We start from the raw sequence: 72089 nt of genomic DNA, 5'->3' as shown, positions 1-72089 counted from the left end.
CAAGAATAATCGGCACTTCAAAGTCCACCTCACAATCCAATATGACAAAGTCGGCCGGCAGTATAAACTTATCCACCCGGACAAGTACATCATCGATTATACCTAAAGGTCGCTTCATCGATCGATCCGTCATTTCAAGTCTTATTGAAGTGGGTCGAGGTTGTCCAATTCCCAAAGTCTTGAAGACCGAGTATGGCATCAAATTTATGCTAGCCCCCAAGTCACATAGGGCATTGGCAAAATCCGCACTTTCGATAGTACAAGGGATAGTAAAAGCTCCGGGATCCTCAAGCTTGGGTGCCATTGAATGCACTATGGCACTCACTTGATGAGTAATTTTAATTATTTCACACTCCATCGACCTCTTCTTTGTTACCAAATCTTTCATGAACTTAGCATACCCCGGCATTTGCTAAAGTGCCTCCACCAAAGGCACATTGATTGTGAGGCTCTTCATCATGTCAATGAACTTTTTGAATTGATTGTCACTGTTACACCCCAAGTTTTCATACGTGAGAGTACATCGTAAGTCATTGATGTAAGCTCGGAAATGAGATTCTATTTGGAAGCAAATAAAGTAGGTTAATCATGTTACCTTGGAGGTTACAAATATTTAAGATCATGAATAACGAGTACCAAGAGGCTTGGAAATCTTAGAAGCTAAACCAATTGAAGAAAATAAGTTTCGTCGAAAGTCGACAAGTTTCGAATGTTATAACATGTACTTTGGGGTGAGACTAGGGTTATTAACATGATAAGGAGGTTATTCTATGAGTTATTTTAGTCGTATGATATTCATTTTCTACATTTTGAAGGCAAGCAAGTTGTGGAACAAGAGTTGGCAAAGGTCATCACAAGTTACATTCATAAATTGCTGAAATTTAGGTCAAATGTATCTGAGAATTTCTCTAAATATACTTGGAATCATGGGGTGTTCTACCTACCAAATTGAAGGTCTACGAGTCTAGTTTCTAAAACATTAAACCTTTTGTCAATACAACATAGGAGTAGAGAGATACTAGCGTTTTCGCAAGACTGCGCAAGCAGCTCCCAATGGGACCCACTTAGGCGGTGGTTGACCTACTTCAATTTATAAACGATTTGGACGCCTATTTTTGCTCATTTTTCAACTAATATTCGTCTCCAAACTTCTCCTAACCCTCCTAAACATATACCACAAGGGTTTGAAGTGATTCCAAAGTGATTACACCATATTTCAACATCAAAACTTAGTTCTAGTGAAGAACAACGCCTCTTTGAGGTTGTGTTGTCATTGAGGATTGTTGTGGGCTGTATTTGGATGAGATTCCAAGTTTTTGCTGCTGTCTAAGGTTATTATAAAAGACTACTAATTGTGCTTAAGCTTGCTTGTATGTTGGTTAAGTTGTTAGGATGATAAACTACAAGATAATACTTGGATTAGCTTAAGTCACTTCTATGGTGTTGTATTGCTATTAAGGGTTGTTGTAAACTGAATATAACTTGGATTTTGACTTGAAGTTACTGTATAAGGTATGTATATTGTGATCTTGCTTGTGCCTAAGGTTATCTTGATGTTGATTAAGTTAAATGGATGGGCTAGACATGAACTAGTGAATAAAGTTGCTAATTGAGGATAGTTGAAGTTGTGGATTATTTTTGTTGTTATAAATATATGGTTTAAGGCTGGAATCATTGATTAATGACTTCATTATCATGTTAATGATACTTTTATGTTGAAGTAATAAGTCTATAAGTATTGATAAGGGGTATACGGATTCCAATCGGAGCTTGCCGCTCGTCGTAATGTAGTTGTGACTTGTTGTTGTTATATGGTGTCTTGATATTGATAATTATGTATTGATGAATTGCTCTGGTAATTGTTGTTGGTATATGGTATTGGAGGAGGCCCTTGTTACAAGGGAGATGCTACCCAAATTTACGTAAACGAGCTACTAGCTTATGTTATAGACTTAGCCTTTGCTCAGCACTGATTTTGAATCTCCTTATACTATGATAGATTGAGTTGACTTGTTTGAAGAGTTGCTTGGAAGTGATTAAGGACTCAACGGGTTTAAGGTATGTTAAGGCACTTACTTCTTTCTTTTGGCATGATCTAAAGTGACATGAACATAAACGGTACGCTAATTCATAACGGATCTACTCCTAGAAACTAAGGTTGTCCATGTTGTTCTTTCCTTATAAAGTTATTCTAAACAAGTGTGTATGATCCTTAAATCCCACTAAGGTTTATATTGATGGTAGGGATGTCCATAATGTTAATCGAAGGTGCAATGACCTTACATCACTCCGAAAGGGTTAGAATGCTATTCCATGAGTCGAGCATGCATTATATATATGTATCTATTTTACTCTACTAAGTCGCGTTATAGTCGACCGGGTATGACACCTATTGTACAACCACTGATCAGTTGGGTTTACCGAGCTCCACGTGGCCGGGTACGATTCTACCGAACCTTATGATGGTCGGGTACGCTTTTACCGAGTCCTCTTTGAGGTCGGGTACAATATGATGATGATGATGATTCCCACAGAGGCGAATATTTTAAAAAGTGTATGTATATATATGTATTATGCATTTCATATCAGTAACCCCCAGAGGCACTCAGATGATACAGGTTGTATCTTCTCTATCTCTCTCTTTACATTACTATTCTTATTTAAGCTTTCCTGCCTAACATACTCGGTACTTTATTCGTACTGAATTCCCTTTTGCCTGGGGACGCTGCATTTCATGCCCGCAGGTCTCGATTGATAGGTTGACAGTCCTTCTAGTAGGATATCAGCTCAGTGAAGGTGTTGGTGCACTCCACTTGCTCCGGAGTTGCCTATTTGGTCAGTATGCTTTGGATATGTATTGATTGGTATGGCGGGGCCCTGTCCCGACCTTTATGATTTTATGTACTCTTAGAGGCTTGTAGACAGATGTCAGGTGTATGGATACTTGTATGGCCTTGTCGGCCTATGTTTCGAGTTTACTAATGGTCATGTCGGCCTTATAGGCCCGTATGTCACATATATAAGTTTGTATATCATATTGGGTCTTCATATGTTGAGTATTCCCTTATGTTTTATTCTTGTTATCTCATGACGGGTTTTCTGGCTCATTTACTCATGATAATATGATAAGAAAGATATGTTACGTTGGTACTCGGTTGAGTAAAGCACCGGGTGCCCGTCGCGGCCCTTCGGTTTGGGTCGTGACAGAAGTGGTATCAGAGCAGTTGCCGTGTCTAGTAGAGTCTTGTTTATGGGTGTGTTGTGCACCACACTTATAAGCAGGAGGCTACAGGGCATTTAGGTCTGTCACTCTTTCTTCTTACTCTATATCGTGCAGTAGAGCTCAGTTGTAAGAATTCAAACTCCTAAATTCGACTTTAGTCGTAATACAACGATACCTACTTCCACAAAGATAGTTGGTAAGAGATTGCATGTGGATGTGAAAGAGTTGAGTCAGAGGAACTCGATTTCACATCATGCTTATGATGAGTAAATATGAGGTCTTCAACAGATCGTGGGTGTACTAAGATGTGTATGCTTCTTAATAAGGAGCCTTAAGGCACGGATATCTATTCACGAATATGGTGAAAATCTATGAGGAATTCAAAAGCTAGATACAAGTTTCAACAAGTAAAAGAAGTAAGGTGAAGAGGGGTACAAGGCACCCAGATAATGAAGATTATCAATATTTTCAAATCAGGCAGAGAAATATAAGCATTTTGGTACCTTCATCAATGACAGAGGTAAGTACAATTGGCCACACCCATCTCAGTTATGTTCTATGGGAGTTAACAGATATTATTTAAGAGAAAGATGGGATATCAGGATCCAGTTGGAGTTAGAGTAACCCAAAAATTGTGGATAGGTTGTTATCATTAACTAACGTTTCCGAAAGATGGTGCAAATGTGGTAATAGATCTCCTTCTAAGACACCCAGATGGTGAACTCTAGAGTAGTACAATCAGATACGAATACTGGAATATTCAAAAATTTCAGAAGATAGGCAGTGGGATCCTAGAAGGGACAAATATTTACCTTAGTATGACTCTAGCCCCGAGTAAAAAAAAGAATGTTAGGCATTCCCAAGAGCCAGTGAGATGAAGCTAGGGGAGCTTATAGGGAAAGAACTTTTTGTTGAAGTTTTCAGAATAAAGTGATAGACAAAAGGAATATTATCCGGAGAATAAGAAGAAAATAAATGAAGCATCATGAGTAAGATGTGATATATGGGTGATAACAGTAAATCAAAATATGACACGATAACAGAGTTTATAGTCAAGTGAAGGAAAATACAAGAGGTGACAAGCCTTAAGGCAATAAAAGAGTATAAGTCATAAAGTCATATTCTTATTTCGAGAAATGAGATGGTGACTTCAACGTGATTACCAGGAGGAGAGGTTAGACCCCAGAGTAATAAAAATCAGTATGGGCTGGTGAACGAGATAAAACCCAACATGAATTAGGGACCGGAGGATTTGATAATGGTCGACATCGTGAGAATTTCAAAGATCGTGATCCAACAATAATAGAATAGACAACAGACGTATAACCTTTAAAGGTTATTTAGGAAGTCGCTTACCTAAAGCAAGCACTCTGAGCAGAGTTAATCTTAAGGGACTAAGTGTGCCAGTTACAGTAGGTGTCACCTTCGTGCGTAAGAAATTTAGTTATCCCTGGTACAGAAGGTTACCATAAGGTGATTAAGGTTCATTGATAATGTGAAAAGACGCCAAATATGAAAAGGTAAAACAACTATAGGTAGATCGTCGTAGTACTAAATCTTAGTACTCTCCTAAAGGGGAGAATATGGTGTGATATGATATTAAGTCAGAGTTAAGCGGTTCAGTTAACTATGGAATGGTAAAGAAAGAATGTGGTAAAAAGGAGAAAGGGATGATGTTGCATTTATTCAGTTCCTGCAGATATGTTGCGACTCTAGAACATTATACAAGCACGACACCGGGGAGAGGCAGTAAAAGTTTCCGGCCAGGATGTTATTGATAAATAAGTGTGAATGGACACTTGATACATCAAGAGCTAGTGGCGAGAGATAAGTTAAGACAAAGGATATATCCCAAGAGGGATTATGCAGAATATATATATATATATATATATATATATATATATATATATATATATATATATATATATATATATATATATATGAGAATGGACCAACGAGTAATTAGTAGTTGATTCAGGAAGAGCCCAGTTATGGCTAGACAAGAGGTCACATATAAATCAATAGATCATGCAAGATAAATGTAGTGAATCACAACATAGTGAATTCAGTCTCGCAGAGACGAGATCACAATCATTTGAAAAAAATTTCAAATAGGAGTTGAGGCAGTTAAAGGTACCATTTTTAAGGTTTATGAAAATAAGAGAGAGTGCCACTAAGGAGACAATAAAAATTTGAGCTTAGAAGTAACCCTACGAGCACAAAGGCATAAATTTATGTAACTAAGGATTATTATAGGTGAGTAAGAATAACGAAAATTACCCTCGGGTGTACGATATATCAAGCTCGCAACTTTACAAGAGCCAGAAAGTCTCCCTAAGTACTATAATGAAAGACTAGCTGAGGAAATAAGGAAGAAGGTTTCCACTTAAGCATAGTGAGCTAAAGAGTAAATGATCATGTAACAACAGTCTCACTACAATATTGTATACACTCCAAAAGAAAGTGGCACCTATCATGGCTAATGAATGGTAAAAAAAAAAAGCCATCAAAGGTGATGTTTGAGATCATATGAGGTACAGGAAATTATAGTATTCGTGGGCAAAAAGACAAGCTAAGTATTCATGCAACAAGTGATAGAACGACCAGCAAAAGTAATTGCTTACATTTAAGGACAACTGAGAAGGCACGAAAGGAAATTTATGGTGCTAGCAAGTTGAAGGAAGGTTGCGAGTAGTATAAATAGATCGGTGTAGGTCCTAAGGTAAAGTATTGTAGAGCAACAGGGTTTTAGGTAGATAGGAGTAAGGATATGAAAAGGTGAGTGAGAAGGTGACGAGAATATGTATGTCCTCGGGATTAAACCCATCAAAACACGGGAGTTGATGATTTCCATATGTAATAAAAAGCTCGATACAGCCTGAATGAACACATAGGAGTCTGAGACTAGGTGCATTTAGAAGAGATGGAATGCTGCCCTGGCAGTAGAATAAGGGTGTAATTGTGATAGATAAGATGATGATGCTTAGGCCTTTGATTGAGTAATGATTTAACGAGAAAGGGATTTCATTAATTGCACGGGATTAGAATACCCCCATAAGATGAATCGCGTTGGGATGCAATGAAATACGGTTATTGGAGTATAGTATTATCCTTGGGTGGATCAGGAAAATCACTTCATATGTTCCCCGATAAGATGTGAGCCCTAGTGACAGTGTATTACGTAAGAGGTTGCAAGTTATCAGTGATAGATTATAGATCAACATTAAGGTGAATAAACAATAGATGGGTACAAGTTCCAAAGTTCGAGATGAGATTTGTTTGTTATTCTTAGATGAATAATAATGAGGAAGCACTAAAGGACTTAGATTTATACATATAGGATAAGCAGCGAGAGAGTAACCTGGAGTTGGGTAGCAAACCTCGGTAATAATAAATCGAAGTAAGTTTTATGGTATAGTATAACCTACCTAGATGTAGTAAATCCATAAGGATAGATATACAAGTCTATGAAACAAGAGATAGAAATAGTCTTAAGTTCGATAAAGTACCAAGCGAAAGACATCAGTACACCTATAGATGCCTAGAGGGACAGCTTGTCATAATTCTGTATATGTTCATAAAGCGAGGCTTAGAGATTGGCTAAAAGATGGAGGAAAAAGAGAAGATGAGTCGCTAGGCGCTCATACAAGGACACAGTCGTACATACTGCATGACATAAGGTAGCAAATGTTACGATGTTGGAAGAATTTCGACCACATGTCATGGCGTGACAAAGAGGCCTAAAGTGGGGAATGCCCAAGCATTTGGATTTATTCACAAAACAGTTGCTTAGATGGAAAGATGAGCATTAAAGTATTCGTAAGAGCCATAGTTTATGAAACTGATAAGCGCATCAGTCAACATTCGAGGACTGCATGACATAAGGTAGCAAATGTTACGATGTTGGAAGAATTTCGACCACATGTCATGGCGTGACAAAGAGGCCTAAAGTGGGGAATGCCCAAGCATTTGGATTTATTCACAAAACAGTTGCTTAGATGGAAAGATGAGCATTAAAGTATTCGTAAGAGCCATAGTTTATGAAACTGATAAGCGCATCAGTCAACATTCGAGGACGAATGTTCCAAAGGGGGGAATGATGTTACACCCCAAGTTTTCATACGTGAGAGTACATCGTAAGTCATTGATGTAAGCTCGGAAATGAGATTCTATTTGGAAGCAAATAAAGTAAGTTAATCATGTTACCTTGGAGGTTACAAATATTTAAGATCATGAATAACGAGTACCAAGAGGCTTGGAAATCTTAGAAGCTAAACCAATTGAAGAAAATAAGTTTCGTCGAAAGTCGACAAGTTTCGAATGTTATAACATGTACTTTGGGGTGAGACTAGGGTTATTAACATGATAAGGAGGTTATTCTATGAGTTATTTTAGTCGTATGATATTCATTTTCTACATTTTGAAGGCAAGCAAGTTGTGGAACAAGAGTTAGCAAAGGTCATCACAAGTTACATTCATAAATTGCTGAAATTTAGGTCAAATGTATCTGAGAATTTCTCCAAATATACTTGGAATAATGGGGTGTTCTACCTACCAAATTTACGGTCTACGAGTCTAGTTTCTAACGCATTAAACCTTTTATCAATACGACATCGGAGTAGAGAGATATTCGCGTTTTCGCAAGACCGCGCAAGCAGCTCCCAATGGGACCCACTTAGGCGGTGGTTGACCTACTTCAATTTATAAACGATTTGGACGCCTATTTTTGCTCATTTTTCAACTAATATTCGTCTCCAAACTTCTCATAACCCTCCTAAACATATACCACAAGGTTTTGAAGTGATTCCAAAGTGATTACACCATATTTCAACATCAAAACTTAGTTCTAGTGAAGAACAACACCTCTTTGAGGTTGTGTTGTCATTGAGGATTGTTGTGGGCTGTATTTGGATGAAATTACAAGTTTTTGCTGCTTTCTAAGGTTAGTATAAAAGCCTACTAATTGTGCTTAAGCTTGCTTGTATGTTGGTTAAGTTGTTAGGATGATAAACTACAAGATAATACCCGGACTAGCTTAAGTCACTTCTATGGTGTTGTATTGCTATTAAGGGTTGTTGTAAAATGAATATAACTTGGATTTTGACTTGAAGTTACTGTATAAGGTATGTATATTGTGATATTGCTTGTGCCTAAGGTTATCTTGATGTTGATTAAGTTAAATGGATGGGCTAGACATGAACTAGTGAATAAAGTTGCTAATTGAGGATAGTTGAAGTTGTGGATTATTTTTGTTGTTATAAATATATGGTTTAAGGCTGGAATCATTGATTAATGACTTCATTATCATGTTAATGATACTTTTATGTTGAAGTAAGAAGTCTATAAGGATTGATAAGGGGTATACGGATTCCAATCGGAGCTTGTCGCTCGTCGTAATGTAGTTGTGACTTGTTGTTGTTATATGGTGTCTTGATATTGATAATTATGTATTGATGGATTGCTCTGGTCATTGTTGTTTGTATATGGTATTGGAGGAGGCCCTTGTTACAAGGGAGATTCTACCCAAATTTACGTAAACGAGCTACTAGCTTATGTTATAGACTTAGCCTTTGCTCAGCACTGATTTTGAATCTCCTTATACTATGATAGATTGAGTTGACTTGTTTGAAGAGTTGCTTGGAAGTGATTAAGGACTCAACGGGTTTAAGGTATGTTAAGGCACTTACTTCTTTCTTTTGGCATGATCTAAAGTGACATGAACATAAACGGTACGCTAATTTATAACGGATCTACTCCTAGAAACTAAGGTTGTCCATGTTGTTCTTTCCTTATAAAGTTATTATAAACAAGTGTGTATGATCCTTAAATCCCACTAAGGTTTATATTGATGGTAGGGATGTCCATAATGTTAATCGAAGGTGCAATGACCTTACATCACTCCGAAAGGGTTAGAACGTGATTCCATGAGTCGAACATGCATTATATATATGTATCTATTTTACTCTACCGAGTCGCGCTATAGTCGACCGGGTATGGCACCTATTGTGCAACCACTGATCAGTTGGGTTTACCGAGCTCCACGTGGCCGGGTACGATTCTACCGAACCTTATGATGGTCGGGTACGATTTTACCGAGTCCTCTTTGAGGTCGGGTACAATATGATGATGATGATGATGCCCACAGAGGCGAATGTTTTAAAAAGTTTATGTATATATATGTATTATGCATTTCATATCAGCAACCCCCAGAGGCACTCAGATGTTACAGGTTGTATCTCCTCTATCTCTCTTTTTACATTACTATTTTTGTTTAAGCTTTCGTGCCTAACATACTCGGTACTTTATTCGTACTGAATTCCCTTTTGCCTGGGAACGCTGCATTTCATGCCCGCAGGTCTCGATTGATAGGTTGACACTCCTCCTAGTAGGATATCAGCTCAGCGAAGGTGTTGGTGCACTCCACTTGCTCCGGAGTTGCCTATTTGGTCAGTATGTTTTGGATATGTATTGATTGGTATAGCGGGGCCCTGTCCCGACCTTTATGATTTTATGTTCTTAGAGGCTTGTAGACAGATGTCAGGTGTATGGATACTTGTATGGCCTTGTCGGCCTATGTTTCGAGTTTACTAATGGTCATGTCGGCTTTATAGGCCCGTATGTCACATATATAAGTTTGTATATCATATTGGGTCTTCATATGTTGAGTATTCCCTTATGTTTTATTCTTGTTATCTCATGACGGGTTTTTTGGCTCATTTACTCATGATAATATGATAAGAAAGATATGTTACGTTGGTACTCGGTTGAGTAAAACACCGGGTGCCCGTCGCGGCCCTTCGGTTTGGGTCGTGACAGTCACTCTTTTGCTTTGCTAACCGTTGAGGATAAGGTGGAGGTGGCCTAGGCAAAGGTGCCTTGGCCTTTTGTACAACCGATACGGGCATGTCAATCATGTGTTCCCTAGACGGGTTCACGACATCTTGAGTCTCTACCTCAGCTTTATCATCAATAACTATCCGCACATCATTGTTCACATTTTGATTAACCACATCATCAACAATCAAAGGTATATCATCATCCCGCAATTCAACATCTTCTTCCATAATTTGCTTTTGCTTTGAGCATTCATATCACCACATGATTATTATTCCCACCCTTCGGGTTCACTACCGTATCACTTAGTAGTGCACCCTCGGAACGAGTATTCAACGCTTGAGAGATTTGGCCTAATTGCACCTCCAAGTTCCGGATAGATGTATTATGAGAAGCTAATTGGGCATCGAAATCTTGGTTCTTTTTCATCATTTGCTCGAACATGCTTTCAATTTACCCCATATTACTCCCGGAAGAATTAGTAACTTGAGAAGGAAAGGGGGTGGATTGTTCGGTTGTTGGTACATGGGGGCCTTTGAAAGCCTTGCCCCTAGTTGCCTTGGTTCCCGCTGTTGTTCCACCCTCCTTGATTGTTGTTGTTGGCCCAATTATTGTTATTACCATTCCAATTCCCTTGGTTACTTTGATTACCCCAATTGTTGTTTTGGTTGTTATTATTCCAATTGTCGCCACCTTGTTGTTGATTGTTGTTATTCCAATTACCTCCGCCTTGTTGTTGATTGCCCCAATTTCCTTGAGGACGCCATTGTTGATTCGAAGAGTTGCCTCTATTCCCTTGGTAGTTATTGAAATATTGTACCTCTTCACTTTGGTCATCATAGCACTCATTTGAATAACCACCACCATCATTGTTGTTGTCATATTGTTCCCAATTACCTTGAGGATGTTGCCCTCTTTGCCTCCTTTTCAACATAGAAACACCTTCCATTACATTGACTTGGCGTGGGTTTTGGACTTCTTGCAATTGCGCCTTTGCCAATTGATTCATAGTTGCTGTAAGCTCGGCAATATCTTGGCCATGATCATGCAATTCCTTGTGCAAATGGATGACCGCAAGGTCACCTTAGTGCACATTTGCTCGGCTTTGCCATGCCTAAGAGGTGTCGGCCATTTCATCAAGTACATCATATGCCTCTTGGTAAGAAAGATTCATAAAGTTCCCTCCGGCCAGTTGGTTCACAATGCATTGATTCATGGTATTGATGCCCTGATAAAAGGTTTGTTGAATCATAACCTTGGTCATGTCGTTATTAGGGCACTCTTTCACCATTGTTCTATATCTTTCCCATATCTCGTGCAAAGGTTCCGTTGGCTCTTGCTTGAAGGCTAGAATTTCATCCCGAAGAGCCGCCATATGACTTGGAGAAAAGAACTTGGCAATAAATTTATCCGCCAATTCATTCCATGTTGTAATAGAATGATTGGGGAGCCTTTCTAACCAATCCAATGCTTTACCCCGAAGAGAGAATGGGAAAAGCCTCAATCTCAACGCATCCTCGGACAGGTTTGTCTACTTAATACCCCAGCATGTATCCACGAACCCCTTCAAGTGCTTGTAGGCATTTTGATTGGTGGCGCCCGTGAAATACCCTCTTTGCTCGAGCAAGGTCAACATAACATTTGTGATTTGAAAGTTCCCCGCCCGTATTCGGGGAGGAACAATAGAACTGACGTATCCTTGATTTGGTAAAACTCTGGGATCCACTCTCGGCGGTTGCGGAGGAGGTTCTAGAATATTGTTGTTCTCATTTGCATTTATATTGGCATTTCGGCCCCTCCGTGGAACTTGAGGTAAGACCTCATCTTGTTCTAGATCTTCTACCTCCTCCCCCGCTATCACATTGCCTAGAGGGTCATTTGCATTAAGAGCCATTTGTACCTGATTGATTAACACAAATAGAATTAGTAAACAAGAAGGAAAGAGAAGCCAAACACAAAACTAACTAAATAGATAGTCAACACCGTAAGCTCCCCGGCAACGGTGCCAAAAAGTGATCACTGCCAACTCAACGCTACACTAAGGTAGGAAGAGCGGGTCACAATAGCTTTTACCCGATATGAAGGTCGGGATCGAATTCCTCAGGGAGCTAGTAGTGGAGTTGGATTGTCTGTCTATCCTAGAGATGTGTTTGTACTCCTAATGTCACTTCAAACATTTTTAGGTTTTCAAATTATAACTATTTTTGTAAAACTATTGATTAACACTAAATTATGCTACGAGAATATTGCGAAGTTATATCTAATGGGAAGAAGGGCACTAGGGTCGTGACACTACCTAGGTGGCTAATTGACAGGTAGATGTTACTAAGGTTCGATTGACATAATTGGGGCTTATGCTATAACCGTTGCACAATTTTACCCACTTTCACACATCTCGGGAGAGAAAGTGACTTTTCCCAATTGACTCTCTCGAGACCAAATGGGTAGGCAAATTAGACCAAGCAACTAGGGTTCAAGTAGGGTAATTACTCTCTCGAGGTTTAACCCGTTAATTGAGACTATCATTTCTCATGAGTCCATCACAATTCCTTGTTGAGTCAATTTTGGGGTTATAGACTCTCTTTCTCAAAAACAGTTAAACTCAAAAAGCTTGAATCAATGTTTGCAACCACCAATTCTAGATTAAAACATAAAATCAACCCAAATACCAAACACCCATAGTCAATCTAACACTAGATGGCAACACCCATCAATTACCCACACTAGGGTTGAGCCACAACCCTAGCTAATGGGTTTAGCTACTCATGCTAGATAAAGAAATTAAAGAAATAGATGAAGAACTAAGCAAGTTAATTAATTGCTAAAATTTAATTGCAATAATTTATCGTAAATGTAAAGCAAAAGTGCCAAAAATGGCTACAAAATACGTTCTCACGAGCGCAACTCTCTACTGATGTATCTGATTGCCTAAAAAATGGTAAAATATTCTATTTATACTAGGCTGGAAAAACTGGACAAAATTACCCCTGCGGGGTCAGTGCGAGCCGCATTAAATAGACCGCGGCCGCATTGGGCTCACTCCTGCTTCTCTGAACTTGGACTCCGCGGACCGTGTAGAAAGGACCGCGGCCGTGGAGGGAGCTGGCGCGGTCCGCACAACCACGACCGCAGACCGCATGGCACTAGCTTTGCAAACTCAATCTCTCTGAACCTCATGACCGTGGACTGCACAAAAGAGTAGTGCGGCCGCGGAGCCTTCACCCAGACCGCGATATATGTATCGCGGTCGCGCTTCTTCTAGTCCTGATTCACCAACTCTCTGAACCACCTAGTGCGGTCGCATTCCACTTTGCGCGGTCCGCACTAGGCCTTCTTTTCTTAATATTTCTTGGTCTTTGATACTTGAGCAGGTTTCACTCATTTTTGAGCCGATCTTTGACAATTCGTCACTTTGTCGATCAAACCTGCGATCACGCACAACTTGTGGGCCTTTTAGGACTATTTTGTAACAATATATAATCAAAGCATAAGCAAGTAGGGGCATAAAAAATGTTAAAATCCTAACTTATCAGTCACAAAATTTCAAAGCGAGGGATTGAAGTTCACAAAGCCAAGATAGAGGTGATTTCAAGGTTTCCTCCCCCTACTTCTGTCAAAGGGGTGAGGAGTTTTCTTGGGCACGCGGGTTTTTACCAGAGGTTTATAAAAGATTTTTCAAAGGTGGTAAACCCCTTGTGCAAGTTACTAGAAAAGGATGTAAAGTTTGTGTTCGATGAGGGATGCATTCGAGCTTCTCAAGCTTAAGTTGACCACTACCCCGATCATTACCGCACCAAATTGGAGCTTACCTTTCGAGCTCATGTGTGACGCAAGTGACGTTGCAGTTGGGGCTGTTTTGGGTCAAAGGGTTAACAAGATATTTCATCTGGTGTACTGCGCAAGCAAGACCATGAATGAGGCTCAAAGGAACTACACGGTTACCGAAAAAGAGTTGTTGGCTATAGTATTTGCAATGGAAAAGTTTCAGCCATATCTTATGGGGGCCAAGGTTATAGTGAACATCGATCATGTTCTTAGGTACTTGATGACAAAGAAAGACTCCAAGGCAAGATTGATGCAATGGGTGTTACTACTTCAAGAGTTTGATCTAGAGATTGTGGACCGGAAAGTTTGTGATAACTAAGTGGCGGACCACTTGTCCTATTTGGAGGAGGAGGGGAGGCCTTGTGATGGCCTTGAGATCAATGATTCATTTCCCGATGAACAATCCTTGTGGTGTCAATGAATGATATGCCATGGTTTGCCGATGTTGCCAACTACCTTGTGACCGGAATAATCCCGTATGAGCTCTCTTCTAACCAAAGGAAGAAGCTCAAGCGGGATAGTTTGGACTTTTATTGGGATGAGCCGTATTTGTTCAAGATTTGCACGGATGGTGTGATTTGTTGATGTGTCCCAAAGGAAGAACAATTGAGTATCTTAGAGGCTGGTCATTCCTCACCCTATGGTGGCCATCACGGTAGGGTAAGGACCGCCTCGAAAGTTCTTAGTTGCGGGTTCTATTGGCCAACCCTGTTCAAAGATGCGGGTGATTTTGTGAAGAGGTGTGATGAATGCCAAAGAGCTGGTGGAATTTCAAAAAGGGACGAGATGCCTCTCAATACCATTCTTGAAGTGGATATCTTTGATGTTTGGGGCATCGATTTCATGGGTCCATTTGTTAGCTCTTGTGGGAATACTTACATTCTCGTGGCGGTTGACTATGTCTAAAAATGGGTTGAAGTCGTGGTTTTGCCTAACAATGAAGCCCGGAGTGTTGTTGCATTTCTTAAGAAGAGCATTTTCACAAGGTTTGGTACTCCCCGTGCGATTATTAGTGATGGGGGATCTCATTTTTGCAATAAAGCTTTCGACACGTTGCTTTCTAAGTACGGTGTCAATCACAAAGTTTCTACCCCCTATCACCCTCAAGAAAGTGGTCAAGTGGATGTCTCCAACCGGAAAATCAAAAGCATATTGTCAAAGACGATCAATGCAAATAGGACCGATTGGTCGAAGAAGTTGGATGATGCTCTATGGGCTTACTGGACGGCTTACAAAACTCTGATTGGGATGTCTCCATATCGGTTGGTATTTAAGAAAGCATTCCATCTTCCGGTTGAGTTAGAGCACAAGACCATGTGGGCTTTGAGGAAGTTGAATCTTGAATGGGATGTTGCAGCCAATCTTCGTGTAGAGCAGCTCAATGAACTCGATGAATTTAGATTCCATGCCTACTCCAGTTCATCCTTGTATAAGGACAAGATGAAGTACCTTCATGATAAATATGCTTGTAGAAAGGAGTTCAAAGTAGGTGATTTGGTTCTCTTGTTCAACTCCCGGTTACGTCTGTTTACCAGAAAGCTCAAGTCCAAATGGAGTGGACCATTTGAAGTTGTGTTTGTGACCCCTTTTGGTGCTCTTGATTTGAAAAATAAAAATGGTGAAGTCTTCAGAGTTAACGGGCACCGGGTCAAGAATTATCTTGGGAAAATTGATGACATCCACGTAGTGGCACTTCTTCACTTCAAATGATGTGATGGTAACATGCGTCGTGTCGCGACGTTAAATCAGGCGCTTATTGGGAGGCAACCCATGTGTTTTTCTTCTTGTTGTTTTATTTGATTTTCTTTGTAGTATAGGATTGATTTTTGGGCAAACTGGTTGTGAGATGTTGCAAGGATTGTGTTGATGCAGTGCAGACATAATGAAGAAATTGTTTAGTCTCTGAAGTTGCCAATGCGGCCGCACTACACTTTATGCGGTCCGCAATGGTGAAGGCCAAAGTGATACCACTCTGAAGTTGGCCACTGTGGCCGCGGTTTGCTTTGTGCGGACCGCAATGGGATAATTGTACAAGTTTGATCATAACAGCTCAGTGCGGACCGCGGTCCATTTTGTGCGGTCCGCACTGGTAGGTGAGAATGGGCCCCAGGGGGTTTTCTACAAATAGACCCTGAGGGCCTCCTTTTACTAATTTCACAAAATTGAACCTCAAAGACTCTAAATATTGTTCCTCTTCTTCTTTGATCGTAATTGCTTGATTGGCATTGTTTAACTTCACTTCATCTCATAATCTGGTAACATTACACTCATTTCTTCTTTGTGTAATTTTGTAATTTTGTTTAATTTCCATTTTTTTTAACTTTTGTTCTTCTTCCTCTCGTAATTAGTTCGACTTCTAGGTTAGATTAGTTTAAATGTTGATTCTTGTAGACTTAGTAGTTTAATGGACTAGGTAATCGATTAGGGCCTCTAATTAGGTGGAAATTTGACATTAAAAGCAAAATCTCAAGCCCTAACTTAGTGTCACTTTTGGGCACCCTGTGCGGACCGCGGTCATTTTTGTGCGGTCCGCGGTGCCCCAGTGCGGTCCGTAGTACCACTTTGTGTGGACCGCACTGCTGAACTTCTGAAAGATAACCCTTGGGCAGTGCGGACGCACTACATTTTGTGCGGTCTGCACTGGCTTAATGCGGCCGCAGTACCATTTTGTGCGGGCCGCACTGTTAAGATTCAGAGGGTGGGTATTCTGAACCCCACCCCTATGCGGACCGCACTGGTCCCTATGCGGCCACACTCCATTTTGTGCGGTCCGCACTGGTCCCTGTGCGACCGCACTCCATTTTTTGTGGTCCACACTGGGCAGCTTCTGAGGACTGTCTGCAACACTTTGATTCTGTTCTTCAATTTGTTCTGCTGTAATAACTTGAACTGCCTTGATTGATACTAGCAAATACATTGAATGATGTTTGCAGACAATGGTAAAACAAAGAGGCAATGGATCAAAACGACCCGACAGAGGTGAATCCTCCTGGGGTGGAAAACAGAAAATGGTCAAACTCACTCCCCAAGCTAGGCAAAACATCAAAAACATGAGGGCTGACAGAGCCATTGACATGTCGGGGAGTGAGTACGAGCCCTCTCGGGAGATCTCTTCGGACTCAATACCAGAATACATCCCGTATACGGAGAGGGCCAGACATAGAGACACTCCTCCCTCTTCCCCCGATGCCCAAGCATCAGTGAACATTTCTACTGGGTCATCTGAGGGCTCAGTTGAAGGTAGTGGGGAATACTCCACCTCTCCTACAACTTCATTATCCGGGAAGGGTGCAGGAGGAGGTGAGGAGGATATATAGGGAGATGAGGGAGTAGCTGAAGGTGATAAGCCTCAAGTGATAGGCATTGCTAGAACTAGGAAACCCGAATCTTGGGAAGATAGATTTGTAAGTGAGGTAGCATACCATAAGTTTTGGGAGTGGTGGCCGGTGAGAAAATTGATTCCGGAGAGGAGCTTCATAGATAGAGACCTACTACCCCACAACCCTTATATGCAGAGACAGTTCAGGACTAGAGTGGGCTGGGAGCACTTCCTAGATGCTTGTGTGGATGCCAACGAACACTTGGTCAAGGAGTTTTATTGCAATATAGCCCACATCAAAAAGGGCTCCAAAGTGACCAAGGTTCGGAACCTCAAGGTGTTATTTGATGGGAAGTCAATTAATGAATATCTGGGCTTCAATGAGGAGGATGAGACTCTGTATATGGCAAAAATGGAGATGGGTAAGGAGGTCCGTCCATGGCTAGCACAGTACCTGGAAATCCCAGGTATCGTCCCCGATTGGTTGACTACTGGGGTCAAAATATTGAGAAAGACCTTGAACTTTGAAGCGAGGGGATGGGAGACTTTTGTTTGCAACCGGTTGGACCCTACCACTTATGACAACACCCTTCCTCTCCACCGGGCTGTATTGGTTGCTTCGATTATGGCAGGGTACCGCATAGATGTGGGGAATGTGATGTCCCGGATTATCACTACTGTGGGCGTGGAGCATGACCGGAACTATCCTTTCCCCAGTTTCCTCACAATGTACTTTCGAGACCTGAATGTGGACAAAAGGCCCTAGGACATCAAGGTCTAGGCGACAGCCCCATTTTCCTGGTATAACATGAAGGAGGATGACAACCCCCAGAGCAAGAACTATAAAGTACCAGCTACTGCTCCAACTGGCCAATCTGAGGAGCCGGTTGAGGTAGTGGCTTCTGCTGGGCATACCTCCATATCTCCAGATATCCTTCCCGGTCCATCTACATGAGCAGGCCCGGAGATCCCATCTACTCGGGCCCATCCTATTACTGCCCATCGTTTGAGCTAGGCACTTTTGAGTATCAACAACAGCATGCAAACTGCCTCATCCAAGTTGTCCATTTTGACTACCACTGTAGAGGCTCAGTCGGTTCCCCTATCTCCACAGGTGCCACAGCCGATAGAAGATGCGCTCAAGGAGATACTTGACAACTAGAAAAAGATCCTTGATACTCAGGCTGCGGTCTCAAAGGTAGTCGATTCACATAGCAAGTCTCTCAAGGAGCTTGCTAAGGAGCATAAGAAGCTGCGGAAGACACGGGCCTCCAAGGAGTCCGTGAAGGGGTTGCGGGTAGATGTTGATAGACTAAAGGCAGACTAGCTGCCTTTAGAATTATTGTTTGATGACCTAGTGCCAGCAGCTCACCCACAACCAAAGCATACACAGAGGCCTCCGAAGAGGAGGAGGACGAGGATTCCTAGAGCTGATGATGCTATCATCCAGTTGGCGGACCCACTGGAGACTTCCTCCAGTCAGCCATAGGATGTACCAGTTCCATAGCCTATCGAGGTCCAGGCCCCGATCCCAGTAGCAGTAGAGCACACCACCGGGAACCACTCTGAGGTTTCCGAGCACACAGAGGACCCAGGGACCACCCATAATCCTATGCAGACAGACACGGCTTAGGGAGTCTTCTATATCCTTTTTCTCTATATTTTTGGTGCTTAGTTAGACTATTTGGCATTGGGGACAATGCCAGCTTTCATTTGAGAGGGTGAGCCCTACTTTTTTTTTTGGATGACTGTATATATTGATATTTTTTTATTCTTTCTTGATTTCCACATTTGGTCTGTATATAATTTGATATTTAGTTACTTTTATCGCACTTTTTATATTTCTTTGGGTCTGTATATAAAGTTATATCACATTGTATGTATTCATCCCATTCGTTGTATATTCAAATCCCCTCTTGTATATATTCATTCTATTTTCCGCAAAATTTTTCATTTTTAACTTCTTATTTATGTTCATAGCTTTTTGTTTTGTTCTGGACGTTTTCAATAAACCTTTGGTTTTCTTAATGCCATGGTTCTTTCTAAAGGTGGAGTGTTGTGTGAACCGGGTGGCTCTTCCCAATGATGGATGGCGTGACAACCTTCTTAAGGGTTTGAGTCCGTTTTCTTTTTTGTTTTTAGTAGTTTGTAGTTAAGGATACATCAATTAAAGCTTCACTTGGGCCTAGCACATTTGCCTTTGATCTCATGATCAAAAATAATATGTTGTGTTTAGGATGGTGAAAGTCGTGACGTTGAGACTCTTGTGTTGACCAATAATCATCAAGTGGTTTTTTTGGGGACCATTGTGTGCTCAAATCGTATCTAAGGTCATTGTGGGCCCCTGACTCTATGTCTTTAGCAATCCCTTAGCTTGTGTGGTGAGTAATTGAATTGCAAGTCCAAGTCTTGAGCCATTGGTCTAGAACTTGCCCTGAATGTTTGTTGAGGCAAAATCATAAGTGAATTTTGACTTGAGGCATGATTATAGGCTCTCCTCGATCCAAATGATAGTTTGAACAAATCCATATCCTACCAATGATATGATCCCTAGTTAACCCTTTTGAGCCTTAGACTTTCATCTTTCAAGAACCATGATACAAGCCTATACCCGTTCTAAAAGATACCCTCTCTTGGCACCCGATCTTTCCTTTAGCACATGGCCAAAGTATAAGTTTGGGGGGAGAGACGAGGATGGAAACAAAGTGGTAAAAAGGCACAAAAAATGAAGAAAAGAAAAGGCAATGAAAAAGAAAGAAAAGCAAAAGACAAAAAGAATGATCAATGTGAAAAGGAATAAAGAGGGATTCAAGAAAAGCAAAGAATGAAAGGTGTGGAAAAGTTGAAAAAGGAGAAAAGGTTTGAAAAGTATAAGAAATAGTGACAATGTGTCTCTCTAACCCCTTAGAAAAGAAGTGAAATGACTCAAAGAGTCAAGATAATATTTGCCAAATGAATCAAAAGAAGTGCTTAAGGGAAGATGGAACCCACTTAGACCAAAACATTTCCTACCCGAACCAAAAGCCTTCACAATGACTCCACAAAAGTCCTATATGATATTGAGTTGAATGAAGCTTACATTAGTGGATACTCACATAAGGGGCAAGCATATGGTACTTAGAGCCGGACTTGTGATTTTTTCTTGAGAGAGATGAGCAAATTTCCATTAACCTTGGTATGTGTGCCAATATTATAAAAAGGTGAGGTTTGCTTAAGGAGAGTTGAGGATGTGTGAGTTTGGGTTCCACAATGACCAAAGTAATTGAGAGATTTCTTTGATGTGTTGAGTCAACTCTTGATGCTCTTGTGTCGGACTTGATCCATGGTTTTTCAAAGGTTAAATGTTGTTAATGATTCATTTGTATTGAGGGCAATTATTAGTCCCAATTTATGCTAGTTGATGTTACTTTAGGACAGCTGAAAATTTCTTAGACTTTCCCTTATGGGGTGGGTCTTATTTTGTTTGCTTGAGGACAAACAAAAGCTTAAGTTTGGGGGAGTTGATAACTAGGGATTTTGATGCATTTTATGCTCCTTCTTGCTTGCTTTGATTATAAATTCATACAAAATAGTCCCAAAAGGCTCATAAGTTGTGCTTGATTGTAGGTTTGATCAACAAAGTGACAAGATGTCAAAGATCAGCTCAAAAGGAGTGAAACTTGCACAAGTACCAAAGACAAGATAAACTCAGGAAAAACAGGCCTAGTGCGGACGTACTACACTTTGTGCGGTCCGCACTAGAGAGGTTCAGAGACTCAGCATTTTAGGCTTCGAAGCAATGCGGTCGCACTACACTTTGTGCGGTCTGCAGTGGACCTCTGCGGCCGCATTCCCATTCTGTGCGGTCCGCAAAGACAAGGTTCAATGAGATGCCAAGTTCAGAGGTTAAAGCCTGTGCGGTCCACGGTCGAGTTTGTGCAGACCGCGCTAGAAGCCTCCGCGACCGCAAATCATTTTGTGCGGTCCGCGGAGCTTGGGTTCAAAGAGTCAATATTGCAATTTCAAGATCCTAGTGTGTCTGCACACCATTTTGTGCAGTCCGCACTAACCCCGCATGCTCTAAGACATGCCTACGTATCATGACGTCGCATGAATCAGATCTTTGCGTAGTTCGGGAATAAAGTAAACAAACCAATGTTCTCTTTTTTTTTTCTTTTTTTCCTTAATGACTACTCTGACGAGAAAAGCGAAATAAAAGAAATAAAATGTTCTATGACCTATTCTAAACTCAAGCTTAACAGATTTTTTTTCTTTTTTTCTTTTCTTTTTGAAACAAAGACTCTATTAAGGAAAAATCCTAGAAGAGAAAGATATTTTTTTGATTCTTTTTTTTTTTAGGAAGGAAATCTAAAGAATAAACTAAAGAAAAATATTTTGAATTTTCATTTGATATCCTTAAAGAAAGATTTCGAAATGAGAAATGATAAAAAAAATATTTTTGGATTTCGGTTTTTGATTACCTAAAGGAGAAATTCTAAGGATAAACAAAAGATAAAGTATGTTTTATGTTTTTTTTCTTCTATGCACAATGTCCTAAAGTTCTAGTAAAAATAAAAAAAAAGAATTTTTTTTTCTATTCATTTTTCATTAATTTCCCAAAGCAGAACCTCAAAAGAAAATCTTTTTTGGATTTTTAAAATTAATACCTAAAAGAAAACCTTTTAAAGAGGTACTAAAAGAAAATTCTCTTTTTTTATTTTAGTCTTAATATACTAAAGAAAATATAAAAATATTTTTTATTTTAACTTCTAGATATTAACTCCCTAAGGAAAACTACAAAAGATTTTTTTTTGAACTTATAGAGTTAGTATTCTAAAGAAAACATCTAATAGAAATATAAAAACGCAAAATCTCTTTTTTTGGATCTTTGACTTATTACACATCTTACATATCTTTTTTTTTCAAATACAAAATAGAAAATACCATAACAAAAGATTCAATAAACTTAACTAGCCTGACAGACTCTAATATCACCTAAAAGACTTGTCATTATTTTACAAAACTAAAAGGTAAAAGACGACCTAAAAATAAAACAGACTCAAAACATAACAAAAAAATCCTTAAGCAAGCTTCCGAATGAGCGATCTTGACTGGATGGTCCTAAGGCGTCTGTCATGCCCAAACTCTGGTAAGTAGATCCACACCTGTATGAGAAAATTAAGACAAAATAAAGTTAAAGACCTAGAACGCTAGGTGAGACAATAACCCTTCCTGTTGGACACATCAAGACATGATTGTGATTATTTTTCTAAAACTAACCTATGTGGCTAAAAGTGGCTAAAATGCAAGATTTGGCTAAGACCCCACGAAGCCAAAAACCTAAGACTCACTAGGAAGACCGGACCCTATGTGGGTTGCCTTCGTATCACGCCCCGAAAGACGAGAATCAGGTATGCGTAGTTCGGGCAGATTTGATACGGACGAAAATTAAAAAAAATAACTAATTTAGAGAAAACATATTTTTTGTCTTTTGTTTTGAAAAATGATGAAACATGTAAACTCTTTTTGGATTTTCTTTTTCCTATTTTTTTTTTTGATTTTTGTTTTTTGAAAAAATAATGGGAAAGTGCAAAATCTTTTTGGATTTTTCCATTTTCATTTTTTTAGGTCTTTTCTTAAAACAATGTGAACGAAAAACATAACTGGGCCATACTTGCTTTATTTTTTACACTTCATCCTTTTTTTCATTTATCCTCAACCATCATTGGTCCGCCAAATGACCCCTTTTACCCTTGAAGATTGTAAAATGTAGCACATAGGATGCATCAGGATGGTCTTTTTATTTCGGGTACATTTGTCCTAGACGGACCCAATCCCTGTGTTGAGTCTCCAAAGTCAAATGCACATGATGCAGATAAGCGTTCCTACTAGGGATCCAGCATGAGGGTGAGTTATTCTAGGTTTAAAACCTGGGTGTATTGTTCTAGACCTGGCTTACCCGAGCGGACAACTCGAGCCGAGGGGGGGCTGCGTACCGGTAACCAAAAGATCACCGGCTTTGCAACTTGTCCGAACCTCGTTCTATTTGGGATATGACACTAACAGAAAGAAGTCACGCCAGCGTGCACTCCTCAGAAGAGAGAAGAGAGGGGTTTCGTAGCAGTTTATATACAGTTCATATAATATCAAAGCGATAAATGTAATATTTAGCACATTAGGCCCAAACATGTAATAAAATCAGATAATAAACAAAGCAAAATACAACAATTATTTTAAGCTTGAATTCTTGAACCCTAAACCAGAAGTTCTGGGTTCTTGTCCCCAACAGAGTCGCCAGAGCTGTCACACCTCCTTTTTCTACCCCAAAAGGGTATAAGGGAGTTTTTTCCAATTTAAGTGACAATCGAAACGGAATTAATTATTTAAAATCAGAGTCGCCACTTGGGATATTTTATGGTGTCCCAAGTCACCGGTTTAAATCCCGAATCGAGGAAAGATTGACTCTATTTTACAGTCCGCGAAACACAGAAATTCGGGTAAGAAATTCTGTTAACCCGGGAGAAGGTGTTAGGCATTCCGGAGTTCTGTGGTTTTAGCACGGTCGCTCAACTGTTATTATTGGCCTATTTATTTGATTTTAAAACATCTTTGAAACCTATGTGCATTTTTATTCCTTTTAAACCGCTTTTAATAATCTGATTGTTATACAGCTAATTATTTGGTCACGAGAACCGTACCTACGATCTACAACGTGTTTATTTTATTAACAAGATTAAATTGGGTCCGGGTCACATAAATGTACCTCCGGATTTTAGAAATTAAGTATCACAACTACGTCACGGGAACCGTACCCGTAGCCATGACAATTATTCAATTAACGCGCCTAAAGAAAACTACGAAAGTTCAAGGCATTCTCTATACTAATTTTGTATTTATGTGAGGGCCATAGACTATGTAATTGGATGGCACACCTCGATTTATTTTTAGAAAAATCATAATTATGTCATGCGAACGTGTACATAATCACGATAACAATTTTAAAATGCGCCTAAAGCATCTTCTACGAATATGATGAAATATAAGTGATAAAAATATTAAGAGTCTAATTTTCTTTTTCATATTATATCCAATCCCTAAGGCCATTCAAACAATGCATGACAAACTTAGCCTAAAATATTCACAAACTTTCTTGGTATTAAACCATAAATTTGAGCCAGAACATAAACTAATGAATTACTTAAAACAAATTTAGACCAACAATGATACAAAAATAATCAATAGCATTCATAACTTGAACCAACTAACTGCCGCATGATCAAACAAAAATATCGTAAAATTTAATAAAACAAAATTGCATGATAAATAGAAAAAAGGAAGCATGAACCAACTGACCGAATCAAGACCAATGATGGCAACCTCGGAACGTCAACCTCGAACCAGGACCTCAGACGACATCAACATGTTATTTTCGATACAACTTGGAAAAAATAGATTCGGCAGTTTTGACAGCTATCGCCAGTTTTCTATTCATTCGCCGCCAATGGTGTTTTTTCAGCGAAACAATGACAGTACAGGGGAAAGAAATGACATGAACAATGGTTAAGCGCAGGAGTTACAGTCATGGCTGTCACCGGTTATCACCTCTAGCAGCAGGGGTCATGGAAAGGACGAGAGCTGGCAACTGAAGATCGTTGGCTGGTGTAGCCCGTTTTCCGGTGAACTTGGTTAATAGAAGAAGTAGAGGGTTCGTATTTGGGTGATTAGCATTCAGGGGTCGTTGTTTGGTGTTCAGCGGCTGTTGATCCTTAGGCCTAGGTTAGCTGCTGTGTTTTCACGCGTGAGGGATGGTTGAAGGTCCGTTGGTCATCTGCGGCGCTGATAAGGTCCTTAGGCATCTAGGTCTTCAGCGTTTTGTTGTTCCTTTTTGAAGAAGAAGCAATGGTTGTGTTATGGCTGATGCTTCAATGGAGTTTTCTTGTTGTCTCAATGAAGACGATGAAGAAGCTACATGGGGGGTCCTCCTCTATTGAGAATTGCGGCACTACTATATATCTCTAGGTCTAGTCTTTTTTGTATTTTTTCAACTCCTTAGGCCTTAGCTTCCTTTTCCAAATGGTTGATTGTCCTCCATTTTTAAAGACTAGGTTTTTAGGGCTTTAAGGGTATTAGGGTTAGTTTAGTGGGTATTGGGCTTGGGTTGTTATGGGCTAGGTCCAAAAATTAGGCCTAAAATGGGTTGCTCGAGCCCAAGTTTTATTCTTTCTCCGCGAACGAGACTAAAATACGACCTTATTTATTAATTAATCCTTCTTAAGTAAAATAACTATTAAAATAATACTGACCATTAAAACAAAACTATTTTTGGTATTTTTCAAGATTAAAAATGACTACAAAATATTAATGAAACTATTTTTTTGTAATTTTTATTTTCTTGTAAATAATAAAGTAGAGGAGTCAAAATTAGTTGAAATAGCGATATTAGGCCTAAATTAAATATTTACGTGCTAAAATATGAAAAATCTTGAGGAGGGTCAAAAATCACATGTCTACACCAGGTCAAGCAATCCAAAATTGACATGCTCACCACAGAATATGAGCTGCTCAGGATGAAGGATGATGAATCTATACAAGACATGCATACTAGATTCACCTCCATTATAAATGAGCTTCACTCGCTTGGAGATGTCATTCCCAGAAACAAACTTGTAAGAAAAATTCTCAATGTTCTACCTGGGTCTTGGGAAAGTAAGGTAAATGCCATCATGGAAGCTAAAGATCTACAGACTCTGACTATGGATGAGTTGATTGGTAATCTAAAAATGTACGAAATGAAGAAAAAGAAGGACAATGAAAGAAGGGAGCCTAAGAAGGAAAAGAACTTGGTGCTCAAAGCTAAAAGGAGTGATTCAAGTGATGAAGATAGTGACATGGCCTATCTTACTAAGAGATTTCAAAAAATGGTTAGAAGAAACGGTGGTATACCAAAGTGGGGTAGTTTAAGTAAAACAAGGAACAACGATCTCTATCACAGATGTAGAAAATCAGGGCATTTCATCAAAGACTGCCCACTTGCGAAATAGGAGCAGTACAAACAAATCATGACAAAGCAGGAAAAAGGAACCCGGTTCCAGAGAAAATATTCAATCGAAAAAATGTTGCAGACAATATCGTTAAGCAAGCTCTTGCCGCGTGGGGAGATTCTTCAAGTGAATCCGAAAGGGAATCAGATGCAGAAAATAGTTCCACGATGGCAGTGGAAACTGAACCAACTAAGTACGATTCACTGTTCGCACTGATGGCTTAGTCAGATGATGATGAAGAAGAAGAAGAAGATAAAGACGATGAGGTAAACTTCAGGTATGTTCAGAGAAATCTGAAATCCTACTCATCTAAAAAATTAAGGTCTTTATCCAATGTTTTGATTGATGCTTATTACATCTTGTAAATGATAAGTAGATCCTGACCATAGAACTTGGAGAGACCGGGCAATCTAGAGATGATCTAGTGGTCTGTGTAGTGGACTTAAATGAGACCATAGCCAATCTTGAACTAGAAAAAGAGGCCCTGAATGAAAAAATAACTAGCGTGGAGAATGAGAGAGATGATCTGATGGTAGTAGTTGTCGATCTGAAAGAAACAATAGAAGGTCTTAGTAGTATAAACACGTTTTGGAAGAAAAAACCACCTCTATTGAAGAGGAAAGGGATGGCCTTCTAGTGATATGCGCTGATCTAGAGGAAACCAATGAGGGACCTAATAGAGAACATAGGAGTGTAAATCTTGGGAAAGGGAAGGGAGTAGCCAGTGAGTTGCACATCTTGTTGGAAAATGAGTTAAATGTCATAAAAACTAGTCTTTGCAAAGAACTCGAGAGGAATCAGCAACTCCAAGTTGAGTTGGAGAAAGTAAGAACTGATCTTGAGAAATCCTTGAAGTGTACCTGGTCCTCATATGATGTTACTGCCATGTATCTCAACAATAGCGGGAACAAGCAGGGCATCGGGTTCCAAAGGGAGAAAACTTTCTATAACCCACACAACAAGTATGTCACTGTACCTGACAACTGGGTATGTACCCACTGTGGAAACAATGGGCATTTTAAAGAAAACTGTCAGGCCAGGGTTCAGTCTGCTTAGAAGAACAAAGCGTTCACAAATAGAGTGACTACTAGCACAGGACCGGGTACCACTTGCAAAAAGCGGATGCTGCCTACATGGACCAGAAAACCCCTCATTCATCCTTTTTATAGTAACAAGGGACCCAAACTAGTTTGGGTTCCTAAATCTAACCCTTGATGTGTATGTGCAGGGAGCAGTAAGAGGAAGCATAACGTGATGGACTATGGACAGTAAATGCCTAAAAGCATGCAGCCGAAAACTTCATGAAATGATTCTCACTGAAAGTCCTGCAGGAAGGGAATGTGTCCTTGAGAAGAAAGTAAAGGGTACATTCTCAGGAAATGAAAAAGCAGAAAGGTTCCCTTGGAACTCGAATAGAAAAGGTGGAGATTGTGGAGTTCAATGCTCATCACCCATGGAATCATCAATCAAAAAAAACTCCGGGCAAAAGAAATGAACACTGCTTTCTACTGAAGAACAGGTGCCGAACCAGGTCCTTCCTTAAATCAAAACTCGCCAGGAACCACCAATTGGAAGAAAATGCCTTGCTCCTGAAAACAGGAAGGATCAGCTTGGGAAGCACAATGCAAACAGATGAGAGAAGGAATGCTACTGAGAAACAACCCACAAAACAAGGTCAAAAAGGTCTCCAATTAACGAAGCTCTAAATGGCAGGAGTTGCTCATTGAATTTTCCATAGGGCACTCTCCCTCCATTAAAAAAGAAACCGTGAGGATTAATGTGATGAACCAATCTTGTCTCTAGGAAATGCCTGAGGCTTCAAAATCAGGAAGATGACAAAGAGAGCAAGGTGTAGAAGACTGGCAAGAGACAACGCACCATTATAAAGAATCGGGTACGCTACTGGTTACCGCTGAAGCTAAAGGAAGAAGAAATGCATCTCATGGTACTACTCAAGCAGAAAAACACAAATATTTGGGAAATTAAATTAACCCTCATGTTTCCCTCTTCAACCAACTTCTATCTCAAATCGATAGACCCACCTGGGAAGTTTCATGGCCTCATCAACAACTGGAGAGAAATGGCAAACACACTGAGGGGCAAAATTCTCTTTTGAGGGTCAACATGAAAAAGGGATTACCTTGGGGAAAGCTTTGCAAAACAAGAGACCAAAACTCCAGATATCTACATCAACGCCTCAAAGTTGAGAATATCTCTGATGAATCAAGACGAATATAAGGTCATAAGAATCTAATGAAGAACCAGATTCCCCTTCCGGCAGTTGCGTAAGAACACCTTCAAGTAAAGGTAGCTAAAGTTTTTTTGACTAAGCTTGACTCACATCAATACCGTTGTAGGTAAACACGCATGACGATCATAGAAGCTAAAGCTAAAAGTACGTTATAAGCTGCAAAAAGGGGGAGTTGTTGAAATCTTGTTCAAAAAGATTGCTCCGGTATCAGGTTCTCGTATCTCAGGTTAGTAGTAATGAGGTTAATTTTTGCATGCCTTCTCTAAACAAAAAGTGTGTAATAATTGTCCTGTAATTCAGTTGCCACATCATCAAACTTTTCAAGGTCTGTGCGTCATGTCTTGTCCGTCAAATCCTTTCACCTCCTCTGTACGGCACCACTTCCCCACAAACCTATCGTCGTCTCTAGGATTATTCAGATTCTGTTTCTTTCTTCACTCATCATTAGACCTTCTTCCAATAAATCTTTTCTTCCTCTTACAACAAGTCATGAACCTTCTCTTTCGCTGTTCAACTAGGACTCACTCTTCATTTCTCACACTCTCTAAGCTACCTATCTGGAAAGTATTCATCTAATGGTGATCGAATAATCATCTCAGTCTACCACTTCTAGAATCGTCCATATCTCATCGCCTTCCTTGAAATCAAGTTCAGGTCATCACTGTCTCACGCACTCTACTACTCTATACACTTCTGGTCTCTTCTCCACTCCTACTGTCTTTCCATTTCTGCTAAACCCTACTTACCACTATTTTGAGAACCCTATGTCTAGTCAATCCTATGACTTCTTCAAAGAACATACAGAAGGTTTCACTTCTCTGGTTTCAGAAGCTCGTGAGGATGATCCTGACCAGTATATAAACTCTTCCATGTTGGACACAGTGACTCTTAAGGAGTCACCTGAAAAAGAAGCAGCTCACAACATCATGGCCATAGCTACTGAAAGTCTGACGAATGAAGAAGTTTATTTCTTTTCTGAGTATCAGAGGGAAGAGATCTCGCATCTAGAAAATGCAAGAACTGCAGAACTCCTAGAGTCTCTGACTCGTGAGATGTTCCCAGAAAAACCTTCTGATGAACCCATTCCTCATCCATGCAAACCTACTACTGTACCTCTCATTCCCTCTAAAATCCTAGGGTCTTCCTCATAATCCCTCACTATCAGGTCACTACAGCAAGATAGCTCGGAGTCTTCATTTCAGAAAATTAAAAGGAGTGTTAAGCCAAGAAAAAGGAGGAGAATGAATCCAAAGGATTTCATCAAGAGTGGGACAGTAAACCAAGTAGATAAATATGCGTCTGAAGAACCTGGTTCTTCAGTACAACAATCTATGACAACTCAACAGTCCATGGAAAAGGGAGCCGCTGAAACTGTTGAAAAACAGAAAGGGTCATCTGTGAAGTATAGGAGCAAGTCGAAACGAAGTAAGACTGAGCTAGCCATGTCTGAAGACAATACTGTGGGGATATCAAGCTAGAAAGGAAAGTCTGATGAAGTTTGTAGCAAAAGAAAGGAGGAAACTATGAAGGAACCTGTTCCATTAAGGTCCATGGCCAATGACGGTGGTCTCTTGCAACACAGACTAAGAACTCAAAAGGTGTTATGGGGATGCACATTTGATCCAGCTATTTCGGAAATGATAGGGATGCGTCAAATTCTGGAGATTGTGGAGTTTCAACAATGGGAACACTTGTTTGAAGAAAGAATGCCTCTAGTGTACGAAGACGCAGTACAAGCTTTCTACGCTTCTCTTTTCACTATTGAGGGGGACCACATCTGTGCTCTAGTAAATGGAATTGACATTGTGTATATGCTTCAACATTGGGCAAGGTTCTCAGAATCCCGTGTGAAGGTATGAACTCAGTTAAGGGTGTTTGTGGAGTAAACTTTCAGTGAGCCATTATGAAAGAACAAGCTATGCAACAGGGGGAACAGGTGCATAAGAAGGTGCTGCTTCCTGAGTACCAGCTTTTCTTCGAGTTGGTCAATAAAGTACTTTTACCCTGCTCTGAGAGGCGCTCCATTGCTACAAGATCGGACATGATCCTAATAGAAGCAGTTGATGAGTATGTACCAATTAATTTGCCTGCCATCATGATTGATCACATGCAGAAAGTGGCAAATGTTAAAGGAGGAAATCACGGGTTACCCTATGGCTTTCTCCTGACTCAAGTGTTCAAATTCTACAAGGTCCCCTTAGGAAATCCCAGAGTGGGCACGCGCAAACAGTCATTCTCAAAGACCACTCTAGAGGAATGTGAATGTATAGAAAGAGTTGGTAGGAGCCTCTCGACCATATCTCAGCTGATAAACGCTCAAAATGTAGCTTCTAAGGAATTGAGAAGGTTGAGGGCTCGTAATGCCATATTGGAAACTCAGCTCAGCCAAGAAGCTAAAGGACCTGATTCTGTACATGAGGAAGTCACCCGACTGAGAAAGGAAAATGAGAAACTACGGGCTCAATTACTTGAAGAACAACTGGCTGCAAATGCTAGACTAGACCTGGTTCTCAAAACCATTGCTGTCTCTTCCTCTAAGCCTTATTCCTCCAGTATTTCCAAGGATCCTCTTAGCGTCAAGTTGCTTTTGGCACAGCGTTCTGTGGTGGCTATTTTACTTTTGTTTTTTTTTTGTTTGGTATGATGGCATGTTGATCTTAACCAGTACCCCTCCTGATTTACTCAGTCCAATGTAAACATTAATGAAACAGCTTCCCTTTCGTTGCTTGTACAATACTATGTTCCTTTGGCTTCTCTTTTCTGTCATATTGTGTGCACATATGTGGCATGAGCTTGCAGTGTCAGACTTCTTTATGCTTCATTACCTGCTGGTGCTCTTTTTGCTCTTTTTAATGATGTCAAAAGGGGAATTGATTGTGTATTGGAGATTAGGGGGTATGTGTTGGCTGGGTACTAGTGATAGATTAAAGGGGTTAAAGGGGTCTAAGATTTAGGGGGAACTGCTGCTCTCATTCTCTCATTTTTCATCTGGTTAACTATTAATTTTGATCTAAACAAATGCTCATCATGCCTAAGTTTGTCATCATCAAAAAGAGGGAAATTGATGAGCTTTCAATAACTGAGGCTTATGCTTCCTATGTTTTGATAATCTAACAAACTTGTTGTTAAGAACCAGATAGAGAATCTTGTCCCACAGGATACACAATTCATGTAAACTGTTCAAAGGCTACCTTAGGCAGGAACACAACTAGGAACACAACAGGGACCCGATGTGTTGGTCCTTTAGACATCTCCGACAATAGAACAAGTCAGTGATTGTACGCAATCAATATAAAGAGAAACACAACAGGAACCTGCTCCTTTGGGATTCTCTGACAAAAGCACAGGTCAAGTGCACAGCCGGAACATAGCAGAAGAAAATGACCATACAGTTGAGGAACACAATCAGGACCAGGTCCGTTGGCGTGTTCTGACAGAAGTACAAAATCCACTATCCAGCTGGAACGCAGCTGCCAGAAGCGGCTGTGCAGAAAGTGCAGCAGTCACTTCTCACTGAGAAGAAGTACACCAAGAGTTGACATCACTACCCATTGTGATATCTTTTGTGATAAAACAACCTGGTGCAAGATACGTTTATTTTGTGTATTCAGTGATATTCTCTCAAGCAAAAGAAGTATTGATCTGGCATTGAAGTCACTGGTGCGTCAAGAACAAGAAGACAACTCCACTAAGGATCAGTTTCTAGCAAAGTCGTATGTTTGTCCATAGTTGAGTTGTAATCTTGTTAATTGCTCTATATTGTAATTCCTAGTTAGCTTTCTTAGAAGCACTGTTTTAGGAACAAACAAAATTCGTAAACCTTACGAGTTTATGTTTTGACTAGTAGTAGTCATAAGTTAATTCCTCTGTAACTAGGAGAGTTATAGAGTGGCTTGTGGTGGTGCATCACAAGTTAGTTTGAAACCTTTGCAATCGGAAGTATTGTAAAGTGGTTTGTAATAGATAGATTACAAGTTAGTGAGTTTAAAACCTACAGGTGTAGGTCGTGGTTTTTTGATCCCCTGTGTGAGATTTTTCCACATAGAAAATCTCTTGCCTTCTTTACATTCAGCAATTACTGCATTCTAAGCATTAGCTCGTAGAGGACCAGGTACTCTATAGTTTGGCGGACTCATACAGGCTATCAAAATATGTAGAGAAACTGCCACACCTAGATAAATGTTGACTTCTACTGTATGTTGCTACTTATACTGCTTGACTTTGTATCGTGATACTACTCTTTCTTTCTATTTTTCAAATCATACCTATTTCAACAATTTCTTCTACCTTTGCGTATAGGTCGGTGCATTGAATTGTATATTTAGATTCATAGTAATTTTTTTCCTGAAATCGAGCTTTGGCAAATTTTTGTATCGATCAATTAATGCATTCCTTTCTATTATTGAAAGAACCACATACTGTCATTTTTCTATTTACCATCTCAAGTCTGATACATTATCATATATAATCTTGTAAGATTGGTCAAATGTTTGTTGTACATATCTTGAATAAGTTGAACTCCTTACTACACACTAGGGGTATACATAGGATGGATTGGTTCGAATTTTACAATTACCAAACCAAACCAATTATGTCGGGTTACTAAATCTAAAGACCAAACCAAACCAATAAAACTCGGGTTTTTCAATCTCGGGTTTTCGGGTTATTCGGATTTTTTCTAATAAAATCTTCATATAACAAAACATATAACGTATGCTTAAAATATTTCTTTAAACCTAGTAAGATACAACTATATAAAGTATTTTCCAAGAAAATAACACAAAATATGAGATGTGTCATGGCATTATCCTAAGATATTCAACAATAAAGACAATAAAATTATGTAATATAAATATTGCTAATTAAAAAGCCATAATAAAAATAAATATAATCTAAAAGTACTAAGTTATGCTAAAATAAATAGACTAATAAGGGAGTATTAATTACATGAATAAATGCTAAAGAAAAATAAAAATAGGTTATGCATTTTTATCTAAATTATTGCAAAACAAAAAATAGATATTCAATACATTCTCGTTCATAATGTTGAATTGGATGTCTTTTTTTAGCATTAGTATTGATTTGATTTTGTTTTGGGTTATTGTTAGCATTATTTAATTTACTAATTTTAATGGCTATAAACTTATTGGAGCATACAAAAGTTCTAAATCCAACCTTGAAATAATACCTTGAAAAATAAAATTATGACATTTTTTAAGAAATATTTATAAATTACATCACAATAAGTATATTTATATATTAAATATATCTAAAATTTCTATATATGTAATGTCGGGTTGATTTGGTTTCGGTTTGACTTTCTTTAGTTAAAACCAAACCAAACCAATTATGGTCGGTTTTTTTCCAACACCAAACCAAATCAAACCAAACCATAGTCGGATTTTTTTTCTCGGTTTAACTCGGATTATCGGGTTGGTGCGGTTTGTCGGTTTCCTTTGTACACCCCTACTACACACTCTCCCAACAATGCATCTATTAATTAACTTATTCAGGCTGGGAGAACCTTAAGGCAAGAAAAAGGCATGTTGTATTTACGCAAAAGGTTATCTTGCCATTAGCAAACACATGCTTAGTCGAATTTAATTTGTGGTAAGTTTGCTTCTATTCTATGATTTTATTAAACTGGCTGATTTTTATTTTTTTCGTTTTTTGCTCTTTGTTGGGTACGATTCAATGAATATGCATTAAATATGATTTTATTGCCAAGATGAATAGCATAGGAGATTACTAAATATCAAGTATCTAAGGCATTATTGGGGATTCATCTTTCAAAGGTCAAGTTTGTGAATTTTACTTTGTTGCTTTGATCCAAATGGCAACATATTGAACAACGGCGGTAGTATTTTACTTTTCTCCGTAAGTTCTGAAAACTTATAATGGCATTTTAAGTTAGTCACTTAACTGTAACGGATTAGAATGGAACATTATTGTCAGATGATAAACCCATCAACTCATCAAAATAGCTAAGCTCTATTTTTAGCTATCAAATTTGATGAGTTAGTCATGAGAAATAATTTTAATACTGTATTTTGAAACTTTTTATAAACCCATGAGCTTTTGGCTTTGAAGAGTCCAAATTATAATCTATCTATATATATAAATAAAGTTGGCTCCAAAATATGTGATGCGATACATCTCTCAAGCCTCATCATTAGTCCTATTAATCACATATTTTCACTCGCAAATTATGTATTTACGACTTTATATTTCAAAGTTATGTTCAGCTTTTTGCATTGAAAAGTTAACTTTATCTTAATATAATACGAGTGGATTTCTTATTAAAAAAAATATATAACACGTGCAGAGAGATTGGTATTATAAAAGCATGAAGCCCTTAACTTAAAAGTTGAATTACTAAAATGCTCTTCTTAACGACCTAACTACTAGGGCTGTGCATTTGGATCGGATATCCGAAATCCGATCCGATCCACTCTATTTCGGATTTTCGAATTTTGGATTTTCGGATTGGATACAGATTGTGTTTTATGAAATTTCGAATTTTCGGATTGGATTCGGATTGGTATGATTTTAATCCGATCCGATATCCGAAATTATATGTACCTATATAAATACACACTAAAATTTTAGGGTTAGGCTTATTCATTTTTCACACAACCCCTCACTCACTTAGATTTTTCCGCCTCTCTTCTCTTCAATGAAGACTAAAAGAGTCTCAATGACTCAAACTTCTAATTTTACTTTGATTTTTATGTCTCTTTCTTCCGCCTCTCTTCTCTTCTGTCTTTTATGTCTATTTCATGTTCTATTCTTCAACTTTTGATTTTACTTTGATTTTTTTGTTTGTTTTGGTAGATGGAGGATGAGATAGAGACACCGAATGAACTTCAAATTGTTGAAAAATTTGGTGAAAGTGATGCTTCAACTGATTTCACAACTAGCAACAGTGAATCTCAATCTGATTGAATGGTGTTCTAGGAGATGAATGGTGTTTATTCACTCAATTTTTTTGATTCTGATTGAATGGTATTTTAGGAGATGAATGGTGTTTTCTGATTGAATGGTGTTTTAGGAGATGAATGGTCATAAGTCCTAACCAGCAATTTTGTGACAATCCGATCCGACAATCCGAAAAATTATCCGATCCAAAATTTAAAATCCGATCCGATCCAATGTTAATTCGGATCGGATTCGGATTGCCCTTTTCAGAATCCGAAATCCGAATCTAAAATATGCTAAATCCGATCCAATCCAATCCGTGCACAACCCTACTAACTACTACTTATGAATTAAAAATAAAAAACGCTAGGCTTAACATCTGAAAGACCTAAACACACCATTTCAAATTGGATATGTTGCTTTGGAAGAGAGTTGAGATTTATTCCTTGAGAAAAGTTTCATTCACTTAAATTGTTGTTAGTGATTCCAATCTGGACTTTCATAACTAAGGGACACACCTACTACTATGACTCATCAACAAGTTCTAGAATTTGGTAATTCATCATCTTTGATAGGTTCTTCTCTTACCTGTGGTTTTTCTGTCATTAAATTGTGCACGCATCGAGTCTCGAGTGTTTAATTCACAAACGGTATTAATGTTCGAAAAATGAATGACTAAAGTATTAACAAAACTATTTTTTATGTTTTTGAATTCGGTGATCAATAAATTTTAAGAAAGGAGGAAAGGAAACTACCGATGCATATGTTCTCTCTCTATTCTTGATACCCTACTAATATCGCACTGTGTAGAATTATTGCTCATGTATTTTTAAAATGATAATTGTTTAAAATAAGTCATATATTGAGAATGGTTGTCACGATTTTAACTCCACTTTGTTGGTTTATTTCTTATGTAGTCTTTGATTTTCTACCTCATTAGTCATGCCCTCATAGTAAATATTGCAATATATTTGTTCAAGTCTTATAGTATCTGCATGAGACTTGGTTGTTGTGTTTAAGATCTTAAAAAAGGTGAAGAAGAAATGGTTCATTGGGTTGAGTCTTGTGCTGATTTAGGTCTTGTGACAAAACAAAACTAATGAAACAAGCAAAAATGGAAAACCAATAAAATGAGGAAATAAATTTAAACATTTTCATCATATAATTTTGCACAAATACAACTTAAGTATTTCAAATTTAGACATTTAATCTCGAAATAATAGGAATCCTACATAATGTCCTTAACCAAGTTAATTAAAATAAATTGAATTCAAAGGTAAAATTAAAAACAAAAAAGAACTTCTATGTGTTGAATTTAATGAGATTAGAATTAAATGAGCAGCTTCTATAGTTTGTTTTCTATTATGTAGCCTGTATTCCTATCTAAATATTACCATTTACCATTCTTATTTTTTAATAGACAAAAAATGAAAGTAAAGTTAAAAGAAAAAGGAAAATGCTATAGATCTTAATTTCTTTTTGAAGTACTTCTTGCCTTTTTGCGTTTTTATTATCTGTCGTACGTTAGTTCATGCATATGAAAACTGAATTCCTCACGAATGAGGGTAGATACCTGCACTACTCACAATGCTTTTAGGGTTTAAATCAATCCTAAAATTCTTTACACTTTATTGTACGATTCAAATACTAAAATGCACACTACATCTCTTTATTAATCAGTTTTTATAAGGCAAAGGATTATAATATACTACTCCCTCCGTTCTAGTTTATGTGAACCTATTTCTTTTTTGGTCTATTCTAAAAAAAATTCTTAAATTTCCTGCCCAGTCAAACAGGTTCACATAAATAGAAACGAAGGGAGTAATATATTACAATATCGGATATTTTTTATCCATTTATTTAGAATATAATGGTCGCAGAATTTTGGTTGCACATGTAAGCGGTAACTTCTACAGTTTTTATATACATTATTAAACTGTGAATAATTTTTCATGCTTTGTATTGCCTGAATAGTATTCACATTATTAATCAAAATGTGTCAAGTTCAAATTTTGCATTTTGTAATGACATATGTATAGTGCTTATTTATTATGTTTTCTTAAACTATATTCATGCCAATGACCATGTCTAACAGTATGATGGCTAGAAGAATGGATAGAGTTGATCGAAGAGTATGTCCAATTTTATTCCTAAAAGTCTTAAAGTTACTCATCACCTTAATTATGCATAGTTTATTCATCTCCTCAAGTTCTCAAGAATTTATCACTCCTCTTACTTGGAAACTCAAAGCATGAGCAATCCGACTAAAATAAAAACAAGGTTTATGCCAAATTTAGCCTATGATGGAGGATGAAAACAGGATTCATTTTTTATTTCCTTCAAACAAATACTATCTCTTTTTCTTTTTTCATATTCATTATATATAATTCACATTCACCACTTATATAATAATAATAAAATTAACTTATAATTTTATATAAATATAATATATACAAAAATTAATATATCAAAAAATAGGATATAAAATTAAAATTATAAAGATCTTAATATAAAAATTAATTATATACACAATATATGATAAATTAAAAGTTCAAAAAATAAAAAAATGAATAAAATAATAATAAATTAAATTTGGTGTGATACTATTCATGGACTATAATAGTGCAAGAATTGGTATTCCATTGAAGCAAAAAAATAACAAATTTTACACCAAATTTGAATTTGGTGCAAATTTGTGTAGCCTTGGAGATGGCCTAAGGCGCTAGGCGCGACTTAGCGAACGCCAAATGTAATGACCAATAGCTTCGTATGATAATTTTGGACTTATGCGCATATTCGGATTTGGATTTGGAAGTCCGTATGATAATTCGGCGCATTTTGGCGAAAGTTGGGAAATAGATGATTTTTGGAAAGTTTGACCGAGAGTTGACTTTTTGATATCGGGGTCAGAATCTGATTCCGAAAATGGAAATAGCTCCATTATGTCGTTTATGACTTGTGTGCCAAATTTGAAGTCATTCCGGATTCATTTGATATGTTTCGGCACAAGTTTTGTAAATTGAAAAGTTTGAAACTCATAAGTCCGAATCGAGGTGTGAATAGACGTTTCAACATTTGTTCGGAATGATTTGAAACCCTAGGTAAGTCCATATGATATTTTAAGACTTGTTGATATATTAGTTGAAGTCCTGAGGGCCTCAAGTGGATTTTGGATGGTTGATGGAGTTTAACTTGGGCATTTCAAGAATGTTTCGATGTCGTTTCTTCAAGAATAAGTAGTATCATATTAAGCAAATGAGCACCAAATTCAGTTTTGATTGAAGCATTAGATCCGTATTGAAATTTTGGAGCCATAACAAAAAAGAATCGTCCAATTCGGACATCGTATGAGAGAGTTATGCCCATTTTCGTGTCGGGGAAAAATAATTTCCCATCGACAGCGCCCAGGGTAGCGCGGGGCGCCATTCATGGCGCCAGGATTATTTTTGGCTACTGGAACCGGCGCCACAGGCAGCGCCCAGCTCCACCTGTGGTGCCCGAATCATAAAATGCTATAAAATGGGGGTTTTGGCCATTTTTTTGACAAAAAATAGAGTTAGGGGAGCTCGGTTTGGGTGATTTTCAAAAGGGTTTTCACAAATTTGAATGAGGTAAGTGTTCTTTATCATAAATCCTTTATAGATCATGATTTTATACTCATTTACATCATGAATCTATGAATTTATGGAAGAAAAATCAGATTTTTTTCAAATCTTCCAAAGACGAAAATTTAAAAGCCAATCCGATGTTGGAATTCGATAATTTTTGTATGGTTGAACTCGTATCGGAATGGATTATCACATTTTGTGAGTTTTGTATGATTCCGAGAAGTGGGCCTCACGGGCAATTTTTGAGTTAAATTTCGGATTTTAATCCGAAAAATTAGTAAATTAATATGGAATTAATTTCTACTATTTGTATTGAGTATATTAAATTATTTGTGACTAGATTTGAAGCCTTCAGACACGAATTTTCAAAGCGAAGGTTTATTGGAAATCTTGAATTTGGTTGCAAAGCGAGGTAAGTGTTTGGTCTAACCTTAGCTTGAGGGATTATGAGTTGTGTCATAATTGTTATGTGTTATTTGTCGAGTACGACATACTGGCATGGTGACGAGTATCTATACGTTGGAGTCAAGCATGCCCATGAGTCTTATACTTTGATTAATGTGACTCTTATTTGACTTAACTGAAGAGTTTCGCCTCTCCTATTGTTGTGTTATATTTTCATAGCTACTTGATTCGTGTTGCTTTACTTATTATTGACTTATATATTGTGGGACCGTTGCTACGTGTTAGTTTCCCCATTATTGAACTGTTTCATTTATGCCAATATTATTTTCTGTGGTTATTCCTTGAGCTGGTCCTACTATTTTTCTCGTGATTTACAGCCCCTGAGTTGATTTACTTGTCTTACCTTGTATTATTGTCATTTGTTGCTGTTATATGTATTGCAGTGATATCTGATCCTTCTGTTGTGATGTAACTGTTGATTCTGTTGGTTATGTTGTGTATTTACTTTGGGACTACGGGTTAGATTCTCGGGAGATCCCCCTGCACATTCATATTGAGGATACCAAGAGATCCTCGGGATACCAAGAGATCCCTAGCATTCATATTGAGGATACCAAGAGATCCTCGGGATACCAAGAGATCCCTAGCATATATATTGAGGATACCAAGAGATCCTCGGGAATGCCAATAGATCCCTAGTATATAAAGAGGATATCCAGAGATCCTCGGGATGCCAAGAGATCCCTGGTACAGATTGAGGATACCAAGAGATCCTCGGGATACTGAGAGATGCCTGGTTCTTATTATAGTGATTATTTTAGCCTCTGTTTCGGTTATTGCATTCCTTACTTTCTCGTATTAACATTCTTATTGTTAGCTTGGCACTAAATTGCTTATCTTATCCGTCATACTTTATATCTTATTTTATCTCAGTAGGGCCCTGGCCGCTATACTCCTTCCGTGATTATTCTGTCTCCATTGAAATTGTGGTTATCAATTCAAGTGTTTTAATGGTTTAGATTCCATTAAGGCTGTGATCTTTTGTGTGGAAATCCATAATGTTGACAATACCTCGCCCTATTTGTTATATATATATATTCAATACTTCAAATTTCAACAATTGTTACACTTTTAACTCAATTGATTTCTCAGCTAAATTTTCCTTAAACCGTTTGAGGTTGTACTTTACTTAAAAAGGAATTTCTTCTATGTTTTGATTTATTGATTTATCGTATTAAAGGTAATAATTCATTCGATATTGTACTTTAATTGAAAAGGGTATTTTCTTTATAAATGATTTCAAAAAAATAACTTCATCTTTTCTTGTTGATTTCCTATTTGGGTTGGGAGTTGTACTCTACTTTATGTTAAGTGAATGAGGCTCATTGAACACTCTTAATTGTATTGGGTTATGGAACCTATGAACCGAGTAATATGGGGATATTGTTGTGCAATATGAGACAGAAAAATGTGGGCATGAGGTGCCGTGAAAATATGAAAGTGGGTTGAGACCTATATTGTTTATGATTATGAAATGAGGTGTCACAAGGTGACCTTTACTTGAAAGAATTATATTCGAAAGATGCTTACTTGGAAGTTACTTATTTGAAGGAAATATATTCGAAATATATTTATTGAAAAGTATATTATCTTAGAGATTATTACTTGAAGGATTTATAGGCGAAAGATTTATATTTGAACGACTCGATTAATTGATTGCACTTGTATTTATTATTTGTTGAGAAGCATTTATGGTGTTCTTGTTGCCTGCTACTTATATCACTGGTTGATCATTGTTGTCATCATTGTTATCTGCTTCCTATTATTTTGTACGCTATATTGCACAGGTTTATTTGGTAGTCTGGTCCTAGCCTCGTCACTACTTCGCCGAGGTTAGGCTAGGCACTTACCAGCACATGGGGTCGGTTATGCTGATACTACACTTCTGTACATTTTATTGTGTACAGATCCGGGTATTTGATCGTTAGTGGCTGTGCGGATCATTGCAGTGGAGACTCAAGGTAAACCTGTTGTAGTACGTTCGCAGGTCTCGGAGTCACCTTCAGTTGTACTTATTTCCATATGTTCCTTTTGTTCGAAACAATGATGTATTTATTTTGTATAACTATTCTTAGAAAGGCCTATGACTAGTACCACCGGTTTTGGGAATTGTAATTTGTTCAGAGTAATTTAATTTAAAGTTAATAAATATCAAGGTTATTTCAGTTAATGTTAGGCTTACCTAGTTTAGAGACTAGGTGTCATCACGACTTCTTCGGAGGGATTTTTGGGTCGTAACAAGTTGGTATCAGAGCTCTAGGTTCATAGGTGCTACAAGTCATAAACGAGTTTAGTAGAGTCTTGCAGATCGGTACGGAGACGTCTGTACTTATCTTCGAGAGGCTACAGAACTAGTAGGAAAAATTTCCACTTCATTCATTCCTTATCGTGCGACATTTATTCAGCTTGAAGCATATATCTTATGTTCTTTACATCCACTCATGTATGGAATTGCGCAATATGCCAATGGGTTGTGATACCATAAAAGGGTTATAAGAGAGCCAGCGCTGCTCAACCATTGTTACCATGTGTCGTTCAGAATCGATGATATGGAAGTGCAGAGAGATCTTTCAGTTGTGCGCATGGGGGTGCATCAGATTTTGACATCTGTTTTATAAGTACAATCTTAAGAAGGTTTAATTGGTTACGTAATCATCACAAGTGGATGTAGATCTAAAGATAGTTAGTGGTATTAGAGACTATGTGGTTTGTATGGGACTTCTAATTAGTGAAGAGTACATACTAGCAGCCAAGACACTGGAGGAAGTGAGTTTAACTGTCATGAGGATGACAATTGCCAAGTAAATGGCTTGAGGTGTCTTATGACCGGTGTCGTATGAGCGGTGAAGGTTAGTATTGTGGATCTTCGGGAATGTGTCTTATGATTTCGCACCAAGTGAGGGGAGTCCACTATCAACGATCAGATTGCGGGGTCATGTGTTATACCAATTTTGGCCTGAGATGTATTTATGTGGTATTAAAATGTTTTTCAAAACTTGTATATGATCAAGAGCTGAGATTTGAATGGGATGATGATGAGACTTGAGATATTCCCGCGTCCTTAATAATTCTACATTTCAGTATCAGTAGGGTAATGGAAACATATTCAGTATACTCGTAGTGCTTAAGTTAATCACAACACTCGTGTGGGACAGTCATCTTTTAATGTACCAGTGGCATGGAATTTCCTGCAATGGTTATTTAAGTTATCCGGTACAGACTCAGTATGAGTAGTCGAACTGCGGATGGGTTGTTATGAAAATAGTGATACTAGGAAAATCTTGATAAATTGACATAGACTTGGGAGAAATTTGTTCCATCAGAGCACATGTACCACGTACTCCATTACAGTTACTACTCTACTTACACTACCAATTAGCGGTGGACGAAAAGCGGTAGATGGATCCTAAGAGGTGGAGTCCCGACCCATTGATATATTTGCTATGGTATAGCTGAGGTCTCTACACTAGATGAAGCCGTTACAAGTACGAGCTCGAGTTATCATAAAGGAACAATTTCCTTAACTTAATTTGGTTACGATATCGAGGCAAGTCCTCCTAATATGCTCTACTCATGGGTGAGCTTCGTAATCTTAAATTCACTTATGTGAATACTCCTGTTGGGAGATTATATGGAGATAGCTATGTCTATCATTATGTGTTGGTCACTAAAAATAGTTGTGAGGCTAAAAGCAGTTTTTGTTAATCATTTCATTGAGTTCAATGCAATTTCCAAATAACTGATTTCAATTGTGAATTATATTCCCTATCGATATGAGGGTTCTTTATATGTTGTGATTTTGTTTAACGGAAATTATTAGAAGAAGAAAGAAAGGAAATGGAAAATTTCAGTTGGCACAATGTGCATATTACTTGTGTACGGAGTTGAGGACGAGATCCTCGTACTTTTATATGATGTGAAATATTTAAACTGGGCTACAAGTTGTGGTGGATGTTATATAAGGATGAGGTCCTTGTGGTGAAAAGTTTATGCGTTTAAATTCTCCCTTTGTGGAATTAAAAATTTGTACTATAGTACTTATAGGGAGTTATGCCTATGAGGCTTATTTGAAAATTCTCATATGAATATCTCTGTACATAATTTGCCAAATTTGTATTGTAACTATTGAGTTTAGCCTACAATGTAAGTGCCCAGGTGACGTTAATTATGAATCGTTAATTTGGGTAAGTAATTATGAGGTCTTCATGCTACGTTGTTAGTAAAGTGAAAGCTTGAAACAAGAATTTGTTAACATGAAGTTAATTGGCAACTTTGTAATCGATGATGAACAACGATTAAGACCAGAGACGTAGTTATGGGCATATATATGATCTGTTTCATGTCCAGATTCATTATGATAAAGCAATGCTTGTAATGCGGAGATTAGTGTTTTTGATATATACATTGTGGTATTTTGTTGAGCTGTGGATGTGTTGTCATGAGTTGTTTGGGTGTTACTCTGACAGGTGGATAGTCCCAATTACAGGAGAGACTCTACTGAATTTTCTGAAAAATTTGGGAATTTGAAAAAAAAAATTGAGACATTGAGATGTGCTAAGAAAGAGAGAAGTTACGTTGTGTATTTGAGGACGAATGACCCTAACTAGGGGAGAATGTAACATGAAATTTCGAAGTATTTAAGCGCTATTAAAAGTTGATGTGTTGACATGAGAATAATACCGTGTGTTGATGTGGGAAAAAAAATTTGGACCATTTTGAAAATGTTTAGAGAGTAAGAAATTTGGTCTTAAAGTTTACAAATATGGATAAAGGAAATAATCTCAACTAAGATGGTATTGTCGGGTTTATGTCGAATGCGGTAACGGGAGATCAACCGAGAGTATAGGTGTAAAAGTAAAATCATCAATTTGGCAACCTCAGAATAATTCTTAGTACGTTTGAGGACGAATGTTTGTTTAAGAGGTGGAGAATGTAATGACCCGACTAGTCGTTTTAAGAATTAGCGTCCTATTCAACGGCTTAAGACCTCGAAAATCTTCGTAACATGTATTATAACTCGCGTGTGTAATCAAGTTTGGTTTTCAGATAATTTGGGATCAATTGGAAGAACAAATTCTAATTTAAGAAGCTTAAAAGAAAATAGTTGACCAGAGAGTTGACTTTTATGTAAATGACTTTGGAATGGAATTTTGATGATTCCAATAGGTTCGTATGATGATTGTGGACTTATGTGCATATTCGGATTTGGATTTGGAAGTCCGTATGATAATTCGGCGCATTTTGGCGAAAGTTGGGAAATAGATGATTTTTGGAAAGTTTGACCGAGAATTGACTTTTTGATATCGGGGTCGGAATTCGATTATTTTTGTATGGTTAAACTCGTATCGGAATGGATTATCACATTTTGTGAGTTTCGTATGATTCCAAGAAGTGGGCTCCACGGGCAATTTTTGAGTTAAATTTCGGATTTTAATCCGGAAAATTAGTAAATTCATATGGAATTAATTTCTACTATTTGTATTGAGTATATTAAATTATTTGTGACTAGATTTGAAGCCTTCAGACATGAATTGTCAAGGCGAAGATTTATTGGAATCTTGAATTTGGTTGCAAAGCGAGGTAAGTGTTTGGTTTAACCTTAGCTTGAAGGATTAGGAGTTGTGTCATAATTGTTATGTGTTATTTGTCGAGTACGACGTACATGTATAGTGACGAGTATCTATACATTAGAGTCAAGCATGCCCGTAATCTTATACTTTGATTAATGTGACTCCTGTTTGACTTAACTGAAGAGTTTCGCTTCTCCTGTTGTTGTGTTATATTTTCATAGCTACTTGATTCGTGTTGCTTTCCTTATTATTGACATATATATTGTGGGACCGTTGCTACGTGTTAGTTTTCCCGTTATTGAACTATTTCCTTTATGCCAGTATTATTTTCTGTGGTTATTCCTTGAGCTGGTCCTACTATTTTTCTCGTGATTTACAACCCCTGAGTTGATTTACTTGTTTTACCTTGTATTATTGTCATTTGTTGTTGTTATATGTATTGCGGTGATATCCGATCCTTCTGTTGTGATGTAACTGTTGATTTTGTTGGTTGTGTTGTGTATTTACTTTGGGACTACGGGTTAGATTCTCGGGAGATCCCCCTGCACATTCATATTGAGGATACCAAGAGATCCTCGGGATACCAAGAGATCCCTAGCATTCATATTGAGGATACCAAGAGATCCCTAATATGTAATGAGGATACCAAGAGATCCTCGGAATGCCAATAGATCCCTAGTATATAAAGAGGATACCCAGAGATCCCCGGGATACCAAGAGATCCCTGGTACAGATTGAGGATACCAAGAGATCCTCGGGATACTGAGAGATGTCCGGTTCTTATCGTATTGATTGTTTTAGCCTCTGTTTCGGTTATTGCATTCCTTACTTTCTCGTATTAACATTCTTATTGTTAGCTTGCCACTAAATTGCTCATCTTATCCGTCATACTTTATATCTTATTTTATCTCAGTAGGGCCCTAGCCGCTGTATTCCTTCCGTGATTATTCTGCCTCCATTGTAATTGTTATTATCAATTCAAGTGTTTTAATGGTTTAGATTCCTTTACGACTGTGATCTTTTGTGTGGGAATCCATAGTGTTGTTAATACCTTGCCCTATTTGTTTTATATATATATAATCAATACTTCAAATTTCAACAATTGTTACATTTTTAACTCAATTGATTTCTCAGCTAAATTTTCCTTAAATCGTTTGAGGTTGTACTTTACTTAAAAAGGAATTTCTTCTATGTTTTGATTTATTGATTTATCGTATTAAAGGTAATAATTCATTCAATATTGTACTTTAATTGAAAAGGGTATTTTCTTTATCAAATGATTTCAAAAAAATAACTTCATCTTTTCTTGTTGATTTCCTATTTGGGTTGGGAGTTGTACTCTACTTTATGTTAAGTGAATGAGGCTTATTGAACACTCTTAATTGTATTGGGTTATGGAACCTATGAACCGAGTAATATGAGGATATTGTTGTGCAATATGAGACAGAAAAATGTGGGCACGAGGTGCCGTGAAAATATGAAAGTGGGCTGAGACCTATATTGTTTATGATTATGAAATGAGGTGTCACAAGGTGACCTTTACTTGAAAGAATTATATTCGAAAGATGCTTACTTGGAAGTTACTTATTTGAAGGAAATATATTCGAAATATATTTATTGAAAAGCATATTATCTTAGAGATTATTACTTGAAGGATTTATAGGCGAAAGATTTATATTTGAACGACTCGATTAATTGATTGCACTTGTATTTATTATTTGTTGAGAAACATTTATGGTGTTCTTGTTGCCTGCTACTTATATCACTGGTTGATCATTGTTGCCATCATTGTTATCTGCTTCCTATTATTTTGTACGCTATATTGCACAGGTTTATTTGGTAGTCTGGTCCTAGCCTCGTCACTACTTCGCCGAGGTTAGGCTAGGCACTTACCAGCACATGGGGTCGGTTGTGCTGATACTACACTTCTGTACATTTTTTTGTGTACAGATCCGGGTATTTGATCGTTAGTGGCAGTGCGGATCATTGCAGTGGAGACTCAAGGTAAACCTGTTGTAGTACGTTCGCAGGCTTCGGAGTCACCTTCAATTGTACTTATTTCCATATGTTCCTTTTGTTCGAAACAATGATGTATTTATTTTGTATAACTATTCTTAGAAAGGCTTATGACTAGTACCACAGGTTTTGGAAATTGTAATTTGTTCAGAGTAATTTAATTTAAAGTTAATAAATATCAAGGTTATTTCAGTTAATGTTAGGCTTACCTAGTTTAGAGACTAGATGCCATCACAACTTGTTCGGAGGGATTTTTGGATCGTGACACCAAATCATTTGAGAGGTACGCCCTGCGCTTTCCATTTCTGCCACGAGGCGATTTTTGACCGCTCCACCCTGATGCGCGCCCTAAGACTCGCCCCAATATCGCATGCTTTATATTTTTGGGGCCTTAATATTTGGGGAGGAAATGATGCAAAATAGAGCTTCTTCTGGAGCTTGTCCAGAAGACGTGAAGAAAATCTATTCTTCTGAGAGAGAATCTGTTTAGGATACTGAACCTAAAAGTGAAATTTCAAATAACAAGAGGATTGTATTCAGTGGAGGGGAGAGGGCATTGAAGATCTTTTAGTTGCAAATTCAAGGAGATCCATCATAGATATGGATAATGAAGATGCTATATGTAAGCGCACTAGAGCTAGGTACTCACTTGTTAGCCATACACTTGATGAACTTGAGTCATTTCTTCAAGAAACATATGATGAGGATGATCTTCAGAATGCCAACGATGAAGCGTACAACAAGTTTCTTGCAGCTGTTTTACTGATTGGATATGGAAATTCTGGAAATGTACAAGAGAATGAAAATGTTGATAATGAAGATGAAGACAACGATGGAGATTTTGAGCTTGAAATTGAGGAGGCATTGGAGAGCGACATTGATGAACACGTGAAGGTTGATGTTGAAGAGGAGTACGTGTTAGATTGTATGAATTCAAGCAAAAAATGAATAAGAAATCACAGAACCAAAGTGAGCGAAGAAGGTTCGAGAGAGAACAACCTGTTCTGGAATTTTGTTATTATGACCCGTAGTTTTCAAATCCGAAAGCCACAGTGTTTATATACAAGCCCAATTCTAATTGGGTCAAAACAGTCAAAACCGGGAAGACCAAAATAAAATAAAAGAAAAATTGGCATCCTATGACAATACATAATAGAAATTGCCAATTTTTTAGCCTTATATTAGGTTTGGCAAAGATAGCCCCAAACAATTGGCATTATATAGCCAAATCTTAAAATAACTACTCTCTTTTATATTCTCTCCTAAAAAAACTACACGCTTATTTTGGCTTCCCTCCTCATTTCTCTCATTGTATTTTTTCTTCTATCTCAAAGAGAAGGGGAGAAAATTTAGAATTTTTTTTATTTTTCCTTTTATCCACACCAATTGCATCGTCAAATCAGCATCCATAACCACCAATGCCTTGCCGACGTTGTCCAGTTAATTTTCACCGCAATCGAAGAAGAACAACCTACAAGATATGAATGCTACAAGATTCTTAAGTTTTTGAGGAATTTTCGGATCCTTCTCAAACGTAAGAAAAATACATGAGGGCAACTAATCATGTTATTGAAATGGACGGTGATTCACTCAGCGTAGATGCGCCCCTAAACGAGGCTATATACAAAATTTGAGCAAGATTAGCAAAAACTAAGAGAGAAAAATATATTTCAACTTTGTTTTTCTTCTCTCTTCCTTTTTTTGGTTAGATTGAATGAGTGGGTGTAATTGAAATTAGTTGAAAATAACTAAACGAGGTTATATACAAAATTTGAAAAAAATTAGAAGTGATTTAGATTGGTTTCATGCAAAAAATCAGACCTAAAAATCTAACTACGACTTGTGTATAACATGTTGTATATCGTGTACATCAGTGTATATCACACACAAGTTTTTAAGTACGTCCGTGTATATCACTTTGTATATCGTGTATACAACACAATTTATTTATGGACGCCAGTGTATATCACATTGTATATCGTATATATAAAACAAATTTTCATGGATATACATAGATACAGATAAAATACATGAGATATACACGGGTTACAATAGGGGATATATATGTGGAGCCGTCATGAACTTGAGTTTTCAGTCTGAAATGTGTTATACAAAGAACGAAAATAAAATTTTAATAAACTTTTTTGATATACACATTATTATTATTATGTTATACACTGTGATATACAAATAATATAATTATTAATTATTGATCAAAAAGGGAAAATAAATTTTTGATATAGCATGTTTAAGCAAGTTCTAAAATATAAAAATAATAAATATAATTGTGGGAGTAAATAATATTTTGATATACAAAGAAAATTAATTCTTGATATACACAAAGAAGAAAAATAAATTTATGATATCTATTTTGGTATACACATGTCCGATGTGCTATACACTGTGATATACAAATAATACAATATTTTTATTGTGATATACATTGATATAAAGACAACAATAAATATATATAATTTTATATTATTGATATACAAAAAATAATATTATTTATATACAAAGAATGAAAATAAAATTTTAATATAAATGTTGATATAGACAAAGAAGGAAAAAAAAGTTGTGATATACATATTATTATTGTGATATACATTTATTGGTTATTGATGCCAATATCTATAACTAGGGCTATTTTCTACCAATTATATGGGTTATACCATGCCAAAACCCCAAAATAAAACTCTGCAACTAAACTAAGACTAGGCAAACTAGGCCCCAAAGAGCTTCTCTTGAGAACAGGAAGAAGGTTTTAGGGCTGTCAAATAGGCCACTACTCCCTTTGTTACCATATCTGCCCATTTCTCCTTACTCTGGACATGGTGCAAAAAGCATGACGATGCCAAGATGTTCTCTAGCTTCACTCAGTTTGTCGCCTGCGAATGATGGCTTTATGAATGGATTTACAGTCCATCAGATAGGACAATTACATTGTTTGATACATGAGCATGTTCAACTTCTTATTCAGGTTTTTGCGGTTTGTGTTCTTGAGCCGGCCAGACGGCACATTGCTTCTGATGTTCGGGAATTGATATCACAAATGCTTCATAAACGTGATGAGTATTAGCAAGTTGGAGTGTGCCATATCCCAGTTTTTGCTTCTTCTTCCCATATGTTCATCCCTCAGTGTCTGATGAACCTTCGAAGACTTCGCCTGCCCAAATCACCAACAAAATATCTTCAGCACATGTTTTGCAGGGAGACTGCTCATCTGGAAGGCTCCTGGGTACCTTATATTAGTGGTCCAATACTATCTGTTCTTGATGTGGCTCCGATCAAATTAGTCAAGGACTTCATGGATGACGTTTCTCATGGTATATCATGTTAGAACACTAAATTTCACTTAGTTTTCTTATGGTTGCTCAGTTTATGATACTTTATTTACTTCATCATGGGTGATATTTATTGACAGCTATGCAAGATTACAAACATCGGCAAGTAGGAGGTATGGATGATATCTGCTCCGAGAAGGAACCCTTGTTTCCTGTGCAAAATATACATTTTACTGCTGAACCTGATGGTCAGGCTTCCTTGTATTCAAACGGTGTGCCTCCTCCTTCATCAAGTTTTCAAACATCAAAGAAGACTATGGCTGCTGTATTAGTAGAAAAAGCTAAAAAACAGGCAGCTGCTCCTGTTCCAAAGGAGATTGCTAAGTTAGCCCAGCGCTTTTTTCCTTTGTTTAATCCCGCCCTGTATCCCCATAAGCCACCCCCTGCAGCGGTAGCAAACCAGGTGCTTTTTACTGATGCAGAGGATGAGTGAGTTTTATGTCTTCTTTTACCTTTCTTGCAGTAGCAGTATCAGGGTCCTTATGAAATGAGTCGCTTTACTGATTAGGTCGTGATTGTAAAATTGAGGCAACATTGACCTTACTTTGGGGCATTTGATGCCTTCTCGCTTTTATTAGTTGGTATTCTCATCTTCTCCACAGTCCTATGGTGATAGGTTGTGAACTAAAACCTTGCTATAGGAAAAACAGAGAAGGTAGTGAATTTAGTTAGGGTTTAGAGTTGCAAAGTTGGAATTCACATATGGATTCTGAAATTTCCCCTAAATAAACGATCCCTGTTAGTACAATTTATTTCTCAGCATGGTACAAAATTGGGTGTTATCATGAAGCAAAAAGATTTGCTTACGTCTATTGTACGAAAACAATTGAATGAAGCTAATTACCTATATCTGTGAGAGCCTAAGCAGTTATAGTCACTGTGATTTGGTTAAATACCATGTATCATTCATCCTCCACTTCCTTTGGCAATTTCATCAATTCCCTACTAGGTCTTAAGGTTTTAATATCATGGACGATCTTCATTTTTACCCATATTCGCTTTTACCATTACTAATAAGTTTTGTGATATTACCTTGGCATGTGATGCAGATTATTAGCATTGGGTTTGATGGAGTATAATACAGACTGGAGGGCAATTCAGCAGCGCTATCTTCCTGGCAAATCTAAGCATCAGGTGATTCTTATGTGCACTTCCACTTGCAGCAACAGTGTTGTCAGTCATTTATTCTCTCGATTTCATTGTCTTCTTAATGTTTAGTTGTGCTTAACGTGAAGAAGTGCTTGACCTTTTTTGCAGATTTTTGTCAGGCAGAAGAATCGCTCATCATCTAAAGCACCTGAAAATCCAATAAAGGTTTGTTATTGGTGTGCATAAAACATTTATAAACAATCATACTATTAACGCTATGGCCCCATTTGAACTGCCTCTTCCTAAAAGTGCCTGCAAAACCACTTTAGCAATCTATTCATTCTATCAGTTGGGATATGCTGAATGTTTAAGCCGTCTCCTACCACTCCTTCAACTGTTCAAAGATTTTTTTAACTCGAAAATGACTTTCTCGATTCACCTAATAAAAGTACAACCCACAATCGCAATTCATCCATGAATCATGACCTTTTTTGCAGTATTTTCCAAAATATCTGGTCCTTAATTTGTTTGGGGTGCGATGGGTGATGCTGAGCATAGTGAAGGAGGCGTTGCGTAGTTGGTCTCACATGAGGGGGAAGAGAAGTCCAAAGGCTTGGAGGGTTGCCCCCATAGCAATCATGTGGGTTATTTGGAAAGAGAGAAATAAGAGGCTTTTGAAGGGGTGGAACTTGAGTTTGTAAAATTGCAAAGTTGCCTTTTGTTTCTAGTTTCTTTTTGGTGCACTCATGAGGTCCCCACTTGTATAGAGCGCCGGGCCTATGTTGTTGAGAACCATATATTTGTGTAGGTTCTTTCTTTTTGGCATACGACTTGTATACGGGGTTTCCCCCAATTGTTAATAAAATTATTTACCTTATCAAAAAATATATATGTTGCTAGAGATGCCATTTATTTTGTTTTGAATGTCACATTGTGTTTTATGATTGTTGTGGTCATTGATTGTGGTATATAATGTAGTAATGAATCTTGTAGGCGGTTCGGAGGATAAAAAACTCTCCCTTGACAGCAGAAGAGGTTGCACGTATTGAAGAGATAAGTTTACACTGCAACTTAAATTTCCATAGCACCACCATCTCCATTTGTCGCTGCTTCACTATTTACATAGTCATGATCACGCAGGGTCTGAAGGTGTTCAAGCTTGACTGGATGTCAGTGTGGAAGTTTATTGTTCCTTATAGAGATCCTTCCTTGTTACCCCGGCAGTGTCGCATTGCTATTGGAACTCAGAAATCATATAAATCCGATGCTAGTAAGAAGGCAAAACACCGGTTATATGAAGAGAGAAGAAAATCAAAAGCAGCTGCTTTGGAAACTTGGCATGTTTCTTCCGAAAAGGAGGTAAGGCTGTGCCTTTCAGTCAAACTATTATTCTGCGTCCATTTTCCATGTTAGAAAGGTGTACTTTGTCAAAGAAGTACCTAACTCGCCCATGCAGTATGTTCTTTCTCTTATTACCATAAACTTTATCTTGCCAATTGCTAGTTAGTACCACAAAGTTGGAGCATGGAACTGGTAAAAATAGGGAAGTAGGTTTGTTTTGAAATATAGTCATGATGCCAAATCTGCTAAGAAGCTTAGTTTTGTTTAGAAATTATAAGTTGGATTGATATTTATTACCTGAATCTTGGTTAATTACTGTTTACTGAAGTTCTTAATTAATATGGATTTTTCTTGCTCTAGCATGAACTATCTTATACACGGTTCCATCTTATATCGTATTAAACCTGATCATATAATGTGATTAATTGCACCAAATCTTTGTTTTACAATCCCTAGTTGAGCCTAATTTGAACTTTTCCTGAAAGGGATTTAGTTTACCATTTGTAAATCTGGATTTTCTCTTTAGTAACCTACGATTATCAAGTAGATTAGGCTTGCTTGCAGTTACTATAGATTAGGCCAGTTGCTGCAACTGGCTTAGATTTGCATTGGATGTGATTATTGGTTGCTCGGCTGGGTTAGTCATGTTGAAATTCATCATTCTTGTGGCTATGGGCTGGGAACCGGAAGAATTAGATTGGACTAAGAGTGATCTAACTTATCTAATACTATGTAGAAATAATCAAATATGTTATTACTAAGATGTAGTTTAATGCTTGTTTGACTAAAGCTAGGATGTATTGTATCCTACTTGAAAATCTTTTTGCAAAAGAGATTACACAAAAGAAAAGCAAATTATAAGAAAGGATGAAGGTATCCTCCAACCGAATGTCTTTACGTTGAACTGGCAGAGGAGGAGAGAACATGATGGATTTGGGGTGTGGGCCAAGCAACATGGAGCTGAGGATGCAATTGTGTGGACAATGGCTGACGGGAAGAGAAAGACAAATAATAAGTGGGTTCTGCCGATGGTTGGATGAGAGGAAGAAAACTAAATTACGATTCTCAGAAAAATTGAAGAGAAAGTTATCAAAGTCTTCTGTTGTATTATGGTTCAATTGCAGTTTCCCCAGCAGAGCCCCTTACATGTGGCCCAACTATGTTCTATTAGTGCTGATTGGTTGGATTTTAAAACATGTCCCCAATCAAATGTTAAAGTTGAACGTTGTCAACTAGAGATGGAAAAATGGATATATAATAAATGGAGTTTGTACATAATGGATTCTATATAGGTCTAGGGTCATCAATAATAAATGGGAGGGATTTCATGCTTCTATCTAGAAGCCGTTTTGCGTTATATTTTAATATGACGTAACAATTTTATCTCCTAATCGTCATGCATTCATCATCTACGAATTTTCGGTAGCACCAGGCTGAGTATGCAAGGTTGATCATGTCCTACATAGACTTCAAACTATATCATGGCGATTGAATCTCCTAAAATTGGACAAGGTAGACTTGTAATCACATGAAGGGAAGTCTCAAAACACATAATCTCTCGAGACTAGTGTGAATTAGCTAAGAACAGACACAATGGATGGAAAATATTCATTTTCGGCATCAACTTTTGTGATTAAAGCTCAGTTGTTAGTTTTACACTTGCATTAGATCTGATGTTTGCCAGAAATAGGATTCTTTTTAGCTTAATTGTTAACTTGCATGTCAATGTAGGGATGATGGTGAAATTTGGAAAACCTCTTGTTGTAAAGACCATTGGTTTACATTAAAAAACAAAGTATTTTCCAGTTTTGGAATGGAATGGGTTAGAATAGATTGGAGTGGATACGGAGGATTCATATATCCCAGTACTAGTTTTTGCTTGAGGCGCAACCGACTGTTGATTGATTTATAGATCGCTTAAACATTATGCCTCATCTAAGTTGAACCCATAGAAGTGTGTGACCATCTCATTTAAAGCCTAATTTGTTAGGGAGGTCACACTTTTATTTACTTAATTATATTATGTCTTTAACATGCCTCCTCACATGCAGGCCAAGTGAAAATTCCTTCCCTTCATAGCCCAAATGGAAATTTGTTTTGATAAAGGGTAGCTGTGAGATTCGATGTCTGATAATATTAAAGTGTGTGGCCATCTCATCTAAAAGTTTAAGATATTAGAGAGAGTACACCTTATTTATAGAAAAACATAAAGAGAGCACATTTTTATTTACTTAATTATATTACTCCTTCCATTCCAATTTATGTGAACATGTTTGACTGGGCATGGAGTTTAAGAAAAAAATGAAGACTTTTTGAATTTGTGGTCCTATACAAGTTAAAAAGGGCCCCAGAGTATTTGTGTGGCTATAAAAGTTTCTCATTAAGTGTAGAATTGTAAGTTTAAGCTAAATTGTTACCAAATTTAGAAAGGGGTCATTCTTTTTGGAACGGACCAAAAAGGAAATAGGTTCACATAAACTGGAACAAAGGGAGTATGTCATCAACATGATCTGGTCTGTTAGTGATTTTGTTGTACTTCGCAAAATATTCTAGCTAAGGTGAGAATGAATGTACTTTGCAAGGCTACACATATAGCTGCTTTATATGTTGGTGTTGAAGAGTTGTCTATCATGTTGTAGACTTTTTTTTTTTGTTAAGTCCACGTTCAGCATATTGGAATGCAAACAAGAGCAAAGAGTGGACCTAAGTCTTGGTGACTAGATATCATTCATATCCATTTACATGGTTATGCATATGGACCATGTCACAACAACTCCACCCCTAAGGTTAGAGATTCTTTAAATTTTGAATTTTTATTTTTGATGATGGTTGTGTTCAAGCCGATTGGTGCACACCTTGATTATTGCATCGAGTACCTCCATTCTCCCACCAATTATCGGGTACTCTGTCCACTAGATTTAGGCATTGAAAAAATTTCACCTAGCATTTTTTTGTCTTTGCTGAGATTTGGACCCTGGTTTCGCATATTCGTCATTTCAACTTCATTGACCACTAGACCACATTCTTAGATGCAAGGTTAGAGCCTCTTCATATATGAGGGAAAAGGAAACGTCGGGATGTAGGGGCCTTTGCTATTTTGGCATGAAGCGAAGGAGGTTGGGCCTAAGAAAAGGTACTCCACTCCTTGATTTGGTTGAACAGTTAATTTAAGAGTAGAAAAGAGGTGTTCAGACATCTAATCATCGAAGTTGGAGGGACGACCGGGAAGTATAAGTCCTGCAAACACTTGAAAAGTTGGCAGGCCCCAAAATATGGCAATTATTTTCCTCTATCCAATTACCTTCATTCTATTGTCAAACCAAAAAAAGGAGATGGCCGTTTTCCCTTTTTTCTGGTTCAAAGCCTAGGAATCCTTCTCTTTTCGAGTTGGCTAATGAGCTCTTTCATATCTGCTCGTTTAAGGTGGACATGTATGGGAGGTCAAAGGGAGGAATTCATAAGATACACACATTTTAAGGTCAGTTACAGTAGAAAAACAAGAATCTGGCGAGAAATTTAGTATTTTGACGCATCACTTAAGAGTTAAGACGGGAATATCCAGATCTTTTTAGTTTTATAGGTTGTCCTGAGTCAACGATTACTCAAAACATGAACAGTAGAGTATAGGACACTAAATTTTGAAGAAATTGCCATGATCAGGGTACGGATTTATGCCGGGACAGTCAAGGTGAGACGATTGATGGGGCAATATAGGGAGAGAAAACATGACTTGCGCATGGTGTTCAAGTCAACTATTGCTCAAAAAATTAATAGTAGAGTATAAGACATTAAATTTTGAAAAAAGTTGCCAGGACCAGGGTTCAGATTTATGCCGGGACAATCAACTACAGAAGCTATTCACCTGGTGAGACGATTGGTGGAGCAGTATAGGGAGAGGAAAAATGACTTGCACATGGTGTTCATTGACCTTGAGAAGGCTTATGACAAAGCCCCTAGGGAAGTGTTATGGAGATGTTTGGAGGTTAGCGGAGTCCTGGTAGCGTACATTAAGGTGATTAAAGACATGTACGAAGGTGCTAAGACTAGTGTGAAGACTGCGGGAGGAGACTCAGAACATTTTTCTATGGAGATGGGGTTGTATCGGCCCTTAGTTCGTTTTTATTTGCCCTAGAGTTGGATGTGCTGACAAGACACATACAGGGGAGGGTGCCATGGTGTATGTTATTTGTTGATGATATAGTATCGATTGACGAGACGCGAGGGGGTGTTAATGCTAGGTTGAAAGTTTTAAGACAGACGCTGGAGTCCACAGGTTTCAAGTTGAGTAGGTCGAAAACTAAATACTTGGAGTGCAAGCTCAGTGATAGAGGCATGAAGAAGAAGTGGAAGTGGAGATTGATACTCAAGTCATTCCCAAAAGAGAGAGTTTCAAGTATCTTGGGTCTATAATCCAAGGCAACATGGAGATTGACGAGGATGTTATCCATTGCATTGGAGCGGGGTGGATGAGATAGAGGCTAGCTTCGGGGGTTTATGCGATAAGAATCTGCCGCCTAGACTTAAAGAAAAATTCTACAAGGGTGGTGGTTAGACCGACTATGTTGTATGGAGCTGAGTGTTGGCCCGTCAAGAAGTCCCATGTCCAAAAGATGAAAGTAGCTGAAATGGGGATGCTGAGATGGATGTGTGGACATACCACGAAAGACAAGATTAAGAATAAAGTTATTAGGGACAAGGTGGGACTGACATCTGCGGAAGACAAATTGCGGGAATCGAGGTTGCGATGGTTCGGGCATGTGAAGAGGAGCCCGGTCCGGAGGTGTGAGAGGTTGACCATGGCGGGCTTGAGGAAGTGCAGGGGTAGGCCAAAGAAGTATTGGGGAGAGGTGATGAGGTAGGACATGTCATTGCTTCACCTATCCGAGGACATGACTAGCGATAGGAAGGTGTGGAGATCAAGAATTAAGGTGGTGGGTTGACATGTAGTTGTGAGTTTCTCCTAGGTTTACCAGTAGTACTGGTACTATTCTTGTATTCTTTTATTCTTAGTTCTTTATTACTTGTTATGTCACTCGCTTCCATTACTTATTGTATTACTGCTGTTATTGCTTGTTGCTTTATTTTTACCGTTCCTTAAGCCGATGGTCTATCAGAAACAACCTCTCTGCCTTTATAGGATAGAGGTAAGGCTGCGTACATACTACCCTCCCCAGACCCACGTATGAGATTAAGTTGGGTTTGTTGTTGTTGTTGTTGCCGGGATCAGGAGGCTCTCGCTATATAGTTTAACTAGGCTAACTCTAGATTGAAGATAAAGGAACAGTTTCTAGGGGGAAATATTCTCTGTGATCGAAATTTGACAGTAAACATCTGTTCTCTGTGTAAGGTACTTAAGACGCACTATCCAGTTATGCAGACAGTAGGAGCCATTGGCGATGGAAACTGTCGCAAAACTAGAGGTCTTCCCGAAGTTTCATGTTTTGGTTGGATAGTAGTTTATGAGGCATGTCTAACTTGGGACAATTTAAGCAGAAGAGGCTAATAAAAAAAGAAGCCGAAGAGGCTTTAGACTATATGCGGTAACTGTTACATATGTTAGGAGGAGACTCGAATATAAATCATTTGTTTTTACATTGTGCTGTAGCTAATAAATGTTAGTGCAATGTTTGGAACATGAGACCTCTTTTGATCTATGGGTTACCTGGTGGGAGCACACCACATACATTTGAATGAAAACAAAAATTAGTACAATTTGAAATTTTCTTATTTACATCTGTTGGATATCTGACGTAATTTTATTTCTGCAGATGACATAGATGTTCTATGTGAGATTTAGAGGATCTCTAGTTTTAGAAAACTTATAATTTTCTTATAAGTCAAATTATTCATTAGTATTAAAATAAAATGTTCCGAATAAAGCGGAATGGATAATACAACCCCAACTAGCTTGTGATTGAGACATAGTTGATTCATCTAATGATGAACGGATTTTGGTTGGCTCCCTACACTTTTGAGAAGGGTCTTTAACTTTAATGTTCCTTTTCTACATTCATCCACTGGATGCAGTTGGATATAAACTATAATGCCCTTGCTCATGAAAAAAATTGCAGGATAATGTTGCTGACTATGCTGTAACAGAAAATAGTGGTGCAGATAATTGTACAGAAAGAGATGAGGAAGCTTATGTTCATGAGGCCTTTTTGGCAGATTGGAGGCCTGCTGTATCCAGCATCCAAGTGAATCATTCTATGTCAGACCTGGCAAAGAAAATTCCTCCTGCTCAGCTATTGGGAGATGAGAGTTCTCCAGTTGCTGAAGAGATGAATAGCAGTCGTTCTGGAAATGGGCAATCGCACATCTCTAACGAGTTCCCTGTTTCTCTGAGGTACACATTGCATCTTACTCTTTTCATCTCCTTTGTTTTTGTGTTTGTTTTCTCAAGATGGCAGACTTTCTGCATTATGATGACTCATTATGCTTCTCATCTGACTTGAAGGGCCTCAAAAACGGAGTCCTTTTCGCGGCCATACCGAGCCCGTAAATTTAACAATGGACAATTAGTCAAATTAGCTCCAGGCTTGCCTCCTGTTAATCTTCCACCATCTGTTTGAGTTATATCTCAGTCGGCTTTTAAAAGCTATTATGGTGGAACGTATCCAAGGACTTTTGGTGGGGATGCTTGTGCGGGTGATACAGACAACACAGTCCCAAAAATTGCAAGTGCTGCAAAGAATTATTATGTGAAAGATGGACCGTTTAGCATTAGTGCTGGGAGGAACACTATAAGTAATCAGAATCTACAGGAAAGCAGGGTGTCAAAGGATAATAAGAATGTTACCGAAGGAAAAGATGAGTCAGATCTACAGATGCATCCTTTGCTCTTCCGGGCCCCTGAAGATGGCCCTTTGCCATATTATCAGTCTAACTCTAGTTTTAGTACATCCAGTTCGTTCAGTTTCTTTTCGGGTTGTCAACCTCAACTAAATCTTAGCCTCTTTCATCATTCACGCCAATTAGCCCATACTGTTAACTTTCTTGACAAGTCTTCTAAGCTCAGGGATAAAACTTCAGTATCATCTGGTTTTGACTTTCATCCACTTCTGTAAAGAACTGATGATGCAAATTGTGACTTGGAAGCTGCATCCTCTGCTGCACCAACCTTATGTATCACAGAGTCATCAAAAGGAAGGTGCACTCAAGTTCAGAATGCTGTCGATAGTAGTTCAAATGTTGCTTGTTCTATACCCTCTAGCCCTGTGGGAAAAAGCAATGAGGTTGACTTGGAGATGCACTTGAGTTTCACGTCCAGAAAGCAGAAAGCCATGGGAAGCAGAGGAGTGGCTGACCATTATATGGGAAGATCACCTACTAGTGCTTCAGATTCTGGAGCTCAAAATCATCAAATCAATAGAACTCCAAATAGAACCACGCAACCCCATGATTCAGGTGCTACCGCAATGATTTTATCCAACGACCGAGAAAATGGAAATGACCTTGATTATATGGCAGACCAGCCCCTTGCAGAAATTGTGATGGAGCAGGAAGAGTTAAGTGACTCAGAGGAAGAAATAGGAGAGGAGATATTTGAATCCGAGGAGATAATTAATGATAAAAATGAGGTATCTCTTAAAAATAACTCTTTTAAGCTGCTTAGGGGATTTCTAGGACTTAGAAGGAGAGGAGACATTTGCACCTTTCTTCTCTTTATGGTACAAGACCAGAATGGTGAAATTCATATGGTGCTTTTGCAAACTCCTGGAATATGCTACAGCTGAAATTCTTGCTTCTTTTCCTAGGTGAAACTGAACTTGGAATTGTCTCGTAATGCTGCTTGACAAAACATGTATTTAAGATGACTAAGCAGTATTTAGTCAATGTATCCCTGAAGATAAATGTGGAGGTTGGAGGAAGAAATATTGTGCTGGTTGATGTGCTCTCTAGACGAATTTCCCTTGTCAGCGACCGCGCAACTATCATTTTTGGTGCAGATGTCACCTATCCCCACCCTGGGAGGATTCTAGCCCGTCAATTGCTGCGGTAATTGTTGTAGACTTCATTCTTTTGGTTTCATTAATCCACTCCCTTCATCTATATATCTGAAGCAAAGAAGTGCTAACTTTTCATATCTTTCAGGTGGTTGCTTCTCAAGATTGGCCTGAGATTACAAAGTATGCTGGTTTGGTTTCTGCTCAAGCGCATAGGCAAGAGCTTATACAAGATCTGTACAAGACTTGGCAAGATCCAGTTAGAGGACCTGTGACTGGTGGCATGATAAAGTATTCTGCCTTTTTCTTTCCTCATTTTCAAAGAACATGTCTTGATTTTCAAGGTTCAAGCTAATGGACTTAAATTTGCTTCTGACTGATGGTCTATCTCATTTATAACTCAGGGAATTGCTTATTTCCTTCCGTCGAGCAACTGCACAGAAGCCTTAGAGAATTATATTGTACAGGTATTGTTGAATAACGCTTCTATACCTGCATTATAGAAATTTCTGTTCCTTTTTTGTCTGAAATGAATTATCCTTTTCCCTTCAGAGATGGTGTTAGTGAAGGACAATTTTATCAAGTTCTTCTTTTTGAACTTGACGCAATCTGCAAGGTAATTTCTCGTCTATTATACCTTACTCTGCCTGTTTATTATAAACTCTGGATTTCTCTCTATTTTTTGGACCGTGAAGATGGGTAGAAAACAAGCTTGCCCTTTTTATTTGTTAGAAGGTATGAACTGACTTGAACCCAATTCAGGCATGTGCATCTTTAGAACCCAACTATCAGCCCCCAGTTACATAGCCAGGGTACTCCGGTAGCCCACGGGAGAGCATGTACTGCGTCAGGAGGTTTCCAAAGAAGAACCTTTTGATCCTTTGGCCAACACGGGTGCGGGCCATCTCCCCTAGCATGATCTCACCCACGTTTATGGGTCGCCCAGTCATCAAAAAGAATATCACACACACTCGAGCTCGAGTGCATTCACTGGTATGCTCAACAAGTATTAATCTAGCCTGCACAAAGTTTGCCATACCTTGGCCGTCTTGTTGAAGTCGAAATGGAGCATCTCAAGCTGGGCATCTCCCTTAGTCTGTGTCCACTTCGCATTAGAATCAACGCCACAAAGAGTATGATGTATTGTCCGGTAGCGTGGGCTTTTGACGAACTTCTGTAGCCTCCGTGGATTAGGGCTATCAACTCCCAAAAATTCACACAAGGATCACCTATCCAGTGGTATCTCCTTTCCTCGGACTCATGACTGGAACATGTCTGTGTTCCAATTGGCATACATCTCTCGCACCTTGCTCAGATTTGCAGGGCCCGTGCATTCTAGCTTATCCATCTTCATCTCTACCAACCGGGCAAACATATTCGGGAAGTTCTTTTCTAGAGCCTTTATATTAATCCCCTTTTAGGAGACATATCTACCATATGGCACAAAGTTATTATGCCATTTGATAGCGTCTTCTCGAACTAGATCCAACCGAGGCCATGGGACCGATGGTGTCCTCGTCGACCCGCTAGCAACCTACTTTCCCTTAGCATGCCGGGAAGAACCTTCACCCTACTTACGTTTTTTGGGAGGGGGAGCAGTAGTGGAGGATTTTCCGACCCCTTTTCCTTTGGGAAGGGTAGCAGTAGTTGAGAATTATCCAAACGTTTCCATGGAAAAGGGGTGAGAAAGTCCTCTACTACTACCCCATCCCAAAAAACGCAAACAGGGTGAAGGTTCTGGAAAAAGGGTGGGAAAGTCCTTCACTACTGCTCCCCCTCCCAAAAAATGCAAGCAGGGTGAAGGTTTTTCCCAGCAAGCTAAGGGAAAGCAGATTTCTAGAGGGTCACGAGGACACCATCGGTCCCACGACCTCGGTTTGGATCTAGTTCGAGAAAATGCCATCAAAAGGCATAATAACTTTGTGCCATATGGGAGATATGTCGCCGAAATAGGGATTAATGTGAAGGCTCTAGGAAAAAACTTCCCGGATGTGCTTGCCGGTTGGTAAAGATGAAGATGGCTAAACTGATAGACTTCCCGGGCCCTGCAAATCTGAGCATGGTGCGAGAGAGGTATGCCAATTGGAACGCAGACCTGTTCTAGTCATGGGTCCAAGGAAAGGAGATACCACTAGATAGGTGATCCTTGTTTGAATTTTTGGGAGTTGATAGCCCTAATCCACGGAGGCTACAAAAGTTTGTCAAAAGCCCACGCTATCGGACAATACGTCACACTCTTTGTGGCGTTGATTCTAATGCGAAGTGGACACGGACCAAGGGAGATGCCCACCTTGAGATGCTTCGTTTCAACTTCAACAAGATGGCCAGTGTATGACAACTTCGTGCAGGCTAGATTGATGCCCGTTGAGCATAACAAGGAATGCACTCGAGCTCGAGTGTGTGTGATATTCTTTCTGATGACTGAGCGGCCCATAAACGTAGGTGAGATCATGCTAGGAGAGATGGCCTGCACACGCTTTAGCCAATGGATCAAGAGGTTATTCTTTGGAAACCTCCTGACGCAGTACATGCTCTCCCGTGGGCTATCGGAGTACCCTGGCTATGATGAGGTAGTGGAGGCACTAATGGCGTTGTTAGACATTTCATCCTTGCTGGAATCCACATCAAAGCTAAGTCAGGCTGCGAGGAATGAGAGGGACGAAAACTTCAACAGGTTGGATGAGCGTATGCATCTTTGCAATTAGCTCTCCAGTTCTTCCAAGGAGATGTTGGGAATTACACCGGCAGTCCCATTCACCCATCTGAGGATGAGAACACTCGCAAAGTATCCGATGATGAGGATGAGATTGGTGATGAAGTCATGGGGCCCATGACTTTGGTGCCCCCAGAAGCGGATGATGATGAGCCCGAAGCTGCGGCTGGTGGGCATTCCGAAGAGGAGGAATTCGACTAGCAGGGAGTTCTTTCTTTCCATCTTACTTTGTTTTAATTTTTTTATGCATCGGGGACTATGCATTATTTAAGTGTGAGGTGGGGGAAATACTTTGTGACTTGTAATTGTATAAATTTTTTATTTATTGTTAATTTTTTTAGCTTAGTTAGAACTTACATGGTCTAAATAGCTAGTAAAAAAAAGAAGAAAAAAAATCAGAAAGTGCTCGGATTTTTCCCGACGATGGATCTGCTGGACAGGTTTCTTAAGGGATTAAAGTCCGATTAAGAATACCAAAAAGATTTTCTTTTGTTCTTGTTAGGATAGTTAGATAGTATCCCTTGGTTTTTCTTTTGGACGTTGGTTCTTTTCCAAGGGTGTAGCTCGAACCGGGTATTTTTTTTAGGAGTAGGATAGGGAGAAAACTGAGGTGCTCTGAGGTACCTGTTGAGATGTTTGGTGTTGGCACATTAAGCTATGGCATGCACTCCGTCTTCCTGAATAGTTGATTTGAATTGTAATGCCCAAGTAAATTAAGTAGCCTACTTTGTGACGCATTTTTCTCAGATATTTGACTTGTATGCCACCTAGTGTGTAGCAACCCCTTTGGGAGGGTACTACTTAGGAAACAAATTTAATTTCCTATTTACAAAATATTAAAAGAGATATTAATAAAAATATTCAGAATAATTTTAGTAGCGGAAGTAGGCTCATGCGAAAAGGTTCAAAGTGCAATATTTTTTTTGAAAATACACCATAATTTTATTTTAAATGAAATACAATGTCAAAATATTAACATATGGTGATATAACCCTTCTTGATTAATCAACATATTAAAGAAACTTCCTAACAGATTTATACAATCATTCAAAATCACTGCAAGTTTGTATTGTACATAAATTTCAAACTATCGGGTATAAAAAAAGGAAACTAGTTTTCTCATTTTCTACATATTTACTAGACAAAGTGTAAATTTAGCATATTACAAGACTTGAGTTATTAAAACACCCTAATACAATAAAATAGGTTACAAATTCAAGTTACAAGATCTTGGTCTTTAAAATCCAACAAGCCTCCAAATAACATAAGTGTGACATATATATATATATGTATATATCCTGTATATCTTGTATATCCTATATATCATGTACATGTCCCAAAACTATGCAAACCAAGGTGCATATGCAAATGTGATCTTCATAAATTCTCCCAAAAAGACTACTTCACCTTGGCCATCTTCAGATTTCATCCCGAACATTTCCTACGATAGAAAACAACTATCGCTAAGCATAAAGCTTAGTGGTGTATAAACTTTAGGCTTGGAGTCATTAAATTCTCCAATTCCCCTTTTCAGTCATAGTTAGCTCAATTTAACATAATTTAAAACAAGTGAACAAATATATCAAACATATCAATATCAAACTTTGAAGTGTTTCCAAATATCAATAACAATGTTCAAGAGTCTAGAAAGTGTATACTATCAATCTAAGAGAGTATACCAAATATCCATTTTTCGCCCAATATGTACGTCATGCCATCACACTAAGCATAATCAGATATCAAGATGGACCGAAGCCCCAAATCAAGTAGGGTCAAAACCCAATAGACAAGAGAATCAAGAACCATATTAAAAATGGCTTCCTAGTTCGTACTTAACACGGACAAGTTCCATAATTCAAGACGAACTACAAATCCAAAGTCAAGATGGCAAAAGATCCGAATCAAGAGGCATGCCAAGATGAGTGACAAAGTCACTACCACAAGAAGGACAAAGTCCCAACAAGAATGCAAAATGATCAAATAATCCGTACGAATGGACGATTTAGCAAATATCTTACAATACTTGATATAATACGAATATAACAATATAAATTGAAGACAAGAAAAATAAAATATCAGGTTATTTCAAAATATTCCAGCAAAAAAAAAGGAGTACAAGTTTATACACAAACCTTGGTGTTTTACCACAAAACAGTTCAATCACAACTTGGGGACGTTCGAATCGTCTACGCCGTAAACAAACCAAATCTGTCCACTTCCTCAAACACTTCCCCTTTGATTTTTTTTTCAAGGGTTTATATACCTTAAATACATAATCAAATATCTAAATAAGTTCAGTGATTTAGCAAGTCAAACTAAACATGATATTGGTGAAAATTACCCAAAAACATTTGAAACAGAAATTCTGGACAGTATCCATGTTCCGAGTTGTGACTCAATTTTGAAGATCTATACGGACAAATTAGACTTTCTGGTCTTCACAAAAGTTGTAGATCTATATCTTACCGTTTCAGAACATCTTGAATCACCTCCATATCAATTTTGAACAAAAAGTTATGCTAAAATTACTAACAACAATATATGGAGTATTTCTAAAGCTGAAAATCTGGACAGCACCTGCCCTGTACTTTCTGATCCCTTTTCAGGTAAATACCAACAAAACTAGATTTTGGTTCCTTCATAAGAGTTATATATTTATGAAATACCTTTTCAGAAAGTCCTGGATCACTTAAATCGGAGCTCTGTACAAAAAGATATGTAGAAAATACTAGTAGGTGCCTAGTATAAAAACGAGTTTAGAAACTTACCAAGAGGAGAAACTTGATCTTCACCAAAAACGAAATTTGCTTGTTGATTTAATAGAAATCCATGGTTTTTTTTTTTCATGAAACTTCAGATTCTAGAGAGAGAGAGAGAGAGAGAGAGATAACTATTCTTCTTTGTCTTGAAGAGTAGAAAAAATGGGGAGTTTATGGATAGATATGAAATAAAATGGTTACCCAACTACTAAATATTCTTAGATAAATACAAAAGGTTGGAAATCAAAAACTTAATTATATATATATATTATATTTAATAACAACTAGTCAAAATAATATTAAGTGTTACATATAGCAACATCATGGAACTTCATTGCCAATATTAACACAACCTAAAGTAAGAAATTTTCATATATTGACCATTTCACATTTAAGAAATGCAAAGTAAAATATTTCCTCGTTATAAAAATTCTCAATCAAGAATGCAAATATTATAAAAAATTTTGGGGTGTTACATAGTGCATTATTGCTTAAAAATTCTCATGCTTGCTTGACTTAAGAGCCGAACAAAATCGTCTTGATTGAGTCATGTGCAATGTGTATGTAAGGATTTGTGATATTCTGTGCTATCGTGTGTAGTCTAGAACTTGCCCCGTGTGTTAATCGAAGTGAAATCGTTAAGTTGTGCTAGTCTAGGAGATGACGTAGGCATTTCTTGCTTGATCATAGAGGTGCTTGGCACTCACAAATAAAATATTTCTGTTTCTAGCCCCTTTGAGCTTATAGACCTTTTCTTTGGCACCAACACTTCAAGCAGTATCCGTATTTGTTCTTAATTTGAGATTGTTGAAGCTTTACCCCCTAACGCACTTAGTCACTAAAATAAGTAAGGTGAGAGATTGGGGAGTAACTTTCGAGTGGAACCATGGAAGAGCCCTTAAGGTGCACTAAAGTTGTGAATAAAAAAGGAGGTCACTAGCCGATGAACCTTAATGTATGGAGTGTGTGAAGAAAAAAAAAGAAAAAAAAAACAAAAAACAAAAGTGCAAGAAAGAAAAAAGAATAGTTCAATTAATGTAGAATAAAACACACCTTCTAATCTTTCTAATTCGTGCTACTGGAGATATAGAAGTGCTTAATTGAAAAGAGGGCTGTGTTAGATATAGTTTATGGGAAATGAATTAATTGAGAAGAATATTTGCTCGATTTGTGAGTGTAGTGTATTAAAGTGCTTATGAGGGTTAGTTACTACTCCTAAATGTATTATACATGTCCCTTAGCCTACATTACAAATGTAAAGTCCTAATTGATTCTAGATTTTGCTAGCTTAGATTAGTAAAGATGTACATTACGGGCAAGCTTATGGTACGACCACGGGATGCACATGAAATTTTTTGTGAGAGTAAGTGAATTTTATTCAATTGTGTGATGTCCTTAAATTATGTTCAATGGCATATTTGAACTTATGAGCTGCTTCTATATTCGCTCTTTTGCTTGTGGTGAGGGCACTTGATCTCATGACGGATTGGTAATGTTGTAAACTTCTCTTGTTGGTGAGTGCACAAGTTGAGGGTGCTTAGTGGTAGCAAGTCGACTCTTGAGGTAGGGTGTTTGTGGATAGGTTGTTTGAGTTGGGTTGAATCGCAGTGTATACTTGGGCTTGTTTAAAATGGGAAGAATGTAAAATTCGCTTGTTCATGCTTGATCGCCAGTATCGACCATAGTCAAAAGGTAGAGTGTGATTGAATTAAATTTGAATTGCTCTTTCCTAGTGAGATGTACGTTTTTGGGTGTTGATATAGTTCGTTCAATTTCAGGATCAAATAACTAATAAAAGCTTAACTCAGACAAGTAGATAATTTCGAAGTCCCCGGCAACGGCGCCAAAAACTTGTTGCGACCAAACACACACGCAAGTATACGTGGTCGTCAAGTAATAAAGTAGTGAGTAGAGTATCATTCCCACAGAGACTTATAATTAACTTTTGACGGATTCAACACAAACAACTTATCTATTCAATTGAATATCGTATTGCCGTACCTTGGCTTTTTGATACATGTAGATCGTATTGCCGTCAGCACTGAATAACTTGTACACGAAACGGCTTCTGTTTTGAAGTCTTTCCCAGTCAATAGTCAATAGCGCTGCCTCTATTATCAGATAGCATTAATAGGCTGAGATGGAGCTTAGATCCCAAGAGTAGCTGCCTTTTAGACGGTGTGACCTAATTGTGTGTTTTGACTCTAATATGATACCTTCATCTGCTGCACTAAGAAATTGATAAGTGCGGTGAATTTTCTACATGAGGAAATTTCAACTGGAATGCCTTAGTATTATTGTGTTTGCACCAGCTTAAGCATTATTATGTATTTATGTTGGGATGGGTATTGGTCTCGTCTTGACATGAAGTTGAAACGAATTGCTAAAGATATCTGAAAATATAGTCCAAAATTTGAGTTTGTTTTACAAATTTGAAAAAAAAAAAAACTATGACCAGATCTGCCTTAATTTGTGTAAGTAAGTAATTGTGACAGGTTGACCAATCCATAATGAAAACACCAATAGATAGGAGTCCAAAGTCTTAAAACTAGCTAGCGCAGTCCAAACTCAAACTTACTTACAAGTTGAATTATGACAATAAATCGACAATGTTTGTGTAAATATTTTGTAGGTCATTGCGCCCTAAGTCACGAAAAGGGGCTGAGCAAGGTCGACGCCACATGAGGAAAGACAATTTATAATGCATTCACGTTAACTAGCTAATATATAAAAAATGGTACGCATTAGGAACATACATTCGTTCTTGTACAGACTGAAACAAAAGAAAAAAAGGAACAGGCATAATGGCACGTTTATGGCAAAGGAAGAAAACTATGAAGGATAGTATTAGTGCGCTTTCAACAATTCAAAACTCAAACAATTTAACCCCTACCCTAACCTAAAGTTTGACTTTACTTACTGTAATAATATATATGAGTGAACGTCACACAAATCACAAAAATATGTGCCCCATAATTGAAATTCGAAAATGGGATAAAGGGAAAAGATTAGAGCGCTTTCACAAGGGAAAATGATCTCAAATATTAAACCTCTACGTTTGACTTTAGCGTAATATACGTGAAAAGATCTCTATACGAAATCTGTTTCGCTCAATTGAAATTTCTATGTGAATAAGACCATTACAGCTCAACTTTTTCCTTACACTTGCTGGACTCAGCTGGAGGCTATGGCATGGTTTTCTTTTCGGAGTTAGTAATTTTGGGTGAGTTTCTGTATATGGAGATAGTTATTTTACCATATTCCTTCTGCGTATCATGGATTACCAATTGATATAAATAATACTAAGTTGTGATGTAGTGGCAATGATAATTTTGAGGATGCTAAATTAATTAAAAAGCTTTAACAATTTCATAGAATTTCTATCTTTAAAATGCCTTGTGTTAACTTAGAAGGGGTATTTGATTTGAACGTGAAATAAATTTTGAAAAAGCCTTTTTTCGACAAGCACCATCACAACCAACAAAATGAAAGTTGAATAAACAAATCAATAAAGACGAAATTGAATGTCAATTACCATTTGGCAATGGCACCATTAGGGATGTACAAAGGAAACCGACAAACCGCATCAATCCGATAATTCGAGTCAAACTGAGAAAAAAAACCCGATTATGGTTTGGTTTGATTTGGTTTGGTGTTGGAAAAAAACTCGATCATAATTAGTTTGGCTTGGTTTTAACTAAAGAAAGTCAAACCGAAACCAAACCAACCCGATATTACATATATAGAAATTTAAGATATATTTAATATATATTTAAATATATTTATTGTGATGTAATTTATAAATATTTCTTAAAAAATGTCATAATTTTATCTTTTAAGGTATTATTTCAAGGTTGGATTTAGAACTTTTGTATGCTCCAATAAGTTTAAAGCCATTAAAATTAGTAAATTAAATAATGCTAACAAAAACCCAAAACAAAATCAAATCAATATTAATGCTAACAAAAGACATTCAATTCAACATTACGAACGAGAATGTATTGAATATCTATTTTTTGTTTTGCAATAATTTAGATAAAAATGCATAACCTATTTTTATTTTTCTTTAGCATTTAGTCATGTAATTAATACTCCCTTATTAGTCTATTTATTTTAGCATGACTTAGTACTTTTAGATTATATTTATTTTTATTATGGCTTTTTAATTAGCAATATTTATATTACATAATTTTATTGTCTTTATTGTTGAATATTTTAGGATAATGCCATGACACATCTCATATTTTGTATTATTTTCTTGGAAAATACTTTATATAGCTGTATCTTACTAGGATTAAAGAAATATTTTGAGCATACGTTATATGTTTTGTTATACGAAGATTTTATTAGAAAAAAATTTGAATAACCCGAAAACCGGAGAAAACCCAAGTTTAAAAAACTCGAGTTTTATTGGTTTGGTTTGGTCTTTAGATTTAATAACCCGACACAATTGGTTTGATTTGGTAATTGTAAAATCCGAACCAACCCGACCTATGCACCATGGTTTATAAGTGCTAAATCCAAATTTAACAACTTTGTGTAATAGAAACGCGGCTTCCAAGTAATGATTGCAATTTACAAATGCATCAATCATAGTAAAAAAGAAGAGGATATTTTTTTCTTTGTTTTGGTGCTTTTAAGCAAACAATATGTGAATTTGATTGTGACATCTGCACATTCATGAAAGTTTCTGTTCTTTTACAAAATTACTTTCCAAAGATTCATATAGGGAATATTTCTTTTCTAAAAGTGAGTCTTATTTTTAGTTATGATTGATTACACGCCTTTATTCACAATAATACAAGATGAACAAATGATATTATTGTATAATATTATTTAACGTACTAATTGATTTACCTTTTCATTCATCAATTTATTTGTGTATAGTACGATGAATGAAATAATGAAAGTCTTATCCATCACTTGACCTAGATGATGACATTTTTTGCAAAATAATAGTATAGTACTTGTAATTTCGTAAAAAAACTATCACTCGACATAGACGATACCTGAGAAACATGCAAATTTTGGGTGGGTTATGAGGTCCAGTAACCCCAAGGCTAATGATGGATAAAAATATTAACAATGGCTGTTTTTTTAGAATCTTGATTGTATGGATAGAGATGACAATGGGGCGATGCGAGTTTACTCTTATGCAGGCGCGGAGCGGGGCGAGTTGTGGGTGCAGGGTGCATCGGCTTTGAATTATGATCTTTTGTGAAATAAAGTGATCATTTCAACTATAATTTTACATTCTTATTGACTAGCAATTTAACTGTCGGTTCCTGTCCAAGAAAAGCGTTCTTGTTTTATATCTTATAATTATTTTGTTTTCATTAATCTTTTGGTATTTAAAAACGATAATGGTTACTATATTGGAATGTTCATATCTGGAATTGTGACAGTGAAATACATTATGAACAGTGGCGGAGCCAGGATCTTCACGAAAGGGGTTCAAAAATTTTTTTTGTAGCTAGTGGGAATTGAACCATGACCTTATGTAGATTTTGAACCCCCTTGACTACTAAACTACACTTTTGGATTGTGTTAAGTAGGGGTGTACATATGTCGGGTTGGTTCGAATTTTACAATTACCAAATCAAACCAATTGTGTCGGGTTATTAAATCTAAAGACCAAACCAAACCAATAAAACTCGGGTTTTTCAATCTCGGGTTTTCTCGGGTTTTCGAGTTTTTTCCCGATAAAATCTTCGTAGAACAAAACATATAACTTGTGCTCAAAATATTTCTTTAATCCCAGTAAGATACAATTATATAAGGTATTTTTCAAAAAATAATACAAAATATGAGATGTGTCATAACATTACACTAAAATATTCAACAATAA

General features: G+C 37.7%; 1 protein-coding gene across 2 annotated transcripts; it reads left to right on the top strand.

Annotated features, from left to right (window-relative positions):
• Positions 1 to 49726: 49726 nt before the first annotated feature.
• On the top strand, positions 49727 to 63834 carry LOC107760616 (uncharacterized). Of its 2 annotated transcripts, none has more exons than XM_075217481.1 (12): positions 49727 to 50375; positions 50474 to 50822; positions 51443 to 51527; positions 51651 to 51707; positions 52476 to 52841; positions 58895 to 59169; positions 59281 to 60403; positions 60581 to 60821; positions 60918 to 60985; positions 61174 to 61236; positions 61322 to 61385; positions 61532 to 63834. In XM_075217481.1, the coding sequence occupies exons 1-7, from the start codon at positions 50174 to 50176 to the stop codon at positions 59393 to 59395; spliced, it is 1449 nt and encodes a 482-aa protein (XP_075073582.1). In that variant the 5' UTR covers positions 49727 to 50173; the 3' UTR covers positions 59396 to 60403; positions 60581 to 60821; positions 60918 to 60985; positions 61174 to 61236; positions 61322 to 61385; positions 61532 to 63834. The 2 variants fall into 2 exon arrangements, with proteins under 2 accessions (XP_075073582.1, XP_075073581.1); XM_075217480.1 differs by having other exon boundaries at positions 60918 to 61060.
• The last annotated feature ends 8255 nt before the right edge of the window (positions 63835 to 72089 follow it).

This window comes from Nicotiana tabacum, chromosome 7 (genome assembly GCF_000715075.1).
Source record: "Nicotiana tabacum cultivar K326 chromosome 7, ASM71507v2, whole genome shotgun sequence".
Taxonomy (NCBI): domain Eukaryota; kingdom Viridiplantae; phylum Streptophyta; class Magnoliopsida; order Solanales; family Solanaceae; genus Nicotiana; species Nicotiana tabacum.
This window is presented reverse-complemented; position numbering and strand designations above follow the sequence as displayed.

Excerpts from the sequence above, each read along its gene's own strand:
- LOC107760616 (XM_075217481.1), top strand. The coding sequence starts at position 50,174 with ATGTTCATCCCTCAGTGTCTGATGAACCTTCGAAGACTTCGCCTGCCC. Across the intron at positions 50,376-50,473 it reads CATGGATGACGTTTCTCATG|CTATGCAAGATTACAAACAT; the intron begins GTATATCATGTT and ends ATTTATTGACAG. Across the intron at positions 51,708-52,475 it reads CACCTGAAAATCCAATAAAG|GCGGTTCGGAGGATAAAAAA; the intron begins GTTTGTTATTGG and ends TGAATCTTGTAG.